The sequence below is a fragment of the Aegilops tauschii genome, chromosome 3, assembly GCF_002575655.3.
Source record: "Aegilops tauschii subsp. strangulata cultivar AL8/78 chromosome 3, Aet v6.0, whole genome shotgun sequence".
Classification (NCBI taxonomy): domain Eukaryota; kingdom Viridiplantae; phylum Streptophyta; class Magnoliopsida; order Poales; family Poaceae; genus Aegilops; species Aegilops tauschii.
In genome coordinates, this window is record NC_053037.3 from 433,272,873 (window position 1) to 433,344,564 (window position 71,692).

At 43.6% G+C, this 71,692-nt stretch overlaps 4 protein-coding genes across 9 annotated transcripts; 1 reads left to right on the forward strand and 3 right to left on the reverse strand.

The window, feature by feature from the left end:
• Positions 1–14,368: 14,368 nt before the first annotated feature.
• Positions 14,369–24,980, reverse strand: LOC109745453 (uncharacterized). Its single transcript, XM_073511921.1, has 5 exons — positions 24,843–24,980; positions 18,777–19,396; positions 16,053–17,432; positions 15,406–15,543; positions 14,369–14,867 (listed from the first exon to the last, which is right to left on the reverse strand). Exons 1-3 carry the CDS (start codon positions 24,978–24,980, stop codon positions 17,069–17,071), a joined length of 1,122 nt encoding a protein of 373 aa, XP_073368022.1. The 3' UTR covers positions 14,369–14,867; positions 15,406–15,543; positions 16,053–17,068.
• Positions 24,981–26,040: 1,060 nt separating this feature from the next.
• LOC109745458 (putative H/ACA ribonucleoprotein complex subunit 1-like protein 1) lies at positions 26,041–27,975 on the reverse strand. The gene is made up of 4 exons (XM_020304581.4): positions 27,755–27,975; positions 27,507–27,655; positions 27,000–27,115; positions 26,041–26,584 (listed from the first exon to the last, which is right to left on the reverse strand). Exons 1-4 carry the CDS (start codon positions 27,906–27,908, stop codon positions 26,431–26,433), a joined length of 573 nt encoding a protein of 190 aa, XP_020160170.1. The 5' UTR covers positions 27,909–27,975; the 3' UTR covers positions 26,041–26,430.
• A 5,140-nt stretch (positions 27,976–33,115) lies between these two features.
• Positions 33,116–37,537, forward strand: LOC109745452 (uncharacterized). Of its 5 annotated transcripts, none has more exons than XM_020304572.4 (6): positions 33,116–33,450; positions 34,176–35,241; positions 35,335–35,502; positions 35,601–35,741; positions 35,830–35,994; positions 36,067–37,537. In XM_020304572.4, exons 2-6 carry the CDS (start codon positions 34,263–34,265, stop codon positions 37,224–37,226), a joined length of 2,613 nt encoding a protein of 870 aa, XP_020160161.1. In that variant the 5' UTR covers positions 33,116–33,450; positions 34,176–34,262; the 3' UTR covers positions 37,227–37,537. The 5 variants fall into 5 exon arrangements, with proteins under 5 accessions (XP_020160161.1, XP_020160163.1, XP_045090885.1 ...); XM_020304574.4 differs by having other exon boundaries at positions 33,118–33,450; positions 35,604–35,741; XM_045234950.2 differs by having other exon boundaries at positions 33,183–33,201.
• A 265-nt stretch (positions 37,538–37,802) lies between these two features.
• LOC109745457 (uncharacterized) lies at positions 37,803–47,916 on the reverse strand. Of its 2 annotated transcripts, none has more exons than XM_045234949.2 (13): positions 47,643–47,916; positions 46,525–46,722; positions 46,286–46,397; positions 45,331–45,419; positions 45,178–45,246; positions 44,975–45,104; positions 44,351–44,509; positions 43,890–44,253; positions 43,083–43,189; positions 42,462–42,612; positions 41,204–41,616; positions 40,932–41,124; positions 37,803–39,719 (listed from the first exon to the last, which is right to left on the reverse strand). In XM_045234949.2, the coding sequence occupies exons 1-13, from the start codon at positions 47,773–47,775 to the stop codon at positions 37,977–37,979; spliced, it is 3,861 nt and encodes a 1,286-aa protein (XP_045090884.1). In that variant the 5' UTR covers positions 47,776–47,916; the 3' UTR covers positions 37,803–37,976. The 2 variants fall into 2 exon arrangements, with proteins under 2 accessions (XP_045090884.1, XP_020160169.1); XM_020304580.4 differs by lacking the exon at positions 47,643–47,916 and adding an exon at positions 47,111–47,372.
• Between the last annotated feature and the right edge of the window lie 23,776 nt (positions 47,917–71,692).

Here is a 71,692-nt window from a genome sequence, read left to right on the forward strand (position 1 = left end):
TCACTTAAGCCTTGCAAGCATTGCAACTAATGAGTTAGTTGCGGGATGATGTATTACGGAACGAGTAAAGAGACTTGCCGGTAACGAGATTGAACTAGGTATTGAGATACCGACGATCGAATCTTGGGCAAGTAACATACCGATGACAAAGGGAACAACGTATGTTGTTATGCGGTTTGACCGATAAAGATCTTCGTAGAATATGTGGAAGCCAATATGAGCATCCAGGTTCCGCTATTGGTTATTGACCGGAGACGTGTCTCGGCCATGTCTACGTAGTTCTCGAACCCGTAGGGTTCACACGCTTAAAGTTTGATGACGGTTATATTATGAGTTTTATGTGTTTTGATGTACCGAAGGTAGTTCGAAGTCCCGGATGTATCACGGACATGACGAGGAGTCTCGAAATGGTCGAGACATAAAGATTGATATATTGGACGACTATGTTCGGACACCGGAATGGTTTCGGGGAGTATCGGGCATATACCGGAGTACCGGGAGGTTACCGGAACCCCCCGGGGAGACTAATGGGCCTATTGGGCCCTAGTGGAGAAGAGGAGGGGCGGCCAAGGGGCAGCCGCGCGCCCCCTCCCCCCAGTCCGAATTGGACAAGGAGGGGGGCGCCCCCCCTTTCCTTTTCCCCCTCTCTCCTTCCCTCTCCTCTCCTACTCCCACATGGAAGGGGGGAGTCCTACTCCCGGTGGGAGTAGGACTCCGCATGGGGCGCGCCTAGGGTGGCCGACCCCCTCCCCCTCCTCCACTCCTTTATATATGGGGAGGTAGGCACCCCTTGGAGACACAACAATTGATCCCTTGGATCTCTTAGCCGTGTGCGGTGCCCCCCTCCACCATAATCCACCTCGATAATATCGTAGCAGTGCTTAGGCGAAGCCCTGCGTCGGTAGAACATCATCATCGTCACCACGCCATCGTGCTGACGGAACTCTCCCTCAAAGCTCGGCTAGATCGGAGTTCGAGGGACATCATCGAGTTGAACGTGTGCTGAACTCGGAGGTGTCGTACGTTCGGTACTTGATCGGTCGGATCGTGAAGACGTACGACTACATCAACCGCGTTGTGCTAACGCTTCCGCTTTTGGTCGGATTGTTGATCAGAAGTTCCACCGCCGCAAGGCTCTGTAGCCACGAGAAACTAATCTAGACCCCATTCCGGCACTCCACCGAAGGGGGAATCATCACCGGTGGCCATCTTCATCATCCCGACGGCCACCATGATGAGGAGGGAGTAGTCCACCCTCGGGGCTGTGGGTTTGTACCAGTAGCTATGTGTTTAATCTCTCTCTCGTGTTCTTCAGATGGCACGACCTTTATGTATCGCGGGCTTTGTTAATATAGTTGGATCATATGGTGTTTCCCCCTCTCTTTCTTGTTGTGATGAACTGAGTTTTCCCTTTGAGATTTCGTTTTACTTGATATATGTTTTGGCACTCAACTCGTGGATTCCCGAGGTGACATTGGGGTAATCTATGCATAGGGGTTGATGCACGTTCTTGTCTTTGTTTCTCCGGTAGAAATCTTGGGGCACTCTTTGAGGTTCTTTGTGTTGGTTTGAGTATTATGAATCTGATATTATTTGGTGTTATTTTAGTATGAACTCTTGGATAGATCGATCGGAAAGAATAGCTTCGAGGTGGTTTCGTACCCTTCAACCCTTCAAACAATTTCTTCTTATGTTCTCCGCTAGATAAGAACTTTGGAGTGATTCTTCGTTGCACGTTGAGGGATGGTTATGTGATCCAATTATATTAGCATTGTGGGGAGATTGCACTAGCGAAAGTATGGACCCTAGGCCTCATTTTCAAGCATTGCAATACCGTTTGTGCTCACTTTTGTTACTTGATACCTTGCTGTTCTTTATTGTTCTTATTACAAAAATCAATATCTACTATCATTACTAAAATTGTATCACCATCTCTTCGCCAAACTAGTGCACCTATACAAATTACCATTGTATTTGATGTGTTGGGGACACAAGAGACTCTTTGTTATTTGGTTGCAGGGTTGTTTGAGAGAGAACATCTTCATCCTACGCCTCCCACGGATTGATAAACCTTAGGTCATCCACTTGAGGGAAAATTGCTACTGTCCTACAAAACTCTACGCTTGGAGACCCAACACGTGTCTACAAGAATAAAGCTGCATAGTAGACATCACCTAACTTGGCGACGAACTCGCTACGGCGACAACGACGGTGAGATTCCCGTTGACAGCGACAGAGACAAGCGGCAGGAGGCACTGGCGACGACGGTGACGATCCGGAGACCAAAGGGGGGCGGCAGAGCTGGGAATGCCTGGTTGAGTGTTTGAAGCAATTTCTGAATTTCAACCACGGTGTATATACCCAGTCACTGTCGGTGTGACCGAGTGGAATGACTCGGTGGCACCGAGATGCAAAACTGCTAATAGTTACTGCAACTCGGTGTGACCGAATGGTTCTAATCGGTTGCACCGAGATGAAAACCTAGATCAACTTAATGAATTCGGTGAGACCGAGTGGGAAAAGTTGGTCGGACCGAGATGCATTAAGAGGTTTTTGAAGTTTAAGCCCTTGACGGATCGGTGGCTCCGAGTGCTCCTCACCCGGAGGGTCCGAATTCAACTTGTTCAAACTTTGTGATGTAGCATGAATAGAGTTTGAGACGAGAAAAGCATAGATAGCTAGAGGGAGTACTTAGGCATTCTTGTCCATCCATTTGGCAAAAAGAAAAACCAAACAATCAAAGCAACAAATGGATGTCATCAAATGGAGAAAATTATGCAACCAACATGCTCACACAATAAGATACCAAATGAAATATGTGGCAAAGCATGCACAAACACTCTAGCATCTATCAAGCAATTGGCGATGACTAGGTCATCTATATATGAGTATATTGACTTAGGAGTCAAATGAGAACATTTGATCATAGGTCATACTCATCGTTTAAGCACAAGTGGGGTTGCCACTTTTACATAAAGCATTGTTTTGTTCACACCATTAGAGTTGCTTTAGCTCAATTTTTTGAGTAAAGCTCCCCCTAGATGTGATATCCTCCCTTAGAGGGATGAACTAACCTTGGGTTTTGTCAATGATGACTTCATGTAGATGTTGAAGATGTGGATGCTCAATGTTGATGTAGATCATTTGGAGCAATCCTTTGGAGTGAGTTGCACTTTCAATATCTACATGGGTTAGTCCCACAAGGAACACACAAGGATATCCATAGACATAGAGTGAAATACACATATGATGATGTCCATGAAAGCATTAGGTTACCTTGTCCCTTGTCTTACCAACAAGAGGGTTTGTGACTCCTTGAACTAGTGCAAGATATGGAAGTTGATTGCACTTGTCCTTGCCAAAATGAATATGAGTGAGGTATGTTGGCGGAGTCACCCTCAAGAACTCTCTAGTTCTTCTTCTTTGGGATCCACATCAACTTGATGGGAATCCTTGGAGTTGTAGTCGTACTTTATGAAGTAGAACTTGATGTAGTCTTGGGAACCCACTTGACCAAGGCCTTGGGAGCTTCTTCAAATGCATCAATCTCTTCTTGAAGCTTGTCCTTGCCTTTTAGCTTGTGGTCTTGTGGTGGAAGATCATCTTGAGCTTGTGTTCCTTTGAAGGAAGTGGGGTCATACTTCTCTTGTTGAGGAACAAAATTCGTCTTGGGGTATTGATCTTCTTCCCACTCAACTCCATTGGCATTGAACTTTCATTCAAAACCAACACCTTGATTCTTCCGGTGCCTTCCTTGCTTCCGTACAATTTCTTCAAATTGCTTACTTCCGGCAAGGCTCTTGTAAACGCCTTTCTCTATAATTCCCTTCAATAAGCTATTTTATTGCTCAAGTGTAACTTGGCTAAGAGAATCATTAGTGGAATCAAGAGAACTACTAGAAGCAACAATATTGGATTTAGCATGATTATTGTTACTACTAGAAGACGAATCTTTCTTGTTCTTGTTGCTAGATTTACTTGTGGCATGTAAGTAGACAAGAGTAAACGCTAGGCAATGTAAGAAGAACTTTTCTTTCGAAGATCATCATTGATTGCTTTTAAGAACCCATGCTCTTGCTCTAAATTGAGATTCTCAAAGCGTAGCTTCTCATGAGTTTTTAAAAGCTCTCGATGATCCTCTAAGGTAGTTTCATGAGCTAACTTAAGAGTGTTTAGTTCCTTAGTTAGACGCTCAATCTCATTCTTATCATTATTGTCGGAGTAATTGGACACGGGTATCCCGAAGACGGCGAGACAATATTTCAAGACATCAGGGCTCAAAGCCCCTCAGTCCGACTGCCCGGCCGCTCCTGCCGGCTCCCCGTCCGACTGCTCCACCCGGCCGGCTGCCAGCTGACCGACTGCATCGACTAGCCGGCTGCCGACTGCAGTCCGACCCGGCATCGACAAGACACCGACGAGATGGTCATACCCGAGCACTATTCACGTGTCATCCCCGCCATCATGTATAGTGTCACTTGTCCCCTGGCACTATTTATGAAGTGACCCAGGGGACAAGCATGACATGCACCATGCCTTACCCATGCCCACTAGCTAGCTTACATGCTAAGCTACCCTCTCCTATAAAAGGAGACACACATCCATCCATCCATGGAGGGACTCACGTACACACAACAAGCAAGCTAGCTAGCAAGAGAGCTAGCTAGCCATCCATCCGTCCATTCCCACGGGCAAGCATGCCCAAGCACACATACGGCCATGCTCATGGCCGGCCACTAAAGCGTGCCTTGTGCACACATATATGGAGGCAGATGCCCATGGCACTGCCCCCAGATACAGCTCTAGGAGCGCTTTGTACTGCCCGATGTACACCCCAGATATATATGCACAGACATGCAGGAGTAGGGGTGTTATCTCTCCGGAGAGCCCCGAACCTGGGTAAACTAGCGCGTACTACTCGCATACCCGCTCCCGGGCCTATCAGCAGCAGTCTTACCCTCACACTAAGCCCTTGTGGCATCTGTCGCCTCGCACCCCCCCCCCCCCCCGTGAGAATACCACGACAATTATCATTCGTTTCATCTTGATTAGCATGATTAATAGCAATTTCATCATAGGTTTCATCACTAATGTTGTCAACAAGTAAATCATTATCACCTACCAAATCATCTTCATCACTATTGAAATCAACATACTCGGGGTGTGATGCCTTTGGGCCTTTAGCCATGAAGCATATTCCAATTCCTTCATTTGATGAGTCAAATATGTCATAGGAGTTGGATGACACAAGTGCAAGACCGGCAACACCTTCATCTTGAGTATATTCGGAGTCGGAGTGATAACTTCTCTCAGGGTAGTTGTCGGAGTCTGAACCGGACACCCATTCACCAACATGAGCTTGATGTCTTCGTCTTCTGTAGCTCTTTGATGACTTGTCCTTCCTTTCCGAATCCTTGCTTCTACGAGAGGGTCTTCGTTCATAACTATCATCTCTACTCCTTCTCTCTCTTGGAGGTGATTCATCTCTTCTACTCCTCCTTTTAGGCGAGTCTTCTCTTTTCTTGTAGGGAGTCGTACACTCATTGGAGTAGTGTCTGGGTCTTCCACAATTGTAGCAATTTCGATCACGACTAGAAGATCTTTTGTCATTGTAGGACCTTGACTTGCAACTTCTCTCTTTGCTTCTATTCTTGTAGAATTTGTTAAAGTTCTTCACCATTAAGCTCAATTCTTCATTGGAGACTAGCTTGTCACTTGATGCTGTAGGAGCATCACTTGAAGCTTTGTAAGCAAAACTTGACTTGTTGTGGAGCTCATCCTTATCCTTGAGTGACATCTCATGAGCAAAACTTCTACTAATGACTTCTGTTGGCTTGAGATCTTTGTAGTTGGGCATCATTTGGATCAATGTGGACACGGTGTCATATTTTCCATCCAAGGCTCTAAGGATCTTCTTGATGATCAATTTGTCGGTCATCCCTTCACTTCCTAAGCCGGCAATCTCATTTGTGATAAGAGCAAGCCTAGAGTACATTTCGGCAACTCCTTCACCATCCTTGATTTTGAACTTGTCAAGTTGACTTTGGAGCACATCCAACTTGGATTCCTTGACGAACTCGGTACCTTCGTGCAAATCAACCAAAGTATCCCAAATTTCCTTTGCATTCTCAAGGCGGATGATTTTGTTGAATTCTTCAGGGCACAATCCATTGAAGAGAATATCACAAGCTTGAGCATTGTATTGCAACATCTTCCATTCATCCACGATGGCTTCCTGATCCGGTTCTTTTCCATCCTCGAAGTATTCACCTTGCAAGCCAATACGAACAACAATCCAAACGGTGGGGTTATGCCAAGAATATGCATTTTTCATTTTATGCTTCCAACTAGCAAAATTAGTACCATCAAAGTAAGGACCTCTATGGTCGTAATTTCCCTCGCTAGACGCCATACTCTCCTAGGTTGTAAAACCAAGGCTATGATCACCAAAGCTATGGAAATCAAGGCTAATGGAGACCAAAGCTCTGATGCCACTTGTAGGACCGAAAGTAGGTCTAGAGGGGGGTGATTAGACAATTGATCAATTAAAAATCTGTCATTTTCCCAATTTTAGTTGTGGGCAGATTTTATCTATTTACACAAGTCAAGCAATCAACCTACAGATGCAATTCTAAGAGTATAGCAGCAGAATGTAACACATTGCATATGAAGGTAAAGGGAAGGGTTTGGAGAAGGCAAACGCAATGTGGACATGGAGATTTTTGGTGTAGTTTCGATAGGTGGTGCTATCGTACGCCCACGTTGATGGAGACTTCAACCCACAAAGGGTAACGGCTGTGCGAGTCCACGGAGAGATCCACCCACGAAGAAGCAACCTTGTCTATCCCACCATGGCCATCGCCCATGAAGGACTTGCCTCACTCGGGTAGATCTTCATGAAGTAGGCGATCTCCTTGCCCTTACGAACTTCTTGGTTCAACTCCACAACATGTCGGAGGCTCCCAAGCGACACCTAACCAATCTAGGAGACACCACTCTCCAAAAGGTAATAGAGGTGTGTTGATGATGAACTCCTTGCTCTTGTGCTTAAAATGATAGTCTCCCGAACACTCAACTCTCTCTCACCGATTTGGCTATGGTGGAAAGATGATTTGAGTGGAAAGCAACTTGGGGAAGGCTAGAAATCAAGATTCTTGTGGTAGGATTGGAATGTCTTGATCTCAACACATGAGTAGGTGGTTCTCTCTCAGAAAATGAGTAGTGGAAGTGTAGGCACGTTCTGATGGCTCTCTCACAAATGGAGATGGGGGTGGAGGGGTATATACAGCCTCCACACAAAATCCAACCATTATACACATTTGACCCAACTCAGTCAGACCGAATAGATGAACTCGGTGAGACCGATTAGTTCAAAATGTGAATGTTAGGAATCTTGGTGGGACCAACTGGAACAACTCGATCTGACTGATGTGCTAGGGCTTAGGGCAAACATTAGCTTGGTGGCGCCGATTGCATCAACTTGGTGAGACCAAAGTGAAACAATAGGCAACAGAGCAAATGTCAAGCCAACTCGGTGAGACCGATTGCATTAACTCGGTGGGACCGAAAGAATGCAACAAGCCACAGCACGCTGGCAAGGCCATCTCGGTGAGACCGAGATCTGTATCGGTGTGACCGAACTGTTAGGGTTTTTGGCTGTGGCTATGTCATATGAACTCGGTGGCGCCGTATAGAAAGAATCGGTGGGGCCGAGTTTGACTTTAGGTTTTGGACATATTTGGAATGAGAAAGTGATTGAGGGCTTTGGAGCAATATCACTAAGCTTTTGAGCAAGAAAGCCATTAAGCAACACCTCATCCCTTTTTAATAGTATTGGCTTTCCTATGGAATCAATGTGATCTTGGATCACTAAGACAAAGATGAAGAGTCTTGAGCTTTTGCCAATCTTTGTCCTTAGCATTTTGAGGGGTCCACATTCCTAGTCCATGCCATGCCATTCATTAAACTCTCTCAAATATTTAACTTGAAAGGATATTAGTTTAATGAGCTATATGTTGTTATGAATTACCAAAACCACCCGGGGATTAGTTGCACTTTCAGCTGTCCAGTGATCCACTCCTGGATTACTTTGGTACCTCCATGCCAAACTTATGGCAAGACACACATCAGGTTTGGTACACAACATAGCATAGATGATAGAACCTATGGCTGAGGCATACGGAATGCCTTTCATTTTCTCTTTATCTTCTGCCCTGGTCGGGCTTTGAGTCTGACTCAATTTCACACCTTGCAACACAAGCAAGAACCCTTTCTTTGACTGGTCCATTTTGAACTTCTTCAGAACTTTGTCAAGGTATGTGCTTTGTGAAAGTCCTATTAAGCGTCTTGATCTATCCCTATAGATGTCGATGCCCAATATATAAGCAGCTTCATCGAGGTCTTTCATTGAAAAATTATTCAAGTATCCTTTTATGATATCTAGAAATTCTATATCATTTCCAATCAACAATATGTCATCCACATATAAAATCAGAAATGCTACAGAGCTCCCACTCACTTTCTTGTAAATACAGGCTTCACCATAAGTCTGTATAAAACCATATGCTTTGATCACCTCATCAAAGCATATGTTCCAACTCTAAGATGCTTGCACCAGTCCATAGATGGATCGCTGGAGATTGCACACTTTGTCAGCACCTTTAGGATCGACAAAACCTTCTGGTTGCATCATATACGGCTCTTCTATAATAAATCCATTAAGGAATGCAGTTTTGACATCCATTTGCCAGATTTCATAATCATAAAATGCTGCAATTGCTAACATGATTAGGACAGACTTAAGCATCGCTACAGGTGAGAAAGTCTCATCGTAGTCAACCCCTTGAATTGGTCGAAAACCTTTTGCGACAAGTCGAGCTTTGTAGATAGTGACATTACCATCAGCGTTTGTCTTCTTCTTGAAGATCCATTTATTCTCAATGGCTTGCCGACAATTGGGCAAGTCCACCAAAGTCCACACGTTGTTCTCATACATGGATCCTATCTCAGATTTCATGGCCTCAAGCCATTTATCGGAATCTGGGCTCATCATAGCTTCTTCATAGTTAGAAGGTTCGCAGTGGTCTAATAACATGACTTCCAAGACATGATTACCGTACCACTCTGGTGTGGAACATGTTCTAGTTGACCTACGAAGTTCAGTAGTAACTTGATCTGAAGTTTCATGATCATCATCATTAGCTTCCTCTCTAGTTGGTGTAGGCATCACGGGAACGGTTTTCTCTGATGTGCTACTTTCCAATTCGAGGGAAGGTACAATTACCTCATCAAGTTCTACTTTCCTCCCACTCACTTCTTTCGAGAGAAACAACTTCTCTAGAAAGGACCCATTCTTCGGATCTGTGGTAGAAGGTGTACCCAATAGTTTCCTTAGGGTATCCTATGAAACGCACTTTCTGATTTGGCTTATCAGGCTGAAGCCTTTTGACAAAAGCATCGCATCCCTAAACTTTAAGAAACGACAGCTTAGGTTTCTTGCCAAACCATAGTTCATACGGTGTCGTCTCAACGGATTTAGATGGTGCCCTATTTAACGTGAATGCAGTTGTCTCTAATGCATAGCCCCAAAATGATAAAGGCAAATCGGTAAGAGATATCATAGAACGCACCATATCTAATAAAGTACAGTTACGACGTTCGGACACACCATTACGCTGTGGTGTTCCAGGTGGAGTGAGTTGTGAAACAATTCCACATTGTTTTAAATGAAGGCCAAACTCGTAACTCAAATATTCACCTCCATGATCAGATCGTAGAAACTTTATTTTCTTGTTACGATGATTCTCTACTTCACTCTGAAATTCTTTGAACTTTTCAAATGTTTCAGATTTGTGTTTCATTAAGTAGATATACCCATACCTACTCAAATGATCTATAAAGATTAGAAAATAATGATACCCGCCGTGTGCATCAACACGCATCGGATTGCATACATCGGTATGTATTATTTCCAATAAGTCATTAGCTCACTCCATTATTCTGGAGAATGGAGTTTTAGTCATCTTGCCCATGAGGCATGGTTCACAAGTATCAAATGATTCATAATCAAGTGATTCCAAAAGTCCATATGTATGGAGTTTCTTCATGCGCTTTACACCAATATGACCTGAACGGCAGTGGCACAAGTATGTTGCACTATCATTATCAACTTTGCATCTTTGGGCATCAATATTATGAATATGTGTATCACTACGATCAAGATTCAACAAGAATAGACCATTCATCAAAGGTGCATGACCATAAAAGATATTATTCATATAAATAGAACAACCATTATTCTCAGACTTAAATGAATAACCGTCACGCAATAAACAAGATCCAGATATAATGTTCATGCTCAATGCTGGCACCAAATAACAATTATTGAGCTCAACTAATCCTGAAGGTAGATGTAGAGATAGCGTGCCGACGGCGATCACATCGACCTTGGAACCATTCCCGACGTGCATCGTCGCCTCGCCCCTAGCCAATCTTCGTTTATTCCGCAGCTCCTGTTTCGAGTTACAAATATGAGCAATCGAACCAGTATCAAATACCCAGGCGCTACTACGAGAATTAGTAAGGAACACATCAATAACATGTATATCAAATATATCTTTGTTCACTTTGCCATCCTTCTTATCCACCAAATACTTGGGGCAATTCCGTTTCCAGTGACCATTACCCCTTGCAGTAGAAGCACTCAGTCTCAGGCTTGGGTCCAGCTTTGGGCTTCTTCACGAGAGCGGCAACTTGCTTGTCGTTCTTCTTTAAGTTCCCTTTCTTTCCTTTGCCCTTTTTGTTGAAACTGGTGGTCTTGTTAACCATCAACACTTGATGCTCCTTCTTGATTTCTACCTTCGCGGCCTTAAGCATTGTGAAGAGCTCGGGAAACATTTTCGTCATCCCTTGCATATTGTAGGTCATCACGAAGCCTTTGTAGCTTGGTGGCAGTGACTGAAGAACTCTGTCAATAACACTCTCAACTGGAAGATCAATTCCCAGCTGAGTCAAGTGGTTATGATACCCAGACATTTTGAGTATGTGTTCACTGATAGAACTATTTTCCTCCATCTTGCAGCTATAGAACTTGTTGAAGGCTTCATATCTCTCAACCCGGGCATTAGCTTGAAATATCAACTTGAACTCTTGGAACATCTCATATGCTACGTGACGTTCAAAATGTCTTTGAAGTCTCGGTTCTAAGTCATAAAGCATGGCACACTGAACTATTGAGTAGTCATCAGATCGAGTCTGCCAGACGTTCATAACATCTGCAGTAGCTCCTGCAGCAGGTATGTCACCTAGCGGTGCATCAAGGACATAATTCTTCTGTGCAGCAATGAGGATAATCCTCAAGTTACGGACCCAGTCCGTGTAGTTGCTACCATCATCTTTCAACTTAGCTTTCTCTAGGAGCGCATTAAAATTCAGGGGAACGGTAGCACGGGCCATTGATCTACAACATAGATATGCAAAAACTATTAAGACTAAGTTCATGATAAATTAAGTTCAATTAATCAAATTACTAATAAACTCCCACTTAAATTAACATCCCTCAAGTTATCTAAGTGAAACATGATCCAAATCAACTAACCCATGTCCGATCAACACGTGAGATGGGGTAGTCATCAACGGTGAACATCTCTATGTTGATCATATCTACTATATGACTCATGTTCGACCTTTCGATCTCCAGTGTCTTGAGACCATGTCTGTACATGCTAGGCTCGTCAAGTTTAACCCAAGTATTCTGCTTGTGCAAAACTAGCTTACACCCGCTGTATGTGAACGTAGAGTCTATCACACCCGATCATCACGAGGTGATTCGAAACGATGAACTTTAGCAACGGGTGCATACTTGGGGAGAACACTTTTATCTTGAAAGTTAGTGGAGGGATCATCTTATAATGCTACCGTCGTTCTAAGCAAAATAAGATGCATAAAGGATAAACATCACATGCAATTAAAATATGTGACATGATATGGCCATCATCATCTTGTGCTTTTGATCTCCATCTCCAAAGCATTCTCATGATGTCCATCGTCACCGGCTCGACACCTTGATCTCCATCATTGTGTCGGGGTCGTCTCGCCTACTATTGCTTCTACTACTATTGCTAATGCATAGCGATAAAGTAAAAGCAATTACATGGCGCTTGCATTTCATACAATAATTAAGAGACAACCCTAAGGCTCCTGCCGGTTGTCGATATTACAAAACATGATCATCTCATACAACAACGTATATCACATCACGTCTTGACCATATCACATCACAACATACCCTGCAAAAACAAGTTAGACGTCCTCTACTTTGTTGTTGCAAGTTTTACGTGGCTGCTACGGGCAACTAGCCAGAACCGCTCTTAACTACGCAAAACCACAACGGTGATTATAAAGTTTGTTGTTTTAACCTTCTTCAAGGATTGGCCGTAGTCAAATTCGATTCAACTAAAGTGGGAGAAACACACACCTGCCAGCCACGTTTATGCAAAACAAGTTGCATGTCAGTCCGTGGAACCGGTCTCATGTGCGTGGACATGTAAGGTTGGTCCGGGCCGCTTCATCCCACAATATCGCCGAATCAAAATAAGACGTCAGTGGTAAGAAGTATGACCTTCACCGCCCTCAACTTCTTTGTGCTCTACTCGTGCATATCATCTATGCATACACCTGGCTCATGATGCCACTGATGGGGAACGTTGCATGGAAAACAAAAAATTCTACGCACACACAAGATCTATCCATGGAGATGCAAAGCTACGAGAGAGGAGAGTGTGTCTACGTATCCTTGTAGACCGTTAAGCGGGAGCGTTTATCAACACGGTTTATGTAGTCGAACACCTTCACGATCCAACTGACCAAGTACCGAACGTACGGCACCTCTGTGTTCAGCACACATTCAGCTCGATGATGTCCTTGCCTTCTTGATCAAGCAAGACGGGCGAAGTAGTAGATGAGTTCCGACAGCACGACGGCGTGGTGACGGTGATGGTGAACTTGTTCCTGCAGGGCTCCGCCGTGCACTACAAAAAACTAGACGGAGGATGAAACTGTGGAGAGGGGCGCCGCACAAGGCTCAGGGATTGTCGTGGGTTGTGTGGCGCCCCCTCCCTCTCATATATCTGGGCTATTCTGTTTCGCCTAACAGCATATTATTCTGTTACCCTACTTGAACTGATGGTTTCACATAGTTGTACTGATGATTTTCATCTCTTCGAATTGATCGTCTTTTCGTCGGAATGGGGCGTGTAATATATTGTTGGAAAGCTCTTGACATCTACATTACAGTCATATAGGAATTTTTTGCAAAATCATCATGGTTTAAGAGCAATTTAAAAAAAAATGTTTTTTAAGACCGAAAACGCGAATCGTATTTTGGACTCAATTTTCAAACGGTTTGTCAGAATTGAGCAAATAAGATGACGTTGGAAAGCTGGTAAAAATCCACATCTTCCATGTACCTACAGTTTTTTCAAATTATACACAATTTAAAAGTAATTTGAAAAATGGTGAAATTCTGGACGAAACGTATTTTCGCGTTTTTTTCAAACGGTTTGTTGGATTGATGCAAATGATACGGCATTGGAAAGCTATGGAAAATGGGCAACTTTTTTGTATTGAAATGTTTTTCTAATTCCTTATGGTTTAAAAAAATCGAATACGGTCAAATTTGATTTTGAATGCGATTTTTTTAAAAAATTTGTCAAAATGGGGCAAATAATATACCGTTGGATGGCTATCGAAAATGCGAAACTTAGTCATGTTGAACGTTTTCTCAAATTCGCAATCGTTGATGAGTAATTTCGAATACGGTGAGACGCGTCGTGTTGTTTTCCTGTCAAAAAAACTGAGTACTTGTAATGATATGTGTGTGTGTTTGTACTGATGTATTTTTCATAGAGTAATTTAGAAAGGTTCCAAAAAAAGAGTATTTGCACTGATGTCCGTATGGTTTTGTACTGAGCGTGTTTTCACGAGAATTGCTTTTTTTTCTTTCAAAAGAGTAGCAACATACCCTTTTTTGACAAATATCTCCTCCTTTATTCATTGATCAAAGTGGTATCATCATCCCCGAACTTGCCTGGTTTATATCGTTGAACTGAATGAAATTTTCTTAAAACAAAGAAAATGTTTTGTGTGTTTCATTTTTTTCAACTTCAACATTTTCTTAAAACAAAGAAAATGTTTTGTGTGTTTCTTTTTTTTCAACTTCAACGATGGTCTGGACTTCTCTCATTTTACATCTTAAACTTTTACCATTTTGAATTTCCGTGGGGCAAATAATATACATGCCCTCTAGAGTTTGTACTGATGTGAATCCTTTCAAACTTGCATGGCTTACATCATTGAATGGGTTGTATTCTTTTCACCACCACCATTGTTTTATCCATTTCTTTTCGAACTTGTGTGGCTTACATCATTGAACGGGCTGTAGGTGGATATGTACTAATGAAGCGACAAAAGAAACACAATACACATGAACTGATAACAAACTTGCACAGGACCTAACAACAAGAACACACATGAACTAACAACGATAACAAATTTGTAGGCGACCTGACAACAAGAACACAAATGAACTTAAAACAAAAATATAAATGGTGACCAGCTCGACGGCGTACTGCAGCACGCAGGAGCGGCAACCATAGTCAGCTCGTTGAGGCCGCCAATACGCAGGAGAGCATGGTGAGGGCAACAATAGAGGGAGGCTGCGTGTGGTGGTCGTGGAAGCACCGTGGGAGTTGAGCCACAACTGTGGTTGATGGCAAGCCGGCATGACACGACGAGCAGCTTGAGGACGAGTGGGTGGTGCACGACATGTCACTTTAGATGCACCTGTTGGACTGATTTCCTTCTTCCATCTGGACGGATCAATTGCAGAACTTGCTATTAGAAACAGTAAAGATACAAAATAGTCGTGTGCTCAAACTTGAAGTAAGATATGATTTCATGTCCTTATCCATTAATAAAATCATACTATGTACATTTGTAGAATACTTGCTCTCAGTACTAGTCATTCTACTTAGTTATCCAAAACGGTTGTGAATGTTGCATCCATTTTTCTCAAGAAAATGTAACATATAAGTTTTATACAGACAGAAATATGCACCCTCAAGAAAATGTAACATATAAGTTTTATACAGACAGAAATATGCACCAAAAGATATACCCAAAATTCTAGTTTTACAGCATCGGAAGAAACAAATAATTTGATGCCAACCTAAGTGAGCACTGAAAGATGCAAAGAAGAGCCTTTTTTGAGAATATGACTTTGGTACATGTTTTGCTCTACAAATTGATAAACCAAGAGACAGTACAGATGCTCATTTCTCATGCTTAACCACAAGCACACGTTTGTTCTATAGGAAGCTGGAAACATAAAAGGGAAATTGGACTTACAATGAGGAAGTAGATGTACTAAAAAGCATATGAAAGATGAACTGGAAAAGTTGAAGCTCCAAATCCTCATGACGAACTGGACCATACTGGAGTTGTGAATGGTGGTGAAGCTTCACATCCTTCATCGTCAACGAGCTCCTGCCATGAGCCAAAATCACAAACTTCAAACAATTTATAAAGGAAACAGTTCTTGAAATTGGGTTGAGCTTAAACTGTTCAGATTTTTGAACTCCTGCGGCAGCTATACTTGAACTTGCGCGACACATTTTTTAAAGCATCTGATGTTCAGAATACGCTATATGAAAAGAGGAAGGGGTAACACACTAAGAGACATAGGCAAAAGAGAGAAAATCATGATCTATTAGCTAGGTGGTTGAACTGGCCACACCGCTGCACCATGTCGCCCAGCTCCTTCTCGATGGCCTGCTTCTTGTGAACGCCGACGAGCACCCTGGGCTTCACCATGAACCTGGTTAAAAGATATATGGGACTGGACCCTGTAGATTTAAATGAACTCTCACTAGAAGTAATTTTTGTACTTCCCATGTAGTACTACATGGACTTTCTGTAAAATACATGGACCATGTAATAATTTTGAAGTTAATTATATGATCATCTCAAGGAGCTCAAGTTGGACTGAAACTCACTCGATAACTGAAACAACTAGGGTGAGGGGTGGGATCCAGGGTGCTGCTGGCAATGAACGGCCAGGGGTGGTGGCGTTGAATGGCCTGGAGTGGTGGCTGTGAACGGCCAGGGTGCTCCGGCAGCAAAGCCCCACCAGGAGATGGCGATGCAATTAAACTGCTGTGCAATCAAAATTACAGCTGCAAGCTAGCAAGGATACTGTAGTTTTTTGTTTTGCACTACGGTCATGGAGTCAAATCAGATCAAACATGCCAGGCATATAAAATTTGTTGTTTGATGTTACCATGAGTAGTGGTTACATAGTAAATTCAAAGAAAAACAAAACATGGCAGCAACATCGTAGATAGTAGTAACGGCAATTCACTTGGAAGCATCTGCTACCAAAATGTACTAGCAACGACAAATTCATTTGGAAGCAACCGCTATATATATGTGATTCCAAAAATGTTCCCCAACCTGTACTGAGCAGTTTCAGAGCCTGTACTGACAATGAACTGATCTGTTATGTTTTAACACATAGATTGTACTGTTCATTACGGGCTGTTGATATAAATACATATTGAACATCTACACTAAAAGAAAATTCACTAATAAATAACACTTCTCTTGAGCAATCAAATAAGTGTTGCATGAAATACATCAAATACTGAGAGCAATCTAACAAGTGTCACATGAAAATGGAGGAAAGTGCAAAAACTATTAAAGCAAGGAATACGTTTGAAGTAACCAGGAAGACGACATCAAGAATTGAACTGAAATAATTTTTAGCTTTTGAACTGAACAAAAGAAATTGGATGCGTGATGACTCTGACTCTCATCCATGATCACATGATAATGTCTTTGAACTGAACTAAGCATCCCCCGCTGTAGCAAAATTGTATGGTCAAAATTCATCTAGAATATAGGAACAACAACATCAAATTTTATCAAAATAGTTTGGTTCTCGTAGGCATTTCGACTAGCAACTATAGAGCATCAAATTTAGCACATAAGTAGCATGAGATTTGCATGAGCATCAGCAAAAAGAAATAGCAACTCCCTTTGTGGCGGAGGTGAACGGCTTTGTGCTGGTAAGGGTGATCTGCTTGAGAGTTGCGTCGTCAAACGGCCTTGTGTGGAGACAGTGAATGGCCTGGGCAGTGCGCACAGAGAGTGCCAGGCACGGGACCGCAGCGGCTGCCGGCGACAATGGGTTGCACGAGCAGGGCAGTGCCCAGATCGAACTTACGTGGAGATGGCCACCAGCGGGAAGTAGGGCTTGCGCGACGGCGGGATGCGAGTCCTTTTTTCCCCCATGCTTGCTCCACCACCTGATGGGGTGCGTCGGTGTCTTCAAAGTGGATGACGTCGGAGGAAGGGCAGGAGCCACAGGGGAAGACCTATAGAAAAATCAAAAGAAATTTTTTAAGGAGAAGAACATTACCAGTTTGCAACCATTGAAGAATTAAGTTCCTATGGCTAGTAGCTATGCATCTTTTAAGTGAGGAGGCACTCGTCCGGTGGCGTTATCAAGGAGAGATTGCGGTGGCACGGTGAGGCCATGATGCGGGCGTCCCTGAACTGATGTGAATTTTCTTGCCAAACTATTGTGCAATCACGGAGGGAGTGGGCTGCCATATAATATAAAGTCAAACTCTAACACACATCAAAATATTTTTTACGGTTGTTCTGTATGAACTAAAGACAAAATACACATTGAACTGATAATAATGTATTAATTTTTCAAATAGGAAACATATTCTTCTCTACATGAACTGATATTCTAACACACAGAGAAATGTTTCCATGTTTTTCTAAGAACAAAGGATAGAATAAATAGTGATTTTCCAGGGTCTCATTGCAGCCCTGCTTCCCATTTAATTGAGGATTCATGTGACACTTGCTTCCCATTTTCATCAGTACTAGTACGACTCAACAATAAGTTCAAAATTGTAGACGGCATCCTTGTCAGTACGACGCAACAGTACTAGTGCTCTTTTTTCCAAAAAATTGTGTGTTATAATAGAAGCATTTTTCCTATATGGATGTTACTCTTAACATTAAGAATAGTACTGATCAGTACTAGTATTTGTGTAAATTGTATTGATCAGTACTGCTGCTTGTCGTACTGATGAGCACTAGTACTGATCTAGCTAACACACAGAATTTTTCATCTAGTGGACTTTTAACATTATATTAGAAAAAGCGAGCTAAAAAGACAACTGGATTAGAATAGAAGCATTTGCTTACATTAGAAACGATGAGCTACAAAATAAACAACCAGATGCCAATTTGCTTCAAGTCAGGTTTGCTATTTTTTTGAATTTGATGCATGTTGCACTATAGGACTGCTACTGGTTTGCAAGTTGGACTTGAGTACTTTTAAATTGTTTGCATAGTTTACTGCCGACATCTAAACCACAAAAAAACACATCTGAATTACCAATCGTATATAGCAAAACTGAACTTTCTGCGTCTATTGTCGTTTTTATAGAGTGGACTTATGTTTTCTTATGTACTTGAACTATTAAAGTTTTTGAAAATTGTCACTATCACACTTGTTATACTCATCACAACAAAGCATCCCCCAAGTGAATTGTAGTTTGCATCTATGAGCAGTCCCCTGAAGAACTCCTGAACTTTCTGTTGGATCAAAAATCTAGATTACAAGAAAAATGGCCTCCATGGATGGCAGTATGTGAACTAGAGAGTGGGAGGGGAGAAGCACGAAGGTGTTTTCTCACCAATCGTGTTCCTGATGGCGTGGTGGATGGCAATAATCCATGGAAGAGCAGGAGGTTGAGGCGTCGCAGTAGGAACTCTGGGGGTCCCTGGATGGAGCTGGTGGCCGACGAGCAACGAGCTTGGGGGGCTGACAAAGGGAGCAGGAGAGACTGGCCAGATCCCCTGCCTTGGATCTTGGCGGGCAACAACGGTGAGGGATGGGTGGTGGTGCGCAGGGCGCGGCGGCGCGCCGTGCAGTGGGGAGCTCCGGCCAGGAGGTGCGTGACGGCGGGGGGAGGAGGCTGGCTGGGCTATGGAGAACGACGGAGCGTGGGTAGGGATGGGCGGCCGGCGCTGGCTGCGGCGTGTGGGTATGGGGGAGGGCGGCCGGCGGCGGCAGCGCGTCGGTAGGGAGGGGAGGGCGGCCGGCGGCGGCAGCGCGTCGGTAGGGAGGGGAGGGCGGCCGATGGCGGCAGCGCGTGGGTAGGGAGGGGCTAGCGGCCGGCAGCGGCAGCGCGTGGGTAGGGAGGGGCGGGCGGTGCTGTGCGAGAAAGGAGTGGATGTGCGTGGGTTCTGGGTGGGCTTTGTCTGTTTTCTTAGTTTTTGATCGGGGCGTGGGGAGGTTTGTGCAGATCGGGCCCTATAGACACCATAGTAACAGAATAGCTCTGTTATATATATAGATGGGAAAGGGGAGGCAGCAAGGCACGCCTAAGGAGGCCGGCCGCCCCTCTTGGGCGCTTGCCCTATGACGCCCCCCTTTTCTTCCTAGGGGGTGGAGGAGAAGGTAGGAGGGGGGCTGCTCCTTGCCTTAGCCGCCGCCCCTTTCCTTTCCTATAGGGCCGGCGGCTAGGGAGAGGGCGCGCCAACCCCTTGTGGGCTGCTGTGTTTATCCCCTTGGCCCATTAGGTCAATATACTCCCCGTAGGTCTCTCGGAACCCTTTCCGTTGACGCGATGAATACTCGGTGCATTCCGAAACCTTTTCGGAGACCAAATGCTATCGTCCTATATATCGATCTTTACCTCTAGAGCATTCCAGAGCTCCTCGTCATGTCTGTGATCTCATCCGGGACTCCGAACAACATTCGATCACCAAATCACATAACTCATATAATACTATATCGTCAATGAACGTTAAGCGTGCGGACCTTAGGGTTCGAGAATGATGTAGACATGACCGAGACACCTCTCCAGTCAATAACCAATAGCAGGACCTGGATGTCCATATTGGTTCCTACATATTCTACGAAGATCTTTTATCGGTGGAACCTTATGACAACATATGTAATTCCCTTTGTCTGTCAGTATGTTACTTGCCCGAGATTCGATCGTTGGTATCTTCATACCTAGTTCAATCTCATTACCGGCAAGTCTCTTTACTCGTTCTGTAATACATCATCTCGTAACTAACTCCTTAGTCACTTTGCTTGCAAGCTTCTTGTGATGTGTATTACCGAGAGGGCACAGAGATGCCTCCCCGATACTTGGAGTGACAAATCCCAATCTCGATTCATGCCAACTCAACAGACACCTTGGGAGATACCTTTAGAGCATCTTTATGACCACCCAGTTACGTTGTGACATTTGATAGCACACAAGGAATTCCTCCGGTATCCGGGAGTTGCATGATCTCATGGTCGAAGGAACATGTATTTGACATTAAGAAAGCAGTAGTAATAAACTGAACGGTCATATCCTAAGCTAATGGGTGGGTCTTGTCCATCACATCATTCTCCTAATGATGTGATCCCATTATCAAATGACAACTCATGTCTATGGTTAGGAAACCTTAACCATCTTTTGATCAACGAGCTAGTCTAGTAGAGGCTCACTAGGGACACGGTATTTGTTTATGTATCCACACATGTATTTAAGTTTCCGGTCAATACAATTCTAGCATGAATAATAAACCTTTATTATGAATAATGAAATATAATAACAACAACTTTATTATTGCCTCCAGGTCATATTTCCATCAGTCTCTTACTTGCACTAGAGTCAATAATCTAGATTACATAGTAATGAATCTAACACCCGTGGAGTCTTCGTGCTGATCATGTTTTGCACGCGGAAGAGATTTAGTCAATGGGTCTGCTACATTCAGATCCGTATGTATTTTTGCAAATTTTTATGTCTCCATCCTTGACCTTTTCACGAATGGAGTTGAGGCGTCTCTTGATGTGTTTGGTTCTCTTGTGAAACCTGGATTCCTTCGCTAAGGCAATTTCTCCTGTGTTATCACAAAAGATTTCATTGGACCCGATGCACTGGGTATTACACCCAGATCGGATATGAACTCCTTCATCCAGACTCCTTCATGTGCTGCTTCTGAAGCATCTATGTACTCCGCTTCACACATAGATCCTGTCACGATGCTCTGCTTGGAACTGCACCAACTGATAGCTCCACCATTCAATATAAATACGTGTCCGGTTTGTGACTTAGAGTCATCTGGATCAGTGTCAAAACTAGCATCGACGTAACCATTCACGACGAGCTCTTCGTCACCTCCATAAACGAGAAACATATCCTTTATCCTTTTTAGGTACTTCAGGATGTTCTTCACTGTTGTCCAGTGATCCACTCCTGGATTACTTTGGTACCTCCCTGCCAAACTTATGGTAAGGCACACATCAGGTCTGGTACACAGCATAGCATACATGATAGAACCTATGGCTGAGGCATGCGGAATGCCTTTCATTTTCTCTCTATCTTCTGCCCTGGTCGGGCTTTGGGTCTGACTCAATTTCACACCTTGCAACACAAGCAAGAACCCTTTCTTTGACTGGTCCATTTTGAACTTCTTCAGAACTTTGTCAAGGTATGTGCTTTGTGAAAGTCCTATTAAGCGTCTTGATCTATCCCTATAGATGTCGATGCCCAATATATAAACAGCTTCACCGAGGTCTTTCATTGAAAAATTCTTATTCAAGTATCCTTTTATGCTATCCAGAAATTCTATATCATTTCCAATCAACAATATGCTAGAGAGCTCCCTCTCACTTTCTTGTAAATATAGGCTTCACCGTAAGTCTATAGAAAACCATATGCTTTGATCACCTCATCAAAGTGTATATTCCAACTCCGAGATGCTTGCACCAGTCCATAGATGGATCGCTGGAGCTTGCACACTTTGTCAGCACATTTAGGATCGATAAAACCTTCTGGTTGCATCATATACAACTCTTCTTTAAGAAATCCATTAACGAATGCAGTTTTGACGTCCATTTGCCAGACTTCATAATCATAAAATGCTGCAGTTGCTAACATGATTCGGACAGACTTAAGCATCGCTACAGGTGAGAAATTCTCATCGTAGTCAACCCCTTGAATTTGTCGAAAACCTTTTGCGATAAGTCGAGCTTTGTAGATAGTGACATTACCATCAGCGTTCGTCTTCTTTTTGAAGATCCATTTATTCTTAATGGCTTGCCGATCATCGGGCAAGTCCACCAAAGTCTACACTTTGTTCTCATACATGGATCCTATCTCAGATTTCATGGCCTCAAGCCATTTATTGGAATCTGGGCTCATCATAGCTTCTTCATAGTTCGAAGGTTCGTTGTGGTCTAATAACATGACTTCCAGGACAGGATTACCGTACCACTCTGGTGTGGAATGTGTTCTGGTTGACCTGCGAAGTTCATTAGTAACTTGATCTGAAGTTTCATGATCATCATCATTTACTTCCTCTCTAGTTGGTGTAGGCATCACGCGAACGGTTTTCTCTGATGTGCTACTTTCCAATTCGAGAGAAGGTACAATTACCTAATCAAGTTCTGCTTTCCTCCCACTCACTTCTTTCTAGAGAAACTTATCATGATCTTTGCTAAAAACCTAGGTGCTACTTAAGCTTATTTATGTAAACAAGAACGATGTGTGCATCATATTGTAAGTTGATGTATGCAGTCCAATCTTATTCACATTCATTAATGACGATCCACAGAAGTTTGGTATGCTATTATAAAGACATAACTAAGAAGGTTGCACATGAGATAATTTCTGAAGAACATGGACACACTTTTGAAGAACACGGACACACTTTTACCCTTACCCGTTCCCTGTCTACTATTTCCGCGCGACTAAAGGGACAGGTGGTACCACCCCCGGCAGAGGTGGACCTGAGTTCCCGATGGTTTCTTGTGAGTCGGGTTGACCTGGAGGGTACCTGCGAGATAATTATGAGGCACAGCCAGGCAGGCAGATCGCTTAGAGAGGGATGGGCCTAACCCTTGTCGTAAGTCCTCGAGACAAGGCGACAGGATCACTGATCGTCTCCCCGTGCTCCCAAGACACTAACGGGTTTGGATATGTGATCTGTAGGCCTCTGGCCTTTTCGTACTAACCACCACGCGGGAATAAGTATGGGCGCTCGGCATCGTACGATTCTTCCGAAAGCTCTACACACGTCACAATTGAGCGGCACGCGCCAGGGTGGTCCGCGTAAGCACCTGCTTTGTATAAAGAGGTAGCCAGGATTGATCCTGGTCGTCCACGCAACATGCAGGAGTGCTTAGGGCGATTGGCCCATGACCCCTTCGCACTTAGGATGTAGCATACCAAACTTCGAATTGAGAGGTAGGTCATATTGGTGTCTCTGCATGATGTTTAGGTCATATGGGTATATCTACTTAATGAAACAGAAATCTGAAACATTTGAAAAGTTCAAAGAATTTCAGAATGAAGTAGAGAATCATCGTAACAAGAAAATAAAGTTTCTATGATCTGATCGTGGAGGTGAATATTTGAGTTACGAGTTTGGCCTTCATTTAAAACAATGTGGAATTGTTTCACAACTCAAGCCACCTGGAACACCATAGCGTAATGGTGTATTCGAACGTCGTAACCGTACTTTATTAGATATGGTGCGTTATATGATGTCTCTTACCGATTTGCCTTTATCATTTTGGGGATATGCATTAGAGACAACCGCATTCACGTTAAATAGGGCACCATCTAAATCCGTTGAGACGACACCGTATGAACTATGGTTTGGCAAGAAACCTAAGCTGTCATTTCTTAAAGTTTGGGGATGCTATGCATATGTCAAAAGGCTTCAGCCTGATAAGCTCGAACCCAAATCGGAAAGTGTGTCTTCATAGGATACCCTAAGAAAACTATTGGGTACACCTTCTACCACAGATCCGAAGGCAAGATCTTTGTTGCCAAGAATGGGTCCTTTCTAGAGAAGTTGTTTCTCTCGAAAGAAGTGAGTGGGAGGAAAGTAGAACTTGATGAGGTAATTGTACCTTCTCTCGAATTGAAAAGTAGCACATCAGAAAAAACCGTTTTCTTGATGCCTACACCAACTAGAGAGGGAGCTAATGATGATGGTCATGAAACTTCAGATCAAGTTACTACTGAACTTTGTAGGTCAACCAGAACACGTTCCGCACCAGAGTAGTACGGTAATCATGTCGTGGAAGTCATGTTATTAGACCACGACGAACCTTCGAACTATGAAGAAGCTATCCGATAAATGGCTTGAGGCCATGAAATCTGAGATTGGATCCATGTATGAGAACAATGTGTGGACTTTGGTGGACTTGCCCGATGATCGGCAAGCCATTGAGAATAAATGGATCTTCAAGAAGAAGACAGACGCTGATGGTAATGTCACTATTTACAAAGCTCGACTTGTCGTAAAAAGGTTTTCGACAAATTCAAGGGGTTGACTACGATGAGACTTTCTCACCCGTAGCGATACTTAAGTCTGTCCGAATCATGTTAGCAATTGCAGCATTTTATGATTATGAAATCTGGCAAATGGACGTCAAAACTGCATTCATTAATGGATTTATTAAAGAAGAGTTGTATATGATGCAACCAGAAGGTTTTGTCAATCATAAAGGTGCTGACAAACTGTGTCTGGTGGATCCACATATAAGAAGATATCACCTAAGATGAATCTGCCGCTGGCTCCTCGTTGATCCTGCAAACAATTATCGTGTAGCTCTTTCAACGGAAGAATCAATTTACTAGACTCGTTTTAATGAATGGAAATATATTTGTCGATATCAGGCTCATTTTTGTCTAAACATGACAAGGATGTAACTTCCCAGATGCAATGGCAGCTGAGCATACTGACGAGTCGTGGGATTGCGAGGGGGCTGCCGAGCAGCAAGACACCTCGAGGAGCGCCTGCACGCAGTGGCGGACCCACCATTGGGGCGAGCTGGGGCGGCCGCCCCGGGTCGCCGGCAGCGGAGTATCGAACCCCATCTACTTATCTTTCCTCCGGTGGCGCTGTTTCTCTGTTTCAGAGATTTGGGCTGGTCCGCTAGTGGACTGGGCTACATTTTATAATTACTACAGCCCACTGTACAGGCCCAAGTGCCCAATCGATCTGTACTGCAATTGATGAACGACAGAGAAGGAAATTCCCAATCGATAGAGAAATCGCTTCCAGCCGTTCCCCTCGACCTAGCCAGACCCAGCCGTTCCCCAATCAATTTTGTAGCTCGTTTGGAAATTGAAATGGGATCATATTGTGAATAAGTGAGCATTTCAAGCAACAAGAATCCACGTTAGCAGTTTACTAGTTTTTAAAATCTTTTTTATTCTTTTGTTGTTGAATGATACTTGCTCCATTCCCAAATATAAATCTTTTTTTAGAGATTTCAATACAAAATACATACGAATGTATAGACATGTTTTCGAATGTGGATTCACTCATTTTGCTTCGTATGCAGTCCGTATAGGAATCTCTAAAAAGACTTGTATTTAGGAACGGAGGGAGTATGAGTTTTGGTTGAATAGAGTTGCATTTGTGCCAAAAAAATTAGACGTTAAATGTTCGCCCCGGCTAACTTCAATTCCTGGGTCCGCCGCTGCCTGCACGGCACCGAGCTGGCGCATCCTCCACCGCAGTCCTCTAGTGTACTGTATTATGCAATGTAAAACTACTTGTACACACACTGAAGATGGCAGTTCAATCGCAAGGACTGGACACTGGTGCTTTCCCCGAAGAAAAATTAGATGATAGACGACGGCTCCATTAGGACAGTAGTTTTACGCGCCACGGGAAAACAAATTGAAGGCCCTGATATTAGATGTCACAGAATACCAGTCCGGATTGTTGCTGTCTTTGTGGTGGATCACAATATTAGATGTCACTCATAAAATTGTTGCTGTCTTAAAATTACGCGCCACATTTAGATGATGACGACGGCTCCGTTGATGATGATTGCACAGAAAGCAACCAGGCCGGCGCATCAGGACAGCATGTAAAACTACTTGTACACACACACTGATATCGCATCACCAAATTGCGGCATACTAATCGGATAATATACCAATATCGAGAATGTTATCACTATATAAGCACCTTTACAAGTAATTATGATACACCAACATTAACTCAACACTTGACAACATTTCATTCATACAAATATTGAATCAACTTCCACACAGAGTGCGCTCGCAGCTGACTTAGCATAATGTTTCCAGCTGAACAGATAATGTAGAGCATCATGTTTCAACAAACAGCAAACTTAAAACTACATCTTAGAATCTGCCTCGTCCTCTGAAACCACGCCCTCCACCCCTGGGAGTGCACTTTGAATCAACTTCCACACAAAGTGCGCTCGCAGCTGACTTAGCATAATGTTTCCAGCTGAACAGATAATGTAGAGCATCATGTTTCAACAAACAGCAAACTAAAAACTACATCCTAGAATCTGCCTCGTCCTCTGAAACCACGCCCTCCACCCCTGGGAGGTCCACGACCCCTTGGTGCACCTCTTCCACGGAATCCACCACGGCCACCAAATCCACCGCGACCACCACCTCTTCCACCGCGACCACCACCTCTTGGAGTCGAGCCCCTGCATATACAACAAGCAAAGCAAAAGACTATCAAACAACTAACAAGTTATCAAGCTGTAACTAGACAAATGCTGAACACTTTATTTGGTTTCTCATATGCATTTTCCACATGTACACTAATGGTACTCCCTTCGTTTCATACTAATGCTAAGAATGCTGCTGATATTTTTATACAGACTTGGTCAAACTTAGCAAAGTTTTGACTTAGGAAAATCCTATAACCTCTTTCACACAGACTGTCTGCAAGAGTTTTGACACTGATGGTTTCAAGTTTGAAGAACGTAGTCAGTTCAAACTTATCAATACACTACGAACTGAATAAGAGTTAGCCATGAAAAGACATGTTGCTAAGTTCCATATTCAAGACTGAAGAGTAAATAATGCAAAAGAAATGACAGGTAAACAGATCATTACTTTGGCTGCGGCAGGAAGCGTGAGAGGGGCAGCAGCTTCATGGGGTCAATGAAGAACTTGTCACCTTCGTTGTAAGATGTTGCAATGACTCCCTCGAACATCTTGACCGAGAAATACTACAGGCAATACAAAACTTATAAGATATGCAGCATGATACTACAGACGATACAAACTTATAAGATATGCAGCATGAGCAGACCTAAAATTTAGAGCAATGGTAACAACAGAGGTAAAAAAACAATCAGGTAAGGCATTCAGTCATCTTAAAAGTTGCACCTAATTATTAAACACGCTACGGCATTGCCACACAGCCAAAACAAACATTTTCAACTGTACTAAATGGAGAACCAAACTCAGTTCTCACATGCCTTGAGATTCAAGACTCTAAATTTGAAGTGGTAAACTGCTAGCTCCAACCGAGCAAAAAATCCTGCCTAACAACAGATGGACCAGTTGGTCAAAACTTTGCAGGCACTATATTGATGATGAGGGGAAGGAAGCGCTTACTGATTCGTTGATGGGGCCGAAGATCTCGTCGACTTTGCCGATCTGGGTCTTGTTCTGGAGGTATATGGGCGCGTTGAAGTAGGGCACTTTCTCGTTCGTCAGCTTCGTTACCGCGTCCCCCTCGCAGGCGTGCAGGAACGTCGACACCTCTGCATAATAAACAAACAAAAAAACAAGAGACATCAAACTCACCGGAGTCTCGAAAAGAAGAGGGCTCGGACAGTTAGGACTTGAAAGAAACCACGCACCGACGACCTCGGCTGGAGGGCCCTCGTCGCGGAACCCGCCGCCGCCTCCACCGAAGCGGCCCCTACCGCCGCCGCCGCGGCCGCCTCCACCGAAGCGGCCACCTCGGTCGCCGCCGCGTCCGCGGAAACCTCCGCCGCCTCTCGGTGGCCGCATGGCGATGGGTGTTTGGGGGCGGGGGCGGGGGCGAGGAAGGGTTTCGGCGACGAGGGGTGAGGGGTTTGTTAGGGTTTTAGTGGAGGAGGCCATACCTGGGCCCATGAAGTCCAATATGGGCCCAATACTCATTTCGGCCCATATATAGCAAGATATTGGTTGCTCGTTTTGTTTCTCTTTTTTTTATACTGATGACAAACAGATAATGTTCTGACCCGTTGGCCTCCGCCGAAGATTATACTCCCTCCGTTCCTAAATACTTGTTTTTCTAGGTATTTCAAATGACTATCACATACGGATGTATGTAGACATATTTTAGAGTGTAAATTCACTCATTTTACTCCGTATGTAGTCACTTGTTGAAATGCCTAGAAAGACAAGTATTTAGGAACGGAGGGAGTAGTAACTAAGGTCATGTACAATGGTTGATAAAATAGTCTTATCTTAAGTCTTGTATGTAATTTGGAGATGACAAAAAAACATGTCTATAATGGGTTATCTCTTAGCCTTATCTTCAATAACTAGTTATTCTTAAAAACGTGGTGAGACATATTGTGCTAATAAATCATCTCTTGTCTTCTCTTAAATAAGAGAAGACAAACCTTTTCTTATGACTTCTCTCTCCTCCACCTTATCATTTATCCTATGTGGCATTGCTAAGATAGAACCTTTGTACATGTCCTAAGAATAAATCTAGACTATACGATAAAGAAATTACGGCATAGTACATTCATTGGACATCAAAGTTCGCCACCCATGATAATAAAGCACAACCAGACAGCAGATTACATACACTAGGCATCAAAAGTCGCCATCAGTGCAAATAAACGCACAAACAAAATAATATACAGAACTGACATCATTTTTAACACACAAAGTGAGGTCCATCTCCTTATGAAATCCCAGGTTCAGGTTGTACACATATAAGAACTCTCTCCAAGAGTTGCCGATGAAATATGTTTTTTCTTGATTATTGGTGACATCGACAACAAAATCGAATCCTTCTTTTGTCTCAAGCAAAGATGTAACTTGAGTTAAAACATATCTCATAATGTTGATGTGTTTTAAGAAATCATTTCTTGCAAAGCAGGGGATAGCCTGAGAAAAATGGAAGAAAAAGCCAAGTATTCTTACAGAGAATTATGAACTGAATATTCTTACAGAAAGAAGATTGTATGTTCGTGATATTATTTTCTAAAAGACTATACTTCAGATAACAATGTGTCATGTGACAAAACATGAAAATTACAAATAGGTAGACATGAATATGAAATTGGTATCCAAACAGAATTTATGTATCCCTAGGTATTGGTCCGTAAAATGTTGGTACGAGTTCTATGTTGAAGTCTGTATGAAATCAGGACATACTAAAAGGACATGTGGGTTGGTCTAAAAGGCAAAACTTTGGAAACATAATGAAATAATTAGAGGCAATTGAAAGAATATTGGATATACATCGTGTCCAGTCAATAAGGGAGCACATAGTTATGAAAAAAATATAATTAACTAACTAATAAATTAGACATCTGATGAACAAGATTCGAATAAATATTTCAAACTTGCCTTTCTTTCTTTACAGTTTGGTGGAAAAAAGAGGGAAAGGTAGTTGTTCTTCAGAATGTTGTCCTCGTCGCACAAGCCGCTGAAGTCGTTAGAAATTGGGCATTAGAAAAGTGCCAACAACCGGTTTAGTAAAAGAAAAGTACTCGGACCTGATTTGAACGAGATTAAGGATACATGGAGATTTACCTCCATTTCATGATTTGCATTGAGGTCCATTGGGGTTTTCTTCTGTAGCGCGACTTGCAAGGGGGACGTACCACCGGCAGTAGTTGCAGTGCTCGTCGATGATTGTCATCATCGACATCCGACAAGCAATGGCAGCAACGTCCAGTAGAAGTATGAAGAGAGTAGATCTACAGAATAATAGTAGAAAGAAATAAGATGAGGGGAAAAGAAGAGCGAGAAAGAAGTTGAGGCGTCTGCGAACTACAGACCACAAAAATTAATTTTAGGTACCTCGGCTGCACGACTTGTTGGCTATTTGCAGTAATAAGTTTTTAGAAATTTAAGCAGCAGAATGGGCACAAGTTGCTACGTACTACAAAACTGAAGCTACTAGGTAAGTTCCAGAAGAAAAAAAGTCTGCTTTTTTTTTAACACGGTACAGATGCAAGCGCTTATATACACACGCATACACTCACCCATATGAACACATACGCACACCCTACCCCTATGAGCACCTCCGAAAGACTGAGCCGGTATATCATCTTGAAATTTACGAAGTTACCGTAGGCATCTCGTCGTCAACGGGAACTTCTCCTCCCACTGAATGTGCATTGCCGGAAATCCTGGAATAAATCCAGGAATAAATGCGAGCACAGGATTTGAACCCTGGTGGGCTGGGGATACCACAGTCCGTCTAACCATCCAACCACAGGTTGGTTCGAAAAAAGAAAAGTCTGTTTCGTAGACTATAACTTCGTAGAACAAGAATCAAAATGTTAGGACTAGAAATGAAATCAAATCATAGAAAAAACAGTGCACTTTGAAGGACGAAATGGAAATGATATCTGGTAGGGGAAATTTCATGAGGAAGGCAACGAAGTCTTTCAACAAATTAATATTTCACAATATAAGCATGCAACTGTAAAGAATAGAAGGATTAATATTTAAGAGGAGAAAATCGAAAGTTGGCAAAAAAAGTAGCAAATTTTCAGGGGAAGAACGATGACATGAATTTGCGAAAAGGTAGGACAGGACGAAGGGATGGGTCCACATCACGTAAAGGAAAGTAATTGCACAAGAAAAATAAATATGGAAAAAGAGGAGGAAATAGAACAGGAAGCTAAGAGGAAACAGAATAAGAAAGAAGAAAGAAGATGATGAACGGTGTAAGGAACTCGTCGGACAGGTATGTAACGGAATCTGTGATGTAACATGCGCACATGTAGAAACAGTGGCGAGTCCAGTACCTAGGCTTAAACAGGCTCTAGCCTACTCTCAAAAACACGTTTTATTTTTACTACTACATGAGTAGGGCATTTTGAAGACCAAACTCCATGGAGCCCTTTATTTTGAATAATTAAAAATTCATAAATTTCAGTTTAAAAAAATTCTGAAAACAAATACATGTATGCAAAGATGTAAAGTGTATGTGTGAAAAATTTCAAGATGAGATACCTTGAATTGCGAGTTGTAAAAAAAAAATCACGGACTTTATAGATGAACAGTACATATAGCAACAGCCAACTGCTAACTGCTAAATGCCCATAGTCATTGCGAACAGTAGTAGTGCAGCATATCTTCCTGAGCGAACACAAGTGCAATCCATTTTATCACAAAAGATGGCTACACTCGCTTAAAAAATCCGAAAATAATATAGTAAATACTACTCCCTCCGTCCCATAATGTAAGACGTTTTTTGACACTACACTAGTGTCAAAAAGCGTCTTACATTATGAGACGGAGGGAGTACATGTTTTCAATAGTATTATGGAAAAACTTTGAGGGCATTTGGACAAATGGGCTAGGAGATTATGGGGGTGTTTGTTTTCAGAGACTTTTTGGTGTATGACTAGAAAAAGTTCCTCTTAGAGACTTTTTAACCAAACCGGAGGGACTACTAGGGACTAAAAGTTGCTTTTGGGGACTAAATGAAGAAGACTCTTAAGGAGAGTCTTTTTGGGACTTTTTGGGACTTTTCCAACAATGCCTCTCCCTGCACTCATTGCCCCGCCGCCCCATGGTGTCGTTTGGTTGATATTTTTCTGTATAGTAGGGGTAACATGGTCTTTTACATGTCATTTAATAACCTCTAGGGAGGGACTAAGGACTTTTTAGTCCCTGAAACAGGGAGGGACTTTTTAGGGCCTAGAGACTTTTTAGTTGGGACTAGAAAAAGTCCTAGGACTTCTGAACCAAACAGGGCCTATGGCTATTTAGCTAAGAACATCTACAGCCGGACGCCTCAAATCCGCCTCAAACGCCCGGGGCGGACGGTCTGGTCACGAAATTTCGATCCAGACAGGTGCCTCAAACGGACCTCAAACGCCTGGGCCGTCCGGCGCCCCTCATATCAAGTCCAAATATAGCGCGGACATGGGGCAGCCCGGGCACGTCCGCCACGTTAGCCCAGCCCACCCCGAGCCCACTCCATCCCCACAAATATCCCCAATCCGGTAACCCTACCTCACTCCGCTCTCGCTCCGTCTCATCTTCCCCTACTCCGATTTCTTCGATTTGATCCGACGACTCCGGCGAGCATGTCGAGCTCTGGCAGCTGCTCCGGCTCTGACCTCGACATCGACGAGGAGCTGGCCCTCCGCATTGCCCCCGAGAGATCCAAGGTGGACACGGGAGGGGGGAGGGGACGGTTCCGGATCTGCCTCCTCGCCTCTCCCCCGCCAGCGCTGGCCCCTCCCGGCCCGTGCGCAAACCCGATTGTGATCTTTTGGTGAACGGATTGTGCATTTGTATGTCCGTTTCTACGTCCGGCTATGATCTATGTAGTTTCCATCAATGTTGCATGGTTTAGTATGGATATATGATCGGATATGAGATACTTGCGTCCGAGGGCGGTTGAGGGCCCGAATTTGCCTTAGCCGGCTGAAGATGCTCTAAGCAGAAACAAAATTTGGTTCAAAAAACCCAGTAAATACTACATGTTTCTAGTAGTATTCTAGGAAGGTTGACAAATGGACTAGGAAATTATGGCTATTTAGCTAAGCAGGTTTAAAATTTTGTTCAAAAATTAATATATTTTCGTCCTAGATTTGCCAGTGGGTAGAAAGACGTATGATAACGGACCGTGAAAGTATTTGTACAGGCTAAATATTAAGAATTTTCATCCATTTTTCAGCCAATTTCCATGAAAACATACGTTTAGATCACGAAGCAAATCGATCGCTCTGCAGATGTTTCTTGGATGCACGCGCCTGCCCCGCGTGGCCGTGCGAATTTCATTCTTCTCTAGCTTGATAGCCTGAAGACCGGGCCAAACTCCCCCAAGGCGTGAAGAGTCAGACTCCCAATTAATACCGCCATCATCCATTCAAGTCCTCCATTATTGATATGATTCCTCCATTCACATCGAGACGTCATTCTCCGCGGGGCAGCCTAAACAACCCCGTTAGCGCTAGTCTACTCAGCAGCAGTGAGTGACCACTAGACCAACTAAAACCAAGAGACGGAGGAGCTCAACCACCGCACGCCTTTCGGCTGGGCGGCCCTCGTCTGACCGCCCCGCGTCGCTGTCCGGCCCGGCCCGCGGAGGCCGGCTTTCTCCCTTTCGGTACGCCGCCCCGTCGTGGCCTCGCCACCGGCCACCGGCCACTTGCCCCCGCTTTCGGTTTTGGCTCGTTCCGGCGGTGGGGAGAATATATTTCCCTGCCACCTTTCCGCCTCATCATTTTGCTCCTCCTCCTCATGCTGCTCTGCTCAGCCTTAAGCCCGCCACCCCCTTCCTTTTTGGCGTCTGCTCCGACCACCGCCGCAGATCGGGATCCCTCGCGGCGTGCTGATTATCGGCTTGGATCGAAAGGCGAGGTTCTACTAATTCTATCTCCGCTCGGCCTGTGATTTTGTTCCGTGGCTGACCCGTGATTTGAGCTTAGTTTGCTTTCGGGACAGTGTCTTTCAACTTGCAAGGAATCAACTATGCTTACCCTGTTTCTTTCCTTATTAGCTTTGATTCCATGGCTGCTTTTGCTTGATTCTGTACTCATCCTGATGATTTCTTGGGGATACGGTGCTAATTCTATGTGGAATTTGGGACGATGCTTAGTGGACATTAGCTGCTTAGCTCTGAACAGGTTTCGGCTTACTCTGGGGATCATCTGTCCTGCATAATTTATGTCCGTGCTTCTCCAGCTATTATTTTCCTCCGAAAAAACCTTTTCTTTTATTCCTGTTCATGTGAGATGGCTTTAGGCTAAAATCTTCCAGCATTCTCTTGGTCCCGTGTATCTGCGATTGCCAATTAGCCACTGTAGTTGGTGCCCGACACTTGCTGCTATCAATTGCTTTTCCAACCTGGCATTCGGTCTCTCACTCCAGCTAAGACTGGCTTTATGCTTCACCAAACCTACCTATATCGCTGCAATGACACTACCATTCACCTTCTCAATGATAGGATAAAGGCTTTAATCGTACCGAATCCTGATGTCTCTAGCCTACAGCTCCAGTGAAATCTTGTTAATTCTATCACCAAGCTGATTAACTGTAAGACACTTTGCTGATTATTAACTTTGCTTTGACTTCTTGTAGAGGTCCTGCTTCAACACCAACCACCTCTGACCATCTAAACAGCGCGTTGGAGCGACTGTCGTGAAGATTCGAGTATACTGTTGGACAATGGGAACAAGGATGACAGTCCTGCGACGATTGCCCATCGCACTGTCATCGGCATTGCTCGAGTGGATCTTGATGCTTCTGCTATTCATCGACGCAGTTTACTCCTTCCTCATCACCAGATTTGCCCGTCTCTGCAAACTACCGGTACCTTGTCCGTTCTGCTCAAGGCTAGATCATGTCCTCGGCAATGAGGAACCATGCTTCTACAGGGAACTGATCTGCAAAACTCACAAGTCAGAGCTCTCATCCTTGGCCTTCTGCCGCCTACACCAGAAACTTGTGGGCGCGGAAAGTATGTGCGATGGATGCAGCAGTAGCTCACTTGCTCCAAAAGTGAAACAAAACAACAATGACAACACAGATGAGCCCGCCGTGGATGTCGATGTACTCAATACTACTCAGGGGGGTGATGATGTGTTACATTCTCCTCTTACAAGAATTTGTTCATGTTGTGCACAACATTTTGAACAACGGAGCGTATCGCTGTTCTCTCAGAAGAGTGGAGAGATCCAATATGCTAAGTCACCAAAGATTTGCACGGATTATCCTGTATCATGGCAACTGGACGAATCATTTGAAACCAAAGACATTTACCACCAGAGTGATCATACATCTCATGAGAGATACAGTGCTCTACAGATGACATCTGACTCCGAGGTTGAGGTTCCTTGTGCTGATGATGGCAGAGATTCTCCCCCTCATGAAGCCTATGATATGGAAAAGAGAGACTTTCAGGAAGATGCAGTTTTTGAGATACCAGGTGTTCCACACCCTGAGGTGGCCAAGCCATCTGAAATGAATGTTCAGGAAGAACAAAAAGTGACTGACTCCGGTGATGCATGTTCGGCAGATCATGTTCCCAATTATGACCCTGACAGTGTGATTAGTGGGAGCCAGATGGAAGCAGAGGACATCTCGTCCAGAAGACGAGCATCACAGCATGACCCTCTAATTGCCATTGAAGAGTTATCTTTAGAAGGTAAAATCATATTTCCCAACCTGGATAACTTCCACTATTTCCACTTTTGTTTTTGTGTTGACAGATCCTATAATTGCATGGATAATTGTGCAGATGCCACTGTTCCCCAAATTCCAGTTGCACCAGTTGATGAGTTACCTAAGATTATTGGTGAAACTGAATCATGTCAGAGGACGAATGACAGCATCGTCGATCCATATACATCTCAATTCACAATACTCGAACAACACTATGCTGTTGCAGCGGACAAAAATATAAAAGGTATGGTATCCTGATAATAACTCATACCAAATGAATGACATTTTATTTCTTATCATCAAACCATCATGACACAGCAAATAATTGTTAATATGATCCAGAAGAAGCTCAGGGGGGAGAAATCACTGCTATATCAAGTGGCATGTTTCACCAGAGAAGCACATTGGCTAATGATCCAGTTACAAGTGAACAAGTACCCAAGGACTATCACTATGTTGCTTCAGAAGAAACATATCCGAAAGGTTTCTTAGTTTTGCCTCTCTTTCTCCACTGTAGCATTCGCTTATCTATCTTAACTGAATCTCGGGATTCATTTCTACTCTCTTTCAGATAATTTCGGGGATATCCCCGTTTCACAGGTTGGTGTCGATTCAGAAACTCCTGCTGAAGTTGAAGATAATCCTAAAAAAGCTGAATGGACTGGTGATACCGGAATAAATGGACTGACATCACATGATCCTTCCAGTTCAACTTCCAAAGATTTGCCAGCAAAAGGTTTGTTAGTCTGTACCTTCCATCCAGCACAGTATTTTAAATGTGGTCCTTATATTTAACCATTTTGATCAGATGCGAAAGAGCCTCATATACCACCAGTTGCTGCCAGATCAAATGGTGAGGTATCTCAGGGTCTTGATGCCATTGAGGAACATCCCCAAACAATTGAAACGGTTGCTGAAAGGAGACCATCTCTTAGCACTCAGATTAGCATGAACGAAGCCTACAATCTTGCCATTGGCATGAGTGGTTTCCCATCCCCAACCTTGACTGATGTGATTCTTGGAAAAGGCTCTTCGGCTAGTGTAAATGGAGAACTAAGGCTACTGCTTTCACAACTCTCGGCTTCCAGGGGGCTCGAGGCAACTTGGCTTGATCCAGGCCCTAGCCCACGCACATATGGGCGTGGTGATGATTTGATAGTGCAGAACATAACAAGAAGAATCTCGCTCGAGAGAAATGTTTCTGGTCTGGAATCACTGGACGGAAGCATTATCAGCGAAATGGAAGGTGAGAGCACCATCGACCGGCTGAGACGACAGATTGATCTAGACCGGAAGTCGATACACCTCCTCTGCAGGGAGCTGGAAGAAGAGAGGAATGCTGCGGCGATCGCTGCAAACCAAGCACTGGCCATGATCACCAGGCTGCAGGATGAGAAGGCTGCAATGCAGATGGAAGCGTCTCATTACCAGAGGATGATGGAGGAGCAAGCAGAGTACGATGGCGAAGCGCTCGCTGAAGCTAACGAGCTACTTGCTCAAAGAGAAGATCAAATACAGGAATTGGAAGCCGAGCTTGAAAAGTGCTGGACACAGTCTGGAGGCGGAGGGCCAACAGAGAAAGAAGACAATCAGCTCCCCTTTGAAGAACAACATAGCACTGCAGCTTTGCTTGAAGATGAGAGGGCATACATATCAGAAAGTTTGAGGAAGCTGGAGAAGAAGCTTCACTTGTACTCCAACAACAATACTTCTACAGATTTATCAAATTCAGATGCTATAGAGGGGACACAAGAGTCCATTCTCTTGGCTAAGGGGGAGGCTGACCTATCCACATTTCAAGAGGAAATCTCGAGCTTGAATAAAAGATTGAAGACTCTAGAAGGAGACCGCGATTTCCTCGAGCACAGCATAAACTCCCTTAAGAATGGAAAAGAAGGCGCACAATTCATAAGGGAAATTGCCTGCAACCTCAGAGAACTCCGAGCTATTGCCATTGAGAGCAAATAGCATTGTGGATTTTAGCTCTTCACACAAAACCTCTTCGTGCACCAGATTCCCACCCAACTTGTACATTGTATATTTTTGTGCCCCAAAAGGAAAGAAATTGTTGTTAGGTCGCTACATCTAGGAATTTTGTTTTTGGCTATTGAGGGAGATTTTACACAAAAGAACTTGGCAAGTATACTGGCATGTGTTTGTTTTCTTTTCTTTGTGAGACGAGTCAGTTTGTCTTGGATGTGAACATAGTAAGTGGGTAACAACATACCAAGTGGCCTATAGATTTTGTTATAAACAAGTGATCAGTACTTGGGACTCAACAGGAAGTGCGTGTATGTGTGTGCGCGCGCGCGCGCATGTAGCCTGGTTGAGACTTGTGACTTCTATAGTATCTACAATTCTGTCTAAGTTCCATGATCCTGGCATCCTACCAAAGAAGTGCAGATGCTGCAAAATCACATCACTTATTACCTTGGTTCCTAACAGCTCTCTGTCGGCGACAAAACCCCAGGTTCCATTTGTTAGCTGCAGTCATATAACAGTAAGACAGAACAAAGCAAAACAGAGAAAAAGGAAAGAAACATATAAGCACTCTGACAAGCAGTTAATTGACTAGACTGCAACACTTTACATAATGTATCCTTTTTTCTTCTCTCCTTTTGGAATGAGAAGTTACGGTTGAGCGAACCTTGGACTTGCACCATGTTCGGTTACAACTTACAAGCAGCATTCATTATGGAAATTGGTGTAATACAAGCATCACCATTGACCGTTGGCACGGCGATACATGTATTCCTCATTCGCTCTCCCACTTGCATAATTGGTGTAGTCCCCCATCTGCTGTGAAAACCCGTTAACTCCAGGATTCACCATTGGATTAGGATAGCTATACAGCCAAGGCTTGGATGAAAAAGAGTCCGCCATTCCATTGGAATAAGCACCCAATGTGGAAAATTGCCCCTCTCCCAGCCTGTGTAGAGCATTCAGCCTGTCATAGTAATGGCCGTTCAAGTTCAACTGGCCAGAACTACTTGACGAAGTCATGTCAGCCTCTGCGAAGTTGCCTCCGGGAGAAAATGGCAAGCCAAATGGATGGTATTCATGGATAGGAGGCTCTTCCATGCTCACATTGCTTTGTTCCTCCTCAAGTAAGTCATTGATGATGCCAAGATGCGGGAATTCCTCCCCCACTGAACCCTGCAGCTGGTGTGAGTCAAAATTTGTAGGAATCTCACTCTGGAACTGCCTATGTTGAATTCCCCCAAATCTGCCTTGTTCTTCTGTTCCACTGTTGCTTGCTTGCTGATAAGAATTGTCACTCCATGGGCGTATGCGCGCATCACCATTGGTCATCTGTTGGTATGTAGTATCATCCCTCGGCATGTGTTCTTTAGCATCACTAATACCTTTCCATGGGTGCCAGCTATCAAGGGTATCCAACTTGCCCTGCCCAGATATGAATCCTTGATTACCGGGTAACTGGCCATTCCTTCCAACAGGAGGCAACATGGCAGATGTTCCCAATGCATATGCTGATAGTGGCTGAGAAATCGCATCGCTTTGGCCTGTAGAGGTTACCTTATCAGAACTTGACAAGGTAGTATCAAGACTACCCTTACCGATGATGGCATTTCGGTAGGACTGCGGTACATAACTTGGCACAGGAGCAGAGGGCTCATTGCTGGATCGTCTAGATGCAGTCAACGAACGTGACTGTGATGGGGGAACTTGAGCTCCGGGTATGGGTGGCAAAGTTGACCTTGGTACCTGGAACAGAGGAGCACTTGAAGGCCTTGATACTGCAGTAGAAGTTCGCGGAACAGAAGTGCCAACAATCTTTTTAGGAACTGCACTTTTTCGAGCTTCTGAATAAGACACCAAAGGCAACTGCCGTAGCGCTGCATTAGGTGGCGCGACCTTATTAACCTGAGGTGCAGGTGAATTAGACAGAGCTGGAATTGCTTTAGCAACTTTTTCAACCTGTGGTGTAGGTGACTTCAGGGGAACTGGAGCAGCTTTAGTAACCTGATTAGCCTGTGCAGACGGTTTTGGGGGGGCTGGAATACCTTTTGCGGCCTTAGCAACCCATGGTGCAGACGATTGGGGGGGAACTGGAATAGCTTTGTTTGCTAGCGACAAGCTTGAAGGAAGTGTAGCAGCTTTATCAACTGGCAGCGATCTTGGGGTGACTGAAGTAGCTCTATCTATTTTCAGATTCAAAGCTGGTTTGACCTTACTTGGAGCAACAGTAGGTCCAGATTTTGTGCTTACGGTGGTTTTGGGCTTTGCTGGAATGGCTCCATTAGCACCATTGGTGATTACAGGTTGAGAATGAGGTGGTGCATACATACTTGCATCAGGACTAGTCACGGAAGGTTGCTCTGGTCTGTTCACAACATTAGGAGTCTTTTCCAAAGAACTGGATGAGGATGATGAGGACACTGCCTCAGCTGCTGCTTTCTTTTCCAAATGTCCCTCTAGTTTCCTGCCCTCATTTTCCTTCTGAAACATGCATAAATGGAAACAGGCTTATCAACCTTTGGCAGTACAAAAACAAAGTAAAGAAACAACTCATTGAAGTGTTACATAGGAACCAATGGTTAAATATGTTGGAATTTTACTATGAAATGACTAGAAAGATCGTAAACAAAATTCTGACTCAAGAAGTGAATCCCGATAAGTACTCCCTCAAAAAGGACTGCAAAATTAGATGACTTGTGTTTTGAAATCGTTTGCATTTTCCCACATGCAGAACTTCCACCAAATGTAAATAGTACGAAAGAGGACGAAGTTTGTTGAGCAAATTAGTTGTCTTCAGAGATTTTGAATTTTTATTTGGTGGCATGAACTAACATGCAAACTGGATATTTTTTATTCAAAGATTATGCCCGCAGTTCATGCGATCATTCGTATAAAGAAAAGAGGAGAAATTCCAAGAGTACTACAAGCCTAGCTAAAGATATCCATGATTTTTACTGTATCTTATAAATGGGAACTGGTGTCATGCTGTTTGTCCACGCCTTCGACCTCCCAGTTACTAAAAATCTCTAAAAAAAGATAACAAATTAACTAACTAAAATACAATTTAGCACCCAAAGAAACTAACTCAACCAACTCCCAGAAAATCTCTAAAAAATGGAGATGACAGGGAGCACAAACGCAGAGCATGACACTAAAGCAAAAATAGTTTTTTAGTGTGATCATTATTAATTTTGTTAATCGTAGCAAAGCACAGGCTTAGCTATATAGTAGGAATAGCTGTCTGGTGTATGTTACTGCAATTTAATTGTGTAACCATTCAAACTCCGACACAATACTTATAGCAAAACATGTTGCCAATTTTTACAAAATCATACCGTGCAGGCATTAAGCTATTATCAATAGCCTCCAGATTAAAAAAGAACTACTCCCTCTGGTCTTAAATGTAAGACCTTTTAGAGATTCCAATATGGACTACATATGGAGCAAAATGAGTGAATCTACACTCTAAAATATGTCTATATACATCTGTATATAGTCCATATTGAAATCTCTAAAAGGGCTTATAGAAACGGAGGGAGTACAAACTAATGATAAGCCATATGTTTAGTACAAAACTAAGGATAATTATGGAATGATTAAGATGACCATTTGCACAACTAGGATAAGTCAATCACTACTAAAAACCTGGTAAGAAAGTAATGCCCAATACTGCTTAAGGAAAACTATTCTGACCTCATGTAGGCGTGTCCCAAGCTTCCGAAGCTTATCTTTTAAGGTGATTAGAACAGTCTCCTGATCAGGCTTTGGTGCTGGTCCACAGCCAGATGTATTGCGGTCTGAACCACCTGTAGTGCTAGAGGGGAGATCATCCTCATCTTTGGGAACGTTCTTGCTGCTTATGACCCTCGTCCGTTGAGTTTTCCCTCTGTACATAGATTCAATTAAAAACGCTGCGAATGCCATGCTAAGAGAAGCGATAAAAACTTGAGATAGTGCTAACCAACCTATGAAGTGATTTCTGACCAGAACTGTCTAGCAAGTTATTTCTTTTGCCTTGCATAATGTTCATAGTAGCAGATTCCGATAAACACGGCAGTGGCTTGTGCTCCACAGTAGAGTTCTTCCCAGTATGCACATTTTTCGTCTCAATACCAACATCATTGACCCCATTCACAGGTTGTGCAATTTTGTCACCTGCATCAGTTTGACATGCCTCAGCTGATCCATCTAAATTGTCTGAGATGTCTGAAGCACCTTCTTCGGAGGTATCAACTTTCATGGCTACTTGTCCTGCCTGCTTAGAATCCTCACTATCATGAATTGTGCTTTCATCTTGATCCTTCTCTGCAAAATTTGAATCAGATTTTTCCTCTCTATCCTTGTCTTTAACCTTCCGATTGTTCTTTTTTTGTTTGGCCTGGAAAAGTAATTCAAGATTATGCAAGTGAAAAATCCAACTAGATAAAGAGATGAGGCAAAATCCAACTAATTCTTATCCTAGTAACGTATTCACAAGAACAATTAGCTTCTGCAGCTTGAATGTCTCAACAAAATCTGGAAGTAAATTCAGAAGAAAATAAGACTAGCATGAAATGATCAATTAAACAAAATAAAGAGTTACTAGTCAAACTGGACCATGCATGTTTAGGCTCAACAGAGAAGTTTAACATTCGTCAATTATGCATAAATTAATGCCAGAATTTCAGGTGTGTGCTTACAACAGGCATGTGGTCATTAGCTCACAATGGCAATTTAACGATTTATGCTTTTTACAAGGAAAATAGTAAAATGCCATACGGGAGCAGCAAATTTCAACTTAGAAATAGGGGCAACTTGTTTTTGTTTCATATTCCAGCCCGTAAATCTTGTTAATTTGGATCAGTCCCAGCACGAAACACTACTGGCCGCTCGTTCATAACAGGGGAGAAGAGATGCGAGCTCAACCAAAGATTGGAACTCTTAACTGGAAAATTACCATAACAGCAAGCCAACCAAAAACAAAACGATACAATATAGTGAAAAACAAGAATAATCATTCGAAGAATCCAACAGTAAATTTCCTTTCAATATGTTCAAGTGGTTAGGCATTCTTCCCGTTCAAACTTGTTCAAGTAAACTAAAACCAAAGAAAAGCTGTCGTCATCTCACCCTGCTACCTGCTACCAGCTATGGGCCATTCAATGCAAGTTTTTTTTTTGAACCAGTGTCAATGCAAGGAATTAAAAAGAGGGGACGTGTGCTGAACAACATTAAGAGTATGACCTGTTTTTTCTTTGCACGCTTCTCCTTTTCAGTGGTATTGTTGCGCTTCCCCTTCATCTCACTTTCAAGGAGCCCAGCTTCTTCCTCTTCACGAATAAGCTCTTCTTGCCTCTTCAAAGAGACAGCTTCTTGATAAGCGACCTCAATCCCACTAACACAAAAACAAAACAGAAGTGATGCAAAGCATGCAATGTTGTCTAGTGCAAATATCAAAGATATCAGACTACATCCTTATATTTCTAAGCAGAACTAAAGGACAGGCTCAAATTTGCTGTAAAAAATAATTTATTTAGTTTTCCTAAGATTTTAGAGGTATATCTCAATGCAAAATAGCAGAAAACATTTCATGATTACTCAGCAATGGTATAACTTAAAGGTACAGTTTCAATGCTAAACAGCAGGAAATCACTGAACAATTTAATAGTTACTCAGCAACGTAAAAACTTTAATGCAGGACCACATAAATCATCGAGTTGATCAAGGACTGCACACATGATGGTACTAACAAATCACACATAGGAAGACATAGCAAAGGCAATAAACTGTTGTCCAAATTAATGATATCTACCAAGTAACCTAATCAGGCGGAGGTTACAAGATGAAAATAGATAAACCTTTTACCTAAATATATGAGATAGAGCAAATGTTTCAAGTATCTTCTGACCAAACTCAGTTAGGCGCTTTTCTTCATGCTCAATTGAAACTTTAACTTCGCCAGAACTACCAGCCTACAAAGATGATAACAATGAAAAATTAGCAGCATGACAATAATTATACTGCAGAAAATAAAAGTAATGCTTGCAACCATCAAACATAATATAACTAATTAGCACACTGATGAGTCTAGTCTAGAAACAAATAGGAATATACTGGGGTAGTCTTTAGAAATGCATTCATTCGGATACACCGGGTTGAGCGGCTTAATAATCTAACTAGATAATTGCACTTAGGTACTGTCTACCAATATAAAGTGTGGTGCATTTTCCACTGATTGCAGCATAAGTTTATCTGGCCAGCTAAACCAAATGACCATATAAGAACAATTGGAATTGATATAGCTCATCTAAAAATTATGCGGCCAGCTTCAACCAAGAACCTTCATTGCAAATGGAAGATTCAAGAAAATAAACTCCGGATGGACGGGAAACTTCATTATGCAAAAAGATGTCTGAAAATTAACAAAAACAATCATGTTGACTGGGAAACAAGGGAAGAATCACATCATAGGATAAAGCAGACAAATTCTGAGCTAAAAGAAGCTAATTCCATGTCATTGCGGCCAAATAATAGAAATACCAAGGATAGGAAAATGGCGTCATGGTAGAATTCATTGTTGGAGGTGTGTGTGTGTGGGGGGGGGGGGGGGGGGGGGCTAAATTACCGTAAAAGCCTAAAAATTGCACTAATAAATCAATACACCAATACTACCTTAGTGCGGCTCTGGGAACATTTGTCATCCTTTGGAGATAGAGGTTGACAAGGCAAGGGTTCTAAAGCTGCCCTCTCAAGCAAAGCTAGGACATCACCAGCTAAAGCAAATGTGTCCATGTCAACATGGACCATAGGCGCAGATAACTCCTCCAAGTCCATTAATTTTCCTCTACCTTTCTTTCCCCTGCACTGGTGCTCAAGTGCCTTCAGCCCCGTATGCAGGGAGTCCATAACTAGTGTTGAAGTGACCTCTTTCTCTACAAAGAAATGCTTCACAATTATTTTCAATATGACGTCGCTCTTCTCTCTGGACATGCGATATCTTGTGCTTGTGTCAATTGCAAGCCAGAAAGCACAAAAACTGCAACACCAAGGAAGAATGCATTGCAATTAAAGTTATAAATATTTAACTATTCACAAGATGACAACGTATAAAATTCTAGAAGTAACTGACTAACCCGGACCATCTCATTTTGTCCTCAATGAGGTTGCTAAGTTTACTTCTGTGTTCTTCAACAAAGCGACGATAAATTTGCTCTATATTTGTCATATAGACACGGAGTAATTCTCGTCGATAAGGACGCTCAAGGCAACGAAACGGGCGGTCCACTTTCTCCCTCCATTTGATAAAAAAGACAGAGAAAAGGAGTTACATAATGTTTTGCGATCAATTAATAAGAATTAAGTGCTAAGAAAATTAGAGACAGTAGCTAGAGTACGATTCTCAGTATATCCAAATGGCCGACCACATAATAGTAGGCATGTATTAAACAATACAGAAGTGACTTGACAGACTGAACATAAGAAGTAACTCTGGATACTGCAATCAGAAACAGTCTCAACAAGGTATCTACATGCATGCATGAGCAATATGCAACTACAGCCTCTAACAGGACCAGGATAAAATTAGGACATACAAGATCACAACATAACATTAAAAGTTTAATTATCTAGGAAAGCATCAAATGCTAACAAAAACAACTAAACTCAAGTGTGCAGTGTGAACAATCAAATTAAAGACTTTCAGTACTGCCAAAGTAAGAAAAACTGTTTGAAGCATCAATCCTGAAATTCAATACTACCTAATAACTTGAACTTGGGCTATGATTTCGAGAACATCATTAACAAGAAAACCATCTTGGATCTTTGACAACTCCATGAACTTCTTCCATCCCCAATCATGCTCCTTCTTCCAGAATTTGTGCAAGGTGTCTGCAAAATTACTTAGTTAACCTCTAATTGGTTATTTAGCCCCATGGAGAAAAAACCACCAATCAATCTTTACCAGAATATTTAACTTTCTTAGGATCAAGATTGCCCACAGCTATGGTGAACTGTGCAAACTGGCTCCATCCTGAAAGTATCAAGCCAGTGACCGAAAAATAAGTTTGGGGACAAAATATTACTTAGGCAACATGGTAAAACAATAACACCAAACCTGGAAGGAGTTTGTCATGATCAGCAACACATAGAAACAGTGACAAGTGATTGGAGACATCACACCCTTGAGGGTAAACTAGAATATACCTACAAAAAATAAAGATCGCATACTAAGGTATCAACATATGATAATGATATAGCATGCCATAAGGGAATAAAGCTAGTTTAAAACTTTGCATCACTAACTGGCTCAAGGGTCTTGCAAGTATGAAAATTACAAGAATAAAGAAGAAGAAAATTTGGAGTGCAAAAATTGTCTACTACTCCCTCCGTTCCATAATACTTGTCTTGGTTTTAGTTCAATGTTGGGAAGAGGTGAAACACAATGAAAAACACTTTTAGAATAGCCGCACTGGAAGGTAGTATGTTATACATCAATCAGTGCCATGCCTAATGCTAGCAAAGATGCACCACAACCATAAGAAATTTAACAAACAGAAACCATTTGAGACACAGAAAGCTTTTCAACATAACGGAGATATTCAAGCTATAGATCAACCTCCTTTGTATCAGACATCAGCAATAATTGCAAGCTTTAACTATATACAGCTGGTTCCTTACAGATACTTGAAGCTTTCTTTTCAGGACTCGGTGAACAATTAAGCATGTGTACAATCAAAATGAAGAATCTAGAACCATGCTCAATATAATAATAACTAGCCCACTAACAACGAGGGAACTAGAGTTTAAACACCATTATGAAAGATTTCACAGGCAACAGGCTCTTACTTACAGCACTGTCAAGAAAAGAACATGAGCCGGAAAGCACTGTACTAGCAATCAACAATCATTCAAGTTAAGAAAGTTCAATAATACTTGTGAATCCATGATAGGACATAAAAAGGAATAATAAACCAGACACAATTCAACCTTGGTTCATCATCAGACCCAAAAAGAAGTGGGGAAAAGAAATATAATAACACCAGTATTTTAATTAACCATTAGGAACCTACCACTTAAAACCACCAGCTTCAAATGGTTCACTTTTCATTTCTCTCTTCTTCTCCTTTGAGAAGTTCTGAATTCTCCAAGTATGTCGCCCGAATAAATTTGAAGGACAGGGCCCTGAGATAATAACATCAGCTAAATGAAAACGTAGCCAACATTACCACCGAACAAATTACTATCACAAATGCCTACCCATCTTATACATAATGAAAAGCATATTAGGCTAAGAAAGTCTATTGCTCACCAGGATCATCATCTTCGCCATCAGTGTCCCAGAAGGGAGGGGACGTCGACGGGCTCCCATTGTCGATCTGGTCGCAGGACCGCCATTCAGACATGGAATCACCGGACACACTCTGATCATCATCCCCCAACGCATCACCTAACATGGCTCCAGACTTCAAGGATTTGACAAAGAGGTCGAGCTTCAGCTTCGCTACAACTGTGCAACAAAACAACAGAATTATGAGTTTAGGCTGAACCCAACACCAATAGTACCTCAAAACGAACGTGTACTGAACCATCAAGGCTCCTGGTAAAGCCAGATTAACCCGGTTCAGGGGCACTCTGTCACCGAATTTTACTGACAGATAGACAGGTCGTATCTAAAAGCAGATGGAAAAAACCTAGCACGCCTTCCCACCAGCCAAGGAGAATTCATTCACGACTTGTAACGCCCAATCGCCGACCAAACAGGTCGGAACCTAACCCTCGAACCCTAACCCCCAGTCCCCACGGGCATCCGCCGCAAGCGTTGCCGCTGCGCGCCGGCGACCGGTGGGCAGGGGGGCGCCGATCCGGTGGACTCCAGGGGCGGCCTAGGCTTTTACCTGCGTCAGCTGGCCGCAACGGCGAGCCGAGAAAGTGTTCTGGCGGCGGCGGCGGCGGCGCGACGAAATGGGCAGACAGGAGACAGGGAGGGAGAGAAAGAAAGTGACGAGAATATTTGGATTGGGGAATTTATATATATCGGCGACGAGGGATGAGGCGTGCGATGTGTCCCGTTCTTCCTCACACTCACAGAGGTCCGGTACGAATTTCCAGAGCGGAGGAGAAAAAAAAGGGCCAGGTACTCTTTTTCTGACCCGAGATGCGGCGCGCCCGTGCGGGCGGACCACGGATTGCTGGGCAATTCTGGGGACCGACCGGAGGCGGAGGCCGGAAAGCCGGAGGGGGCAAATTGGACTTTCAGATCACACCCAAGGGGGCTTTGAGCCATGCGCCGGGAAAGCCCATCCCAAACTTTCCACAAACGCTTCAACAAATTACCAAACTTTGATCTACATCTAGTTCTCAAAAAAAAAAAAAACTTTGATCTACATCTGCCGACTCAAAACTTATTGGATTCCGAGGAGATTGTACCTTTTTTGTCCTTCCTCCCCCAGTGAGAATTGTCGCAGCAGCAAGGGCAAGAAGAACTTGAAGTTGACGCCCAAACGCGCCTCAATGGTATGCGGCGGACGCCAGAGCCACGCGATTCAGGGGCGCCGGCCATGGGGTCGCCTAGATCCGCCGATGATGTTGACCGTAGGCCTAGCGGCGGATCTTGTTTTTGTTACGGTCGGCGGTGTGGTTCTGGATCGCTTGGTTTCGACGGGGCGAGGTCTAAGCGGCGGCGGCGGAAGAGGATTGTAATGGCGATTAGGAGTGGAGAAGGCGTCGGGAGAGCTAATAACGACGGAGGGGACAGATCGAAAGAGAAAGAATCACGAGGGCGGGGCACGCAACCCAACCGACGCGTATATATAGGCGTCGATGCGATATTTTTTAGGAAGATGTTTATTTGCGAACGAAGATATCGTTTATTAATTTGCCTTATGATTGCGCTATTAGAAACGCGGATATACATATTGAGAATAAATGTCGTGAAGTATCAACGGATACTTTTGTAACTTCTTTCAAGGACGAGGGGTAGAATTGAAACCCAATAACAGTGAGACATATGAGTAACAGTGGGACATGCCGATATGACCAAAATTAGATGTGTAACAGTGAGTAAGGATACTTTGCCAGAGGAGGATGTCGTACGGGTATGCCACGGACTGAGTCACAAGTGCATATGGACTCCGGAGCCTTGTGTCACGTCGCACCCGAGTAGGCACTCAGAGGGGGGTGACATGTCCGGAATTCAACTGTTATGGGAGATGTGTTCCTTGTAACAGCGGGATCCTCGTAGCCCCAAACATAACTACCAAACTACCTGCATCTGTGTCATACACCAATTCTCTAATTGGAGCGTCGCACACTCCAGCCCAGGTATCGGTTGGTGCCACCTGACATACATGATGATCACAACACAGACCTTACTAAAGAGAAACAAAGCCATTGTGGCTTCTTTACTACAACAATGTGGCAGATGACACTATATCAGAGTTTTGAAGGAAATATGCCCTAGAGGCAATAATAAAGTTGTTATTTATATTATTTTTTATATCATGATAAATGTTTATTATTCATGCTAGAATTGTATTAACCGGATACTTGATGCATGTGTGGATACATAGACAAAACACCGTGTCCCTAGTAAGCCTCTACTAGACTAGCTCGTTAATCAAAGATGGTTAAGTTTCCTAACCATAGACATGTGTTGTCATTTGATGAACGGGATCACATCATTAGGAGAATGATGTGATGGACAAGCACTAGTAGAAAAAGAGGCTTCCATACGCCCCCATTAGTCCCTAAAATAATCGAACCGCGATCAAAGGGGTCTTTAATCGCGGTTCGGGAGGAGACCCGCGACCAACTATCTGGGCCCAGCGCGCTCGGTCGACAGCTCGCGGACGGGAGGGGCTTTAGTCCCGGTTGGCCTGGCCAACCGGGACTAAAGGTCCTCAGGCTGGCCCGAAGGCCTTTAGTCGTGGTTGGCCAGGCCAACCGGGACTAAAGGCCCATCCCTATATATAGGACTCAGCTCACTTCACTTAGCCACAATTCAGAAGGGGGGTGGTGGGTTTGCTTTTGGTTCCTCCTATGCACACAAGGTGTTCGATGAAATGCCCGAGAGCATGAAACAAACATGATATGAAGTGTCCGAGCCACACTTGAGCTTTCTCATTTATTTTTCCTCCGCGATCGCGGTTAGCAACTTGAACCTTTCATGTGTCATTGATAAAATATGCATGTGTGTAGTTCATTGTTTAATTTGTATTATTTCTAGCTAGTTAGTTTAACAAATGCATGATGGTTAATTATATACTTTATATAATAATAATGCAGATGAATCGGCAATGGATGTACGGTCCCCGACTCTCCGGCGAGTTCACTACGGGTTTGAAAGATTTCCTCGTAGTGGCAAATGCGAACAAGCAGCGAGGTTTTATTATCTGTCCATGTGCTGTCTGTAAGAATCAGAAGGGTTACTCCTCCTCAAGAGACTTTCACATGCACCTGCTTCGGCACGGTTTCATGCGAAGCTATAATTGTTGGACCAAGCATGGAGAAAGAGGGGTTAGAATGGAAGAAGATGAAGAAGGGGATGATATCGATGACAACTATCATGATCATTTCGGTGATACTTTCATGGAGGATGATGCTGAAGGTGGGGAAGGGTTAGGTGAAGGTGAAGAAGAGGCACATGATGAGCCCGCTGATGATCTTGGTCGGACCATTGCTGATGCACGGAGACGCTGCGAAACTGACAAGGAGAGGGAGAATTTAGATCGCATGTTAGAGGATCACAAAAAGTCGTTGTACCCAGGATGCGATAATAGTCTGAAAAAGCTGGGCTGCACACTGGATTTGCTAAAATGGAAGGCACGGGAAGGGTAGCTGACTCATCATTTGAAAATTTGCTGAAAATGTTGAAGAATATGTTTCCGAAGAATAACGAGTTGCCCGCCAGTACGTACGAAGCAAAGAAGATTGTCTGCCCTCTAGGTTTAGAGGTTCTGAAGATACATGCATGCATTAACGACTGCATCCTCTACCGCGGTGAATACGAGAATTTGAATGAATGCCCTGTATGCACTGCATTGCGTTATAAGATCAGAGGCGATGACCCTGGTGACGATGTTGAGGGCGAGAAACCCAGGAAGAGGGTTCCCGCCAAGGTGATGTGGTATGCTCCTATAATACCACGGTTGAAACGTCTGTTCAGGAACAAAAAGCATGCCAAGTCGTTGCGATGGCACAAAGAGGACCGTAAGTCCGACGGGGAGTTGAGACACCCCGCTGATGGAACGCAATGGAGAAAGATCGACAGAGTGTTCAAAGATTTTGCAGCTGACACAAGGAACATAAGATTTGGTCTAAGTACTGATGGCATGAATCCTTTTAGCGAGCAGAGCTCCAGCCATAGCACCTGGCCCGTGACTCTATGCATCTACAACCTTCCTCCTTGGTTGTGCATGAAGCGGAAGTTCATTATGATGCCAGTGCTCATCCAAGGTCCAAAGCAACCCGGGAACGACATCGATGTGTACCTAAGGCCATTAGTTGATGAACTTTTACAGTTGTGGGGCAGACCTGGTGTACGTGTCTGGGATGAGCACAAAGAAGAGGAATTTAACCTACGAGCGTTGCTTTTTGTAACCATCAACGATTGGCCTGCTCTCAGTAACCTTTCGGGACAGACAAATAAGGGATACAATGCATGCACGCACTGCTTACATGAGACTGAAAGTGTACGTTTGGGTAATTGTAAGAAGAACGTGTACCTGGGTCATCGTCGATTTCTTCCCCGAAATCATAACGTAAGAAAGAAAGGCAAGCATTTCAACGGCAAGGCAGATCACCGGCCGAAGCCTGCGGAACGTACTGGTGCTGAGATATTTGATATGGTCAAGGATTTGAAAGTCATCTTTGGAAAGGGTCCTGGCGGACAATCAGTTCCGTGGGGAGTTGACGGGCACGCACCCATGTGGAAGAAGAAATCTATATTTTGGGAGCTAGAATATTGGAAAGTCCTAGATGTCCGCTCTGCAATCGACGTGATGCATGTTACGAAGAATATTTGCGTGAACCTGCTAAGCTTCTTGGGCGTGTATGGGAAGACAAATGATACAAAGGAAGCACGGCAGGACCAGCAACTTTTGAAAGACCCAGATGACCGGCATCCGGAATGGTTTCAAGGTCGTGCCAGCTACGCTCTTACCAAAGAAGAGAAGGTCATTTTTTTGAATGCCTGAGCAGTATGAAGGTCCCGTCTGGCTTCTCGTCGAATATAAAGGGAATAATAAACATGGCGGACAAAAAGTTCCTAAACCTGAAGTCTCACGACTGCCACGTGATTATGACGCAATTGCTTCCGATTTCTTTGAGGGGGCTCCTACCGGAAAATGTTCGAGTAGCCATTGTGAAGCTATGTGCATTCCTCAATGCAATCTCTCAGAAGGTAATCAATCCAGAAGATCTACCACGGTTACAGAACGATGTGGTCCAATGCCTTGTCAGTTTCGAGTTGGTGTTCCCACCATCCTTCTTCGATATTATGACGCACCTCCTGCTCCACCTAGTCGAAGAGATTTCCATTCTCGGTCCTGTATTTCTACACAATATGTTCCCCTTTGAGAGGTTCATGGGAGTATTAAAGAAATATGTTCGTAACCGTGCTAGGCCAGAAGGAAGCATCGTCAAGGGCTATGGAAATGAGGAGGTAATTGAGTTCTGTATTGACTATGTTCCTGACCTTAAGCCGATTGGTATTCCTCAATCGCGGCACGAGGGGAGACTAAGTGGAAAAGGCACGATCGGAAGGAAATCAACGATATGTATGGACGGTCATTCTATGACTGAAGCACACCACACAGTTCTGCAAAATTCCAGCTTGGTGGCTCTGTACTTCGAGCAACACAAGCATATTTTACGCTCGGACAACCCGGGGAAGCCTGAATCCTGGATTAGAAAGGCCCACATGGAGACTTTCGGCAGTTGGTTGCGAAAACATTTAATGAATGACAATGATGTTGGAGATCAGCTGTACATGTTGGCCAAGACACCATCTTCGACTATAACGACTTTCCAAGGGTACGAGATAAATGGGAATACATTTTACACCATCGCCCAAGATAAAAAGAGCACCAACCAAAACAGTGGTGTCCGCTTTGATGCAGCAACCGAGAATGGGCAAAAGGTCACATATTATGGTTACATAGAGGAGATATGGGAACTTGACTATGGACCCTCCTTTAAGGTCCCTTTGTTCCGGTGCAAATGGTTCAAGCTAACAGGAGGTGGGGTAAAGGTGGACGAGCAATACGGAATGACAATGGTGGATTTCAACAATCTTGGTTACCTTGACGAACCATTCGTCCTTGCCAAAGATGTCGCTCAGGTTTTTTATTTGAAGGACATGAGTAGCAAACCGAGGAAACGGAAAGATAAGAAAACGATCAGTACATCATGCGATGATCCAAAGCGCCACATTGTTCTTTCAGGGAAAAGAAACATCGTGGGAGTGGAGGACAAGACAGACATGTCAAAAGATTATAATATGTTTGGTGAAATTCCGCCCTCAAAGTGAACACTGACCCAAGCATTAAGTTAAATGATGAGGATGCTCCATGGATACGGCACAATCGTAAGCAAGCAGGGACACAAGGGAAGAATTGATGTGTAATAATTTATTGTACCAAACTTTGTTGAATGGATCATGTGAATTAAAACGTACGATGGCGAATCCGGATGATTTGTATTTGGTCGATGAACTGAATGATGTATCAAACCTTTTGTCAAACCTTCAAGGGATCGAGGATGTAGAACAAAACAATCGGTATCGCCATCATACAGCCCTGCCGTGGCTACTGAGTGCATATATGCATACCAAATGCACGGCAGGACGTATGATGGCGAATCCGGATGATTTGTATTTGGTCGATGAACTGAATGATGTATCAAACCTTTTGTCAAACCTTCAAGGGATCGAGGATGTAGAACAAAACAATCGGTCTGAATTTTTAAAATGAATTAGTTTTATTTTTCTGGATTTTTTGATATAGTATTTGTATTTTTAAGATTTTAAAATGAATTAGTTTTATTTTTTTGAATTTTTTGATATATTATTTGTATTTTTAAGATTTTCAAATGAATTAATTTTATTTTTTTGAATTTTTTGATATATTATTTCTATTTTTAAGATTTTAAAATGAATTAGTTTTATTTTTCTGAATTTTTTGATATATTATTTCTATTTTTAGGATTTTAAAATGAATTAGTTTTATTTTTCTGAATTTTTTGATATATTATTTGTATTTTTAAGATTTTAAAATGAATTAGTTTTATTTTTCTGAATTTTTTGATATATTATTTGTATTTTTAAGATTTTAAAATGAAAAGTATGTGAAAAAGGACCTTTAGTCGCGGTTCGTGACACGAACCGCGACTAAAGGCTCTTTCCGCGCGGGAACGAAAACGGCACCAAAGAACCTTTAGTCGCGGTTGGGGACACCAACCGCGACTAAAGGGTACCTTTAGTCGCGGTTGGTGTCCCCAACCGGGACTAAAGGGGGGCATTGGTCCCGGTTGGTGCCACGAACCGGGACCAATGCTCTGTCTATATATACAGCACTTAGTAAATTTTCCCCCACCTCCCATTCTCCTCTCGACGCCGACGCCCTGCCCCGACGCCGCCAGGCTACTGCTGCGCCGCCCTTCCCCGAGCCTGCACGCTCCCCCAGTGAGCTCCGCCGCCCCCAGTGAGCTCTGCCCCCACTTCCCCTGCCCTACGCCGCCGCCCTTGCCCTGCACTGTCACCGCCGCCCCTGCCCTGCCCTACGCGCCGCCGCCACCGCTGCCCCTGCCCCTGCGCGCTGCCGCCGCCGCTCCCCTTCCCCTGCGCCGCCGCGTGCTGCCGCCCCTTCCCTGCGCTGCCACCGCCGCCGCAACTGCCCTACGAGTTGCCACCGCCACCGCCCCTAATTAAAAGAAAAGGAAAAAGAAAATGGCATAACTAATTAAAAGAAAAGGAAAAACATCAATTTTCTGTTTTGGTCATAAAAGAAAAGGAAAAAGAAAATGGCATAACTAATTAAATAATTATCCAAAAATTATGTTTAATACCTCAAAATGTTCAGTGAAACATTTGGCACATGTTTTCAACCTTATACATGCAGTTTGACATCTAAAGTATTTCTGTTTTTGTTGTTTTCCAAAAATGGCTGAAATGAAAGCAAAAATTAGTAGCTCTTAATCATTCAACCGTCGCTGCTCCTCCTCTATGTCCCCTTAATCTTATTTTTTAATTCCTTTATACTTAATTAATTTTTACTACATGCAGGAGTGACATATGGCGGACGATAGAGCCGAGCCGCTTAGGGATCCGGAGGCTGAACCTTATTTAATGGGCATCATAAACAACGATATTCCTTATGTGCCGGGCTCAGAATATGAGCAAGAAGAGGATGTAGTCTCTTCTTTTCTGAACCTTGACGGTGGAACAGACATTGTCGATGATCAAGAAGGTGAAGGAATGGACATTGTCGACGGAGGTCAACCGTCAACAAACGACGATCTCGAATTGCAAGTAGCAACCACCTCCGGCGAGGTATATATATACATTGAGCCTCTCGTGATACAAACTTACTGAAATGTGAATACATATGTATTAACGCGCGCGACTCTCTTTCTTTTTTTAGCCCTCGGCCGGATCGAGTACGACAAAGCGTGGCAAATCCAAGGCGATGAAAACAGGAGAAACATATGCCATTGATTTTGTCAGTGAAACCGGCAAGCCCCTACAGCACACCTCAAAGTTTATCAACCAATGCGGAGTCGTTGTTAGAGACAACGTCCCGATCACCGTCCAGGAATGGAAGGAGCCAAAGAAGGCACGTCTTGGTTTCAGTTTTGTCGACAAGAGAACGAAAAAGGATTGCTGGAGAAAGCTTATGGAACATTTCATTCTACCTCCGGAATACAACAAAGTCGATGAATTCGGTAACGAGGTTCCGGGTGGACGTGAGAGGAGGAGGCTAGTTAAAGAGTTCGCTCTTCAGAAGATGGCCGAAGCATTCCGGAACTTCAAGAAAAATTTAACCCGTGACTATGTCAACAAGGGCAAGACTCCGGATTTCAATGGACAACATGAGAAACTGAAAGATGATTGGCCAGAATTTGTGAGGCAAAAGAAATCGGAGCATTTCAAGGAAATATCGAAAAAATAAGGATAACGCGAGTAAGAAAAAGTTCCATCATATTATGGGGCCAGGAGGATACCGCCTTTCGGAGCCTAAGTGGCAGAAGATGGAGGAGGACCTGAGGGTGCGAGGAATCCCTCTAGGTACAGAGGGATGGGACCCAAGGGCCAAAAGCTGGTGGTACGGGCATGGGGGATCGCTAGACCCGGAGACAGGGGTGTGTGTTCACCGGAAGAAAAAGTTTGCTCCCACCCAAGCCCTTATTGACGCAACGACCCAAGCTCAAGAGGGCTTGATCAAGTTCAACAGAGAGAAACACGCACTGACAACAGCCCTCGGGAATGATGAACACGGAGGACGTGTACGAGGCAAAGGCAGAATTCTGTGGAAAGTAGGGTTTTCCCAGGACAATGACCCGTACTGTTACAGAAGCCGTAAGAGAAAGACGGACCGGGATGCAAATCTTTTGGCGAAGTTTGCATCGGAACTCCATGAGTTGAAGCAGACCGTGCATGAACTAGTAAAAGAAAAATCGGCTGCAGGGCCGCATGAAGATCATGAAGCGGATCGCGGAAGCCAGCAGCGGAGAAGCAGCGTGGCTTCCACGGATGCCCCGCCTGGTGCTAATGCACCGACGATCGAGATTCGTGCACCGGAGCCTCACTACCCCGTGGATGATGTAAAGGAGATGAAAGAATGTGATCTGCATTATCCCGTGGGGAACGTTTCCACGAAGGTAGCTACCGGCAGTGCTTTACCCTGTACACCTGGAGCACTCCACCACAACAACCCCATTGCATATGGCTATGCTCGTGTCACGGTGGAAGACATAGTCCAAGAGTTTGAGGACCTGGAGATTGACAAAGCTACACCCGAAGGGGAGAGAAGACTTGGAGATGTCAAGCGCCAGATCATTCTATGGAAAAAGAAGTACATAGTGTTTCCAGGCGAGGCGTCAAGGCTAACAAGTCCACCCCCCTTCGATGGTGGTGGTGGTGGTGGTGGTGGCGGTGGTGGTGGTCGTGGTGGTTCACCTACACCTCCTTCACGCCATTCGACGCCGTCCCCCGATCCACAACCTCCGGCGGGTAAGCAGCCGCCGCCCCCCAATCCTCCTCTGGCGGGTACGACGCCCCCCAATCCTCCTCCGGCGGGTACGACGCCCCCCAATCCACCTCCGGCGAAGAAGCAGAAGCAGGCGGACAGCAAGGAAACCCGCTCCTGGACTATTAACCCGGACCCTTATGTACCTAAGACCACAAGGGTACCAGAGCCATCACTAAAGCCTCTCCTCCCAAGGCCTTGGGAACTTAGTGAAGCTGAAACCAAATTGGCCGCGTCTGCTCATTATGAGAAATGGAAGGCGGATACGAAGGAGATAAAAGAGCCTGAGCCCAAGCAAGTATTCACTGAGAAGCAAAAGAAGTGGGCTAAGGATTTTTTGACGACACCGTCCCAAGCCGAGCTGAATATGCCTGACGACTGTGGACATGAACTTCGTAGGCAAGCAAAAATATTGAAGGAGGAGAAAGAAGAAAGTAAAAAAAGCGGGAAACAAGTTGACCAGCTCGGGATGCAGAATAAACAATCGATCCCCCCGCTCATAGTGAAAGCCGGTCCGAAAGAGGACCCCGAGATCATAGCAGCTGCGGCAGCACTTGGATTGACTGTAGCGAGTGCCATGAAACAAGCGTCTGAGATGGGTTTGACTCTTCGTGCCTTGTTAGGCCTTGAGGATGCGCCAGTATGTGAGATAGCATTACAATATGTGCGGAATGGGCCTCTCGTCGAGCCTGCGCGGGAAAAGAGTCTACCACCACAAATGCGAAATCTGCTACGTTGGTACAAGCATTTCATAACATGGGCCGACAAAGAATATGTTTATGCGGATGTTACAGAGGAGCATCACACCAAACGGTACTCTGTACAAGTTCATATGAGTGAATTGTTCCAGCTGTTCAATCTGCGCGAGCTCGACAAATCTATCCTGAGTTGCTACGTTCTGTAAGTGATTTATTTCTACCTCATCTCGTTCTTCATTGCCTGCACTATATATATATATATTGTCCTAACTATATTGTTGCGTACGCTATTATGCATATTGAAGATTTGGGAATGCAAAATAAGAAACATCCATGATGTTGGGTTCATTGACCCACATATCGTTAATGGACATGTGTTACAAAATCACCCCGAAGACGTGGAGAAAGACTTGTACAATTTTCTTAGAAAGCATCAACTCAAAAGTCATATTCTATTTCCTTACCATTTTGGGTGAGTGTTTCTCTCTTGTGCCCATTCTCTTTTGTTTACTCCATGCATGGTATGTCTAATCGATGAGTTATGCATGACTGTGCATGTAACGTGTCCGCAGGTTCCACTGGATTCTGCTAAATATTGAACTTCACACCTCCAGAGTTCTAATCATGGACTCTATGGATTCGGATTCAAAGCATTGGGCCGACATGAGAAAAATGCTGCAAAAGTAATTATTTTCAATCATTTGAGCTCTATATCGATCGGTCTCTTTCGTTCATTTCCTAATATCAAGTAACTAATAACTCCCTTGTTCATTTAATTTTCTTTGCCCTGTAGGGTTTGGAGACGGTTCTCAGAAGAAATTTTCGGTGAATTCAAACATGAGCTAGATTTTAGAAGGTTAGTTAATGTGGATAAGCAGCCACCGGGGACCAATCTATGTGGATACTATGTTTGTGAGAACATCCGGAGACACACCTCTGAGCGGAAGGCATCGGATAGCGTGCGGAAGGCGACGGATAACTTGTCGAGGAGGCTTAGTCCAGAAGCTCGCTTCCGACCAATTCAAGATGAATTAGCAGGATTTTTCATGAGGGAAGTCATCAATCCTAAAGGAGAACACTATACCGAGGACGAAGAAATTTATATGCATACCCGAGATTGAAACTTGTTCGAAGTTGTATATGGTCATCCATCCTAATTGTGTATGGAAACTTGTTCGAAGTTGTATATGGTCACCCGAGATTGAATATATATATTATATATTCCTCTTGAATTCTTCTTGTTTGAAATTTCATATGCATGTATATAGTAGCGTAGAATATGTGTACTGAAACTTCATCAAAATTAAAATAAAACACAAAATAAAATATAAAAGAAATAAAACACTACAAATTAAAAAGAAACCAGGTTTAGGGGGGCTAAAACCCTAAACCTGCGGAGGAGGCCTTTAGTCCCGGTTAGCCACGAGAACCGGGACTAAAGGTCCTCCGCCCCGACGGACTCCTGGCGCCCACGTGGACGGGCCTTTAGTCGCGGTTCGTAAGAGGCGCGACTAAAGGGGGGGGCCTTTAGTCGCACATATTTAGTCCCGGTTGCACAGCCGGGATTAATGGCCTTTGCGAACCGGGACTAAAGGCTTATTCTCTACCAGTGAAGACCCATTCGTTAGCTTAGCATATTGATCGTTCAGTTTTATTGCTATAGCTTTCTTCATGTCATATACATATTTCTTTGACTATGAGATTATGCAACTCCCGGATACCGGAGGAATACCTTGTGTGCTATCAAATGTCACAACATAACTGGGTGATTATAAAGATGCTCTACAAGTATCTCCGAAGGTGTTTGTTTGGTTGGCACTGATCAAGATTAGGATTTGTCACTCCGAGTATCAGAGAGGTATCTCTGGGCCCTCTCGGTAATGCACATCATAAGAAGCCTTGCAAGCAAAGTAACTATTGAGTTATTACAGGATGATGTATTACGGAACGAGTAAAGAGACTTACCGGTAACGAGATTGAACTAGGTATGAAGATACCGACGATCAAATCTCAGGCAACTAACACACCGATGACAAAGGGAATAACGTGTGTTGTCATTACGGTACGACCGATAAAGATCTTCATAGAATATGTGGGAACCAATATGAGCACCCAGGTTCCACTGTTGGTTATTGACCGGAGAGGTGTCTCGTTCATGTCTACATAGTTCTCGAACCCGTAGGGTCCGCACGCTTAACGTTCGATGACGATTTTGTATTATATGGTTATGTGATTTGGTGACCGAATGTTGTTCGGGGTCCCGGATGAGATCACGGACATGACGAGGAGTCTCGAAATGGTCGAGATGTAAAGATCCTTATATAGGACGATAGTATTCGGATACCGGAAGTGTTCCGCGGGTACCGGGTACGTGTCGGGTCATCGAAAGGGGTTCCGGGCAACCCCCGGCAAACTATATGGGCCTAATGGGCCAAGAGAGGGACAGACCAGCCCCTAAGGGGCTGGTCCCCCCCATATGGGCTGGCAAAATTGGAGTGGAAAAGGGGAAGGAGGAAAGAAAAAGGGAATAGGATTCCCCCTTCCTCCTCTTCCCTTCCTACTCTGAATAGGAATAGGAAAGGGGGGAGGCCGAATTGGGAGGAACCCAAGTAGGATTCCTCCTACTTGGGGCGCCCCCTTAGTTGCCTCTCCTCCCCTCCAACCTATATATATGAGGGGGGCACCGCTAGAACACAGAACAAACATTGTTAGCCGTGTGCGGTGCCCCCCTCCATAGTTTACGCCTCCGGTCATATTCACGTAGTGCTTAGACGAAGCCCTGCGCGGATCACTTCACCATCACCGTCACCACGCCATCGTGCTGACGGAACTCTCCCTCGAGACTTTGCTGGATCAAGAGTTCGAGGGACGTCATCGAGCCGACCGTGTGCAGAACTCGGAGGTGCCGTACGTTCGGTACTTGATCGGTCGGAACGAGAAGAAGTTCACTTCCGCTTTCGGTCTACGAGGGTACGTGGACACACTTTCCCCCTCTCGTTGCTATGCATCTCCTAGATAGATCTTGCGTGAGCGTAGGAAATTTTTGAAATTGCATGCTACGTTCCCCAAAGTGGCATCCGAGCCAGGTCTATGTGTAGATGATATGCACGAGTAGAACAAAAAGAGTTATGGGCGGTGATCGTCATACTGCTTACCACCAATGTCTTATTTTGATTCGGCGATATTGTTGGATGAAGCGGCCCGGACCAACCTTACATGACCACGTTCATGAGACCGGTTCCACCGACGGACATGCAACTAGTTTTGCATAAAGGTGGCTGGCGGGTGTCTGTTTATCCAACTTTAGTAGAATCGAATTTGACTGCGGCCAGTCCTTGTTGAAGGTTAAAACAACAAACTTGATAAATCAGCGTTGTGGTTTTGATGCGTAGGTAAGAACGGTTCTTGCTAGAAGCCCATAGCAGCCACGTAAAACTTGCAACAACAAAGTAGAGGACGTCTAACTTGTTTTTGCAGGTCATGTTGTGATGTGATATGGTCAAGACATGATGTGATATACGTTATTGTATGAGATGATCATGTTTTGTAAAAGTTATCGGCAACTGGCAGGAGCCTTATGGTTGTCGCTTTATTGTATGAAATGCAAATGCCATGCAATTGCTTTACTTTATCACTATGCGTTAGCGATAGTTGTAGAAGCAATAGTTGGCGAGACGACCACGACGCTACGATGGAGATCAAAGTGTCAAGCCGGTGACGATGGAAATCATGACGGTGCTTTGGAGATGGAGATCAAAGGCACAAGATGATGATGGCCATGTCATGTCACATATTTTGATTGCATGTGATGTTTATCTTTTATGCATCTTATTTTGCTTAATACGGCAGTAGCATTATAAGATGATCCCTCACTAAAATTTCAAGGTATAAGTGTTCTCCCTGAGTATGCACCCTTGCGACAGTTCGTCGTGCCGAGACACCACATGATGATCGGGTGTGATAAGCTCTACGTTCACATACAACGGGTGCAAGACAGTTTTTCACATGCGGAATACTCGAGTTAAACTTGACGAGCCTAGCATGTACAGACATGGCCTCGGAACACTGGAGACCGAAAGGTCGAACGTGAATCATATAGTAGATATGATCAACATAGAGATGTTCACCATTGAAAACTACCCCATCTCACGTGATGATCGGACATAGTTTAGTTGATATGGATCACGTGATCATTTAGATGACTCAAGGGATGTCTATCTAAGTGGGAGTTCTTAAGTAATATGATTAATTGAACTTAATTTATCATGAACTTAGTCCTGATAGTATTAGCATATCTATGTTGTAGATCAATAGCTCGCGTATAGCTCCCCTGTTTTAATTTTAATATGTTCCTAGAGAAAACTAAGTTGGAAGATGATAGTAGCAATGATGCGGACTGGGTCCGTGATCTGAGGATTATCCTCATTGCTGCACAGAAGAATTATGTCCTTGATGCACCGCTAGGTGACAGACCTATTGCAGGAGCAGATGCTGACGTTATGAACGTCTGGCAAGCTCGGTATGATGACTACTTGATAGTTTAGTGCACCATGCTTTACAGCTTAGAACCGAGACTTCAAAAATTGTTTTGAACGCCATGGAGCATATGAGATGTTCCAGGACCTGAAAATGACATTTCAGACTCATGCCCGTGTTAAGAGGTATGAGACCTCTAACAAGTACTTTGCCTACAAGATGGAGGAGAATAGCTCAGCTAGTGAGCATGTGCTCAGAATGTCTGGGTACTACAATCGCTTGAATCAAGTGGGAGTTAATCTTCTAGATAAGATAGTGATTGACAGAGTTCTCTAGTCACTATCACCAAGTTACTAGAACTTCATGATGAACTATAATATGCAAGGGATCACGAAAACGATTCCCAAGCTCTTCGCGATGCTGAAATCGGCGAAGGTAGAAATCAAGAAATAGCATCAAATGTTGATGGTTAACAAGACCACTTTCAAAAAAAGGGCAAGGAAAGAAAGGGAACTTCAAGTAAAATGGCAAGCAAGTTGCCACTCCCGTGAAGAAGCCCAAGCTAGACCCAAACCTGAAACTAAGTGCTTCTACTGCAAAGGGAACGGTCACTGGAAGCGGAATTACTCCAAATACTTGGCGGATAAGAAGGATGGCAATGTGAACAAAGGTATATTTGATATACATGTTATTGATGTGTACTTTACTAGTGTTCATAGTAACCCCAGGGTATTTGATACTGGTTCAGTTGCTAAGATTAGTAACTCGAAACATGAGTTGCAAAATGAACAGATACTAGTTAAGAGCGAGGTGACGATGTGTGTTGGAAGTGATTCCAAGGTTGATAAGATCACCATCGCACACTCCCTTTACCTTCGGGGTTAGTGTTGAACCTAAAATAAATGTTATTTGGTGTTTGTGTTGAGCATGAATATGATTGGATCATGTTTATTGCTATACAATTATTCATTTAAGTCAAAGAATAATTGTTATTTTGTTTACATGAATAAAACCTTCTATGGTCATACACTCCATATAAATGGTTTATTGAATCTCGATCGTAGTGATACACATATTCATAATATTGATTCCAAAAGATGCAAAGTTGATAATGATAGTGCAACATATTTGTGGCACTGCCGTTTAGGTCATATTGGTGTAAAGCGCATGAAGAAACTCCATGCGGATGGAGTTTTGGAATCACTTGATACTTGCGAACCATGCCTCAATGGCAAGATGACTAAAACTCCGTTCTCCGGAACAATGTTCCGAGCTAATGACTTATTGGAAATAATACATACCGATGTATGCGGTTCGATGAGTGTTGAAGCACGTGGCGGGTATCGTTATTTTCTAACCTTCATAGATGATTTGAGCAGATATGGGTATATCTACTTAATGAAACACAAGTCTGAAACATTTGAAAAGTTCAAAGAATTTCAGAGTGAAGTAGAGAATCATCGTAACAAGAAAATATAGTTTCTATGATCTGATCGCGGAGATGAATATTTGAGTTGCGAGTTTGGCCTTCATTTAAAACAATGTGGAATAGTTTCATAACTTACGCCACCTGGAACACCACAGCGTAATGGTGTGTCCGAACGTCGTAGCCGTACTTTATTAGATATGGTATGATCTATGATGTCTCTTACCGATTTACCACTATTGTTTTGGGGTTATGCATTAGAGACAGCTGCATTCACGTTAAATAGGGCACCATCTAAATCCGTTGAGACGACACCGTATGAACTATGGTTTGGCAAGAAACCTAAGCTGTCGTTTCTTAAAGTTAGGGGTTGCGATGCTTATGTGAAAAAGTTTCAGCCTGATAAGCTCGAACCCAAATCGGAGAAGTGCGTCTTCATAGGATACCCAAAAGAAACTGTTGGGTATACCTTCTATCACAGATCCGAAGGCAAGATCTTTGTTGCTAAGAATGGATCCTTTCTAGAGAAGGAGTTTCTCTCGAAAGAAGTGAGTGGGAGGAAAGTAGAATTTGATGAGGTAACTGTACCTTCTCTCGAATTGGAAAGTTGCTCATCACAGAAAACCATTTCCGTGATGCCTACACCAACAAGAGAGGAAGCTAATGATAATGATCATGAAACTTCAAATCAAGTTACTACCGAACGTGGTAGGTCAATCAGAGCGCGTTCCGCACCAGAGTGGTACGGTAATCCTGCTCTGGAAGTCATGTTACTAGACCATGACGAACCTACGAACTACGAGGAAGCGATGATGAGCCCAGATTCCGCAAAATGGCTTGAGGCCATGAAATCTGAGATAGGATCCAAGTATGAGAACAAAGTGTGGACTTTGGTGGACTTGCCCAATGATCGGCAAGCCATTGATAATAAATGGATTTTCAAGAGGAAGACGGACGATGATGGTAGTGTTACTATCTACAAAGCTCGAATTGTCGCAAAATGTTTTCGACAAGTTCAAGGTGTTGACTACAATGAGATTTTCTCACTCGTAGAGATGCTTAAGTCTATCCGAATCATGTTAGCAATTGCCGCATTTTATGAAATCTGGCAAATGAATGTCAAAACTGCATTCCTTAATGGATTTCTTAAAGAAGAGTTGTATATGATACAACCAAAGGTTTTGTTGACCTCAAAGGTGCTAACAAAGTGTGCAAGCTCTAGCGATCCATCTATGGAACTGGTGCAAGCATCTCGGAGTTGGAATATACACTTTGATGAGTTGATCAAAGCATATAGTTTTATACAGACTTGCGGTAAAGCCTGTATTTACAAGAAAGTGAGTGGGAGCACTACAACCTTTCTGATAAGTATATGTGAATGACATATTGTTGATCGGAAATGATGTAGAATTTTCTGGAAAGCATAAAGGAGTGTTTGAAAGGAGTTTTTCAAAGAAAGACCTCGGTGAAGCTGCTTACATATTGGGCATCAAGATCTATAGAGATAGATTAAGACGTTTATAAGACTTTCGATGAGTACATACTTTGATAAGATTTTGAAGGAGTTCAAAATGGATCAGTCAAAGAAGGAGTTCTTGCCTGAGTTGTAAGGTATGAAGTTGAGTAAGACTCAAAACCCGGCGACGACAGAAGATAGAGAGAGAATGAAAGTCATTCCCTATGCCTCAGCCATAAGTTTTATAAAGTATGCCATGCTATATACCAGACCTATTGTGTACCTTGCCATGAGTTTGGCAAGGGGGTACAATAGTGATCTAGGAGTAGATCACTAGACAACAGTCAGAATTATCCTTAGGTACCTAAAGAGGACTAAGGAAATATTTCTCGATTATGGAGGTAATAAAGAGTTCGTCGTAAAATGTTACATCGATGCAAGATTTGACACCAATCTGGATGACTCTGAGTCTCAATCTGGATACATATTGAAAGTGGGGGCAATTAGCTAGAGTAGCTCCACGCAGAGCATTGTAGACATAGAAATTTGCAAATACATACGGATCTGAATGTGGCAAACCCGTTGACTAAACTTCTCTCACAAGCAAAACATGATCACACCTTGGTACTCTTTGGGTGTTAATCACATAGCGATGTGAACTAGATTATTGACTCTAGTAAACCCTTTGGGTGTTGGTCACATGGCTATGTGAACTATTGGTGCTAAATCACATGGCGATGTGAACTAGATTATTGACTCTAGTGCAAGTGGGAGACTGAAGGAAATATGCCCTAGAGGCAATAATAAAGTTGTTATTTATACATTTCCTTATATCATGATAAATGCTTATTATTCATGCTAGAATTGTATTAACCAGAAACTTGATACATGTGTGGATACATAGACAAAACACCGTGTCCCTAGTAAGCCTCTACTAGACTAGCTCGTTAATCAAAGATGGTTAAGTTTCCTAACCATAGACATGTGTTGTCATTTGATGAACGGGATCACATCATTAGGAGAATGATGTGATGGACAAGACCCATCCGTTAGCTTAGCATATTGATCGTTCAGTTTTATTGCTATAGCTTTCTTCATGTCATATACATATTCCTTTGACTATGAGATTATGCAACTCCCGGATACCGGAGGAATACCTTGTGTGCTATCAAACATCACAACGTAACTGGGTTATTATAAAGATGCTCTACAGGTATCTCCGAAGGTGTTTGTTGGGTTGGCATAGATCAATATTAGGATTTGTCACTCCGAGTATCGGAGAGGTATCTCTGGGCCCTCTCGGTAATGCACATCATAAGAAGCCTTGCAAGCAAAGTAACTAATGAGTTAGTTACAGGATGATGTATTACAAAACGAGTAAAGAGACTTGCCGGTAATGATATTGAACTAGGTATGCAGATACCGATGATAGAATCTCGGGCAAGTAACATACCGATGACAAAGGGAATAACGTATGTTGTCATTACGGTACGACCGATAAAGATCTTTGTAGAATATGTGGGAACCAATATGAGATCCAGGTCCACTGTTGGTTATTGACCGGAGAGGTGTCTCGGTCATGTCTACATAGTTCTCAAACCCGTAGGGTCCGCACGCTTAACGTTCGATGACGATTTTGTATTATATGAGTTATGTGATTTGGTGACCGAATGTTGGTCGGAGTCCCAGATGAGATCACAAACATGACGAGGAGTCTCAAAATGGTAGAGAGGTAAAGATTCATATATAGGACGATAGTATTCGGACACCGGAAGTGTTCTGTGGGTACCGGGTACGTATCGGGTCACCGGAAGGGGTTCCGGGCGACCCCCGGCAAACTATATGGGCCTAATGGGCCAAGAGAGGGACAGACCAGCCCCTAAGGGGCTGGTGTGCCCCCCATATGGGCTGGCCAAATTGGAGTAGAAAAGGGGAAGGAGGGAAGGAAAAAGGGAATAGGATTCCCCCTTCCCCCTCTTCCCTTCCTACTCCGAATAGGAATAGGAAAGGGGGAGGCAGAATTGGGAGGACCCCAAGTAGGATTCCTCCTACTTGGGGCGCCCCCTTGGCTGCCTCTCCTCTCCTCCAACCTATATATATGAGGGGGGGAGGGCACCGCTAGAACACACAACAAACATTGTTAGCCGTGTGCGGCGCCCCCTCCACAGTTTATGCCTCCGGTCATATTCACGTAGTGCTTAGGCGAAGCCCTGCGCGGATCACTTCACCATCACCATCACCACGCCGTCGTGCTGACGAAACTCTCCCTCGAAACTTTGCTGGATCAAGAGTTCGAGGGACTTCATCGAGCTGAAAATGTGCAGAACTCGGAGGTGCCGTACGTTCGGTACTTGATCGGTCGGAGCGAGAAGAAGTTCGACTAGATCAACCGCGTTGTCAAACACTTCCGCTTTCGGTCTATGAGGGTACGTGGATACACTCTCCCCCTCTTGTTGCTATGCATATCCTAGATAGATCTTGCGTGAGCGTAGGAAATTTTTGAAATTGCATGCTACGTTCCCCAACAAGTTTAACGGGAATGGAAGACAACATCTAGGGGCAACACAAACTTGGAGTGGCACCACTCCACATGGAACTGGCTGGGAAACTCTCCTAGCAAACGAACACTCCGAGGTTGATGTCTACTATGCAACCTTCTTCTTGTAGACGTTGTTGGGCCTCCAAGTGCAGAGGTTTGTAGGACAGTAGCAAATTTCCCTCAAGTGGATGACCTAAGGTTTATCAATCCGTGGGAGGCGTAGGATGAAGATGGTCTCTCTCAAGCAACCCTGCAACCAAATAACAAAGAGTCTCTTGTGTCCCCAACACACCCAATACAATGGTAAATTGTATAGGTGCACTAGTTCGGCGAAGAGATGGTGATACAAGTGCAATATGGATGGTAGATAAAGGTTTTTGTAATCTGAAATTATAAAAACAGCAAGGTAACTAATGATAAAAGTGAGCATAAACGGTATTGCAATGCTAGGAAACAAGGCCTAGGGTTCATACTTTCACTAGTGCAAGTTCTCTCAACAATAATAACATAATTGGATCATATAACTACCCCTCAACATGCAACAAAGAGTCACTCCAAAGTCACTAATAGCGGAGAACAAACGAAGATATTATGGTAGGGTACGAAACCACCTCAAAGTTATTCTTTCCGATCAATCCATTGGGCTATTCCTATAAGTGTCACAAACAGCCCTAGAGTTCATAGTAAAATAACACCTTAAGACACACATCAACCAAACCCTAATGTCACCTAGATAATCCAATGTCACCTCAAGTATCCGTGGGTATGATTATACGATATGCATCACACAATCTCAGATTCATCTATTCAACCAACACATAGAACCTCAAAGAGTGCCCCAAAGTTTCTACCAGAGAGTCAAGACGAAAACGTGTGCCAACCCATATGCATAGGTTCATGGGCGGAACCCGCAAGTTGATCACCAAAACATACATCGAGTGAATCAATAGAATAACCCATTGTCACCATGGTTATCCCACGCAAGACATACGTCAAGTGTTCTCAAATCATTAAAGACTCAATCCGACAAGATAACTTCAAAGGGAAAACTCAATCCATTACAAGAGAGTAGAGGGGGAGAAACATCATAAGATCCAACTATAATAGCAAAGCTCGTGATACATCAAGATCGTGCCAAATCAAGAACACGAGAGAGAGAGAGATCAAACACATAGCTACTGGTACATACCCTCAGCCCCGAGGGTGAACTACTCCCTCCTCATCATGGAGAGCGTCGGGATGATGAAGATGGCCACCGGTGAGGGATTCCCCCTCCGGCAGGGTGCCAGAACAGGGTCCCGATTGGTTTTTGGTGGCTACAGAGGCTTGCGGCGGCGGAACTCCCGATCTATTCTGTTCCCCGAAGGTTTTAGGGTATATGGAGATATATAGGCGAAAGAAGTCGGTAAGGGGAGCCACGAGGGGCCCACGAGGGTGGAGGGCGCGCCCAGGGGGGTGGGCGCGCCCAGGGGGGTGGGCGCCCCCCCTGCCTCGTGCTCTCCTCGTTGATCCCCTGACGTGCACTCCAAGTCTCCCGTATTGCTTTCTTTCCAAAAATAACTTTTCCGAAGGTTTCATTCCGTTTGGACTCCGTTTGATATTCCTTTTCTGCGAAACACTGAAATAAGGGGAAAAATAGAAACTGGCACTGGGCTCTGGGTCAATAGGTTAGTCCCAAAAGTAATATAAAAGTGCATAGTAAAGCCCTTAAAACATCCAAGATGGATAATATAATAGCATGAATACTTCATAAATTATAGATACGTTGGATGCGTATCAGCATCCCCAAGCTTAATTCCTGCTCGTCCTCGAGTAGGTAAATGATAAAAGAAAGAATTTATGAAGTGTGAATGCTAGCAGGTGCATAAGTTTGATCAATGATAATTTCAATCACCTTTTCTAGCATCATTATATATCATAACAGTAGCCCATCTCATAAAACTTCTCATGATCAAGTAACAAGCTATTCACATGTTAAAGTATAGATCATAAACTTTCTTGAAAACTAACAAACCATGTTATTAGTCATCAAACAATTACAATTCATCTTATTTTCAGGAAGAGTCTATGTCAGAGCTTTGATTTAGCAAACTCCACATACTCAACTATCATTTAGTCTTTCACAATTGCTAACACTCACGCGATATTTATGGGTTCAAAGTTTTAATCAGACACAGAGAAAGATAGGGGCTTATAGATTCGCCTCCCAACCTTTTACCTCAAGGGTAATGTCAACAATAATAGTTCATGATGCCTTACATCCAATTGGATATATATCAGAATCTTTCCAACACGAGGTGCTTGCCAAAGGATAAAATGAAAAAAGGAAAGGTGAAGATCACCATGACTCTTGCATAAAAGTAAAAGATAGGCCCTTCGCAGAGGGAAGCAGAGGTTGCCATGCGCTTTTATAGTTGGATGCACAAAATCTTAATGCGAGGGAACGTCACTTTATATTGCCACTTGTGATAGGGACCTTTATTATGCAGTCCGTCGCTTTTATTTCTTCCATATCACAATGATCGTATAAAGCTTATTTTCTCCACACTAAAAGATCATACATATTTAGAGAGCAATTTTTATTGCATGCACCGATGACAACTTACTTGAAGGATCTTACTCAATCCATAGGTAGGTATGGTGGACTCTCATGGCAATACTGGTTTAAGAGATGTTTGGAAGCACAAGTAGTATCTCTACTTGGTGCAAGGAATTTGACTAGCATGAGGGGGAAAGGCAAGCTCAACGTGTTAGGCGATCCATGACAATATACTTTATTTCAGATATAAGAAAACATAACCCATTACGTTGTCTTCCTTGTCCAACGTCAACCTTTTATCATGTCATATTTTAATGAGTGCTCACAATTACAAAAGATGTCCAAGATAGTATATTTATATGTGAAATCTCTTTTCCTTCAATATTCTTTCATGAATTGTTCAAGTGACTAATACAATGTTTGCTAACCTTCAATAAATTTACCACCTCTACTTCTTATATGTAAAGTCATTAATCCCCAAGGGATAAGCATATGAAACATATATAATTTCAGATTTATGATATTCAAACCATTCAACCATTTACTCATAGGATATAAGTGAAGCACACGAGTAAATGACAAACTACTCCAAAAAGATATAAGTGAAGATCAATGAGTAGTTAAATAATTATGTAGCTATGCGAGGACTCTCTCTCATTTAAGAATTTCAGATCTTGGTATTTTATTCAAACAGCAAGCAAAAAAAAGAAAATAAAATGACGCTCCAAGCAAAACACGTATCATGTGGTGAATAAAAATATAGCTCCAAGTAAAGTTACCGATGAACGAAGACGAAAGAGGGGATGCCTTCCGGGGCATCCCCAAGCTTAGGCTCTTGGTTATCCTTGAATATTACCTTGGGGTGCCTTGGGCATCCCCAAGCTTAGGCTCTTGCCACTCATTATTCCATAGTCCATCGAATCTTTACCCAAAACTTGAAAACTTCACAACACAAAACTTAACAGAAAATCTCGTGAGCTCCGTTAGTATAAGAAAATAAATCGCCACTTAAGTGTTGGGAATCGTAGCATAATTTTAAAATTTTCCTACGCTCACCAAGATGCATCTATGGAGTATACCAGCAACGAGGGGAAAGGAGTGCATCTACATACCCTTGTAGATCGCGAGCGGAAGCGTTCCAATGAACGTGGATGACAGAGTCCTACTCGCCGTGATTCAAATCACCGATGACCGAGTGCCGAACGGACGGCACCTCCGCGTTCAACACACGTACGGTGCAGCGACGTCTCCTCCTTCTTGATCTAGCAAGGGGGAAGGAGAGGTTGATGGAGATCCAGCAGCACGATGGCGTGGTGGTGGATGTAGCGGGATGCCGGCAGGGCTTCGCCGAGCTTCTACGAGAGAGAGAGAGAGGTGCAGCAGGGGAGGAGGGAGGCACCCAAGGCTGAGATATGCTGACCTCCCTCCCCCCTTTATATAGGCCCCCTGGGAGGGGGGGCGCCGGCCAAACCCATCTAGGGTGGGGGGCGGCGGCCAAGGGGGGTGCCTTGCCCCCCAAGGCAAGTGGGGCGCCCCCTTGCCCTAGGGTTTCCAACCCTAGGCGCAGGGGAAGGCCCATGGGGGGCGCTCAGCCCACTAGGGGCTGGTTCCCTTCCCACTTCAGCCCACGGGGCCCTCCGGGATAGGTGGCCCCACCCGGTGGACCCCCGGGCCCTTCCGGTGGTCCCGGTACAATACCGGTAACCCCCGAAACTTTCCCGGTGGCCGAAACTTGACTTCCTATATATAATTCTTCACCTCCGGACCATTTCGGAACTCCTCGTGACGTCCGGGATCTCATCCGGGACTCCGAACAACTTTCGGGTTTCCGCATACACATATCTCTAATACCCTAGCGTCACCGAACCTTAAGTGTGTAGACCCTACGGGTTCGGGAGACATGCAGACATGACCGAGACGCCTCTCCGGTCAATAACCAACAGCGGGATCTGGATACCCATGTTGGCTCCCACATGTTCCACGATGATCTCATCAGATGAACCACGATGTTGAGGATTCAATCAATCCCGTATACAATTCCCTTTGTCCATCGGTATGTTACTTTCCCGAGATTCGATCGTCGGTATCCCAATACCTTGT

Bases quoted from the DNA above. Each gene is read 5' to 3' on its own strand.
- LOC109745453 (XM_073511921.1), bottom strand. From the start codon at position 24,980: ATGGGGTTCGATACTCCGCTGCCGGCGACCCGGGGCGGCCGCCCCAGC. The intron at 19,397-24,842 runs GTATGCTCAGCT...TGGTGTCTATAG, and splicing joins CGCAATCCCACGACTCGTCA to GGCCCGATCTGCACAAACCT. The intron at 17,433-18,776 runs GTGAGAAAACAC...ATTTTTCTATAG, and splicing joins CGCCATCAGGAACACGATTG to GTCTTCCCCTGTGGCTCCTG.
- LOC109745458 (XM_020304581.4), bottom strand. From the start codon at position 27,908: ATGCGGCCACCGAGAGGCGGCGGAGGTTTCCGCGGACGCGGCGGCGAC. The intron at 27,116-27,506 runs GTAAGCGCTTCC...TATTGCCTGTAG, and splicing joins TCGGCCCCATCAACGAATCA to TATTTCTCGGTCAAGATGTT. The intron at 26,585-26,999 runs GTAATGATCTGT...TTGTATATGCAG, and splicing joins CGCTTCCTGCCGCAGCCAAA to GGGCTCGACTCCAAGAGGTG.
- LOC109745452 (XM_020304572.4), top strand. From the start codon at position 34,263: ATGGGAACAAGGATGACAGTCCTGCGACGATTGCCCATCGCACTGTCA. The intron at 35,503-35,600 runs GTATGGTATCCT...AATATGATCCAG, and splicing joins AGCGGACAAAAATATAAAAG to AAGAAGCTCAGGGGGGAGAA. The intron at 35,742-35,829 runs GTTTCTTAGTTT...ACTCTCTTTCAG, and splicing joins AGAAGAAACATATCCGAAAG to ATAATTTCGGGGATATCCCC.
- LOC109745457 (XM_045234949.2), bottom strand. From the start codon at position 47,775: ATGGCCGGCGCCCCTGAATCGCGTGGCTCTGGCGTCCGCCGCATACCA. The intron at 45,420-46,285 runs GTAGGTTCCTAA...TATTTTTTGTAG, and splicing joins GAAGCTGGTGGTTTTAAGTG to GTATATTCTAGTTTACCCTC. The intron at 43,190-43,889 runs GTAGTATTGGTG...TCATCTTTGTAG, and splicing joins GTTCCCAGAGCCGCACTAAG to GCTGGTAGTTCTGGCGAAGT.